Source organism: Hevea brasiliensis, chromosome 3 (assembly GCF_030052815.1).
Source record: "Hevea brasiliensis isolate MT/VB/25A 57/8 chromosome 3, ASM3005281v1, whole genome shotgun sequence".
NCBI classification, from domain to species: domain Eukaryota; kingdom Viridiplantae; phylum Streptophyta; class Magnoliopsida; order Malpighiales; family Euphorbiaceae; genus Hevea; species Hevea brasiliensis.
The window spans coordinates 33,408,928-33,481,016 of record NC_079495.1 but is presented as its reverse complement, the minus strand read 5'-3'; the positions used below and the strand labels follow the sequence as shown (position 1 = coordinate 33,481,016).

The 72,089-nt window shown below is 33.6% G+C and overlaps 1 protein-coding gene and 1 long non-coding RNA gene across 3 annotated transcripts; both read right to left on the bottom strand.

Moving 5' to 3' along the window:
* Positions 1–12,859: 12,859 nt before the first annotated feature.
* Positions 12,860–15,371, bottom strand: LOC110669799 (uncharacterized). 2 transcript variants are annotated; one of them, XR_009147602.1, is made up of 5 exons: positions 15,022–15,371; positions 13,796–13,892; positions 13,654–13,713; positions 13,318–13,581; positions 12,860–13,214 (listed from the first exon to the last, which is right to left on the bottom strand). It is a non-coding gene; the product is annotated as an uncharacterized LOC110669799 (long non-coding RNA). The 2 variants fall into 2 exon arrangements; XR_009147601.1 differs by lacking the exon at positions 12,860–13,214 and having other exon boundaries at positions 13,227–13,581; positions 15,022–15,369.
* A 6,454-nt stretch (positions 15,372–21,825) lies between these two features.
* LOC110669807 (DNA gyrase subunit B, chloroplastic/mitochondrial) lies at positions 21,826–58,844 on the bottom strand. The gene is made up of 21 exons (XM_021831597.2): positions 58,621–58,844; positions 57,667–57,811; positions 56,607–56,687; positions 56,382–56,495; positions 55,680–55,736; positions 55,019–55,120; positions 46,502–46,652; positions 46,296–46,372; positions 46,030–46,140; positions 43,838–43,908; positions 43,569–43,710; positions 42,395–42,493; positions 42,137–42,265; positions 41,875–41,989; positions 34,039–34,106; positions 31,464–31,577; positions 31,232–31,348; positions 31,058–31,111; positions 30,865–30,970; positions 30,230–30,360; positions 21,826–22,181 (listed from the first exon to the last, which is right to left on the bottom strand). The coding sequence occupies exons 1-21, from the start codon at positions 58,788–58,790 to the stop codon at positions 22,113–22,115; spliced, it is 2,223 nt and encodes a 740-aa protein (XP_021687289.2). The 5' UTR covers positions 58,791–58,844; the 3' UTR covers positions 21,826–22,112.
* Between the last annotated feature and the right edge of the window lie 13,245 nt (positions 58,845–72,089).

Below are 72,089 nucleotides of genomic sequence, written 5' to 3'. Positions count from 1 at the left end.
TAAAGCAAGTGAAGTTCAAAAATGAGCTTCTTGAGTCCGAAGTATGAAAGCTAGATATGGAGGCCAATGATATGTGGATACAGATGGCATCAAAGATTAGAGAAGTAGCTAGAAAATTACTTGGGGAGTCTAAAGGACATGGACCACCCTCAAAAGAGAGATGGTGGTGGAATGAGGAAGTACAAAAGGCAGTGAAGAGAAAAAGGGAATGGTATAAGAAATTACCTAAATGTGATAATAATGAGGCATATGAACAGTACAAGATAGCAAAGAAAGAGGCAAAAAAGGCAGTTAGCCAAGCAAGAGCACAGGACTTTGAAAAGTTATATGAGAAACTTGGAACTAAAGAAGGGGAGAAAGATATTTATAGATTAGCAAGGAGTAGAGAAAGGAAATGTCAAGATCTCAATCAAGTTAGGTGCATTAAGGATAAAGAAGGAAAAGTATTGGTGAAAGATGAGGACATTAAAGAAAGATGGAGAAATTATTTTAATGATCTCTTTAATAATAGTCAAAATGGAAATAGCGTGAATATAGATTATAAAACAATAGAAAAGAATGTAAATTATACTAGAAGGATTAGATCTTTAGAAGTAAAGGAAGCACTTAAGAGAATGAAAGTAGGTAAAGCCTGTGGACCCGATGAAATACCAATTGAAGTGTGGAAGTATTTGGGAGATATGGGAGTGGCATGGTTAACTAAATTATTTAATAAGATTCTAAACTCAAAGAAAATGCATGATGAATGGATGAAGAGTATTTTAATACCTATTTTTAAAAATAAGGAGACATACAGAGTTGCTCAAACTATAGGGGAATTAAACTCATGAGCCATACTATGAAGTTGTGGGAGAGAGTTGTGGAGCATCGACTACGTCATGATACTTCTATCTCTCTCAATCAATTTGGTTTCATGCCCGGTCGTTCAACTATGGAAGCGATCTTTCTCATTAGAAGCTTGAAGGAGAAATATAGAGATGGGAAGAAAGATCTACACATGGTTTTTATTGATTTGGAGAAGGCTTATGATAGTGTTCCAAGAGAGGTCTTATGGAATGCGTTAGAACAAAAGAGGGTATCTATTAGGTATATACAAGTATTGAAAGATATGTATGAAGGAGCAACTACTACTGTGCGCACAAAGGGGAGGGGACACAAGAGATTTTTCGATCTCAATTGGATTACACCAAGGATCACCATAAGCCCTTACCTTTTTACATTAGTTTTAGATGAACTGACTAAACATATACAAGAGAGTATTCCTTGGTGCATGATGTTTGCGGATGATATTGTTCTGATAGATGAGACACGAGAAGGAGTCAATAGGAAGCTAGAACTTTGGAGAAGTACTCTAGAGTCAAAGGGTTTTAAGTTAAGTAGAACGAAGATGTAATACATGCATTGCAAGTTCGGTGAAGGCCAAACCGTGATAGGGAAGGAGTTAGTTTGAATGGAGTGGCACTGTCCCAAAGTAATCACTTTAAATATCTAGGCTCATCCTTCAAGTAGATGGGGATGTGAGGAGGATGTTAGTCATAGGATTAAAGCCTGATGGTTGAAGTGGAGACGTGCACGGAGTTTTATGTGATCGTAAGATTCCCAATAAATTAAAAGGAAAATTTTACCGCATGACCATACGACCGGCTATGCTATATGGTAGTGAGTGTTGGGCACTGAAAGAGTCGTATGCATCTAAGATAAGAGTTGCAGAGATGAGAATGTTAAGGTAGATGAGTGGCCATACTAGACTAGATAAAGTCCGTAATGAAAGTATTAGAGAAAAGGTAGGAGTGGTGCCAATTGAAGATAAGTTGAGAGAAGGGAGATTGAGGTGGTTTGGTCATGTGAAGCGTAGACATACGGAGGCTCCAGTTAGACAAGTAGAGCACATTAGGCTAGAGAATAGAAAGAAAAAAAGGGGTAGACCTAAATTGACTTGGAGGAGAGTAGTACAACATGACTTAGAAGCATTACACATTTCTGAGGATTTAACCCAAAATCGTTCAGAGTGGAAAAAGCGAATCCATATAGCCGACCCCAAATTTTTGGGATAAAGGCTTAGTTGAGTTGAGTTGAGTTTTCCCCCGAGTCTAGGGCTCCTAGTTGCGAGAACCGCAACTTCTCACTAGGTTACCCATCGCTAGGGCACCGGCTCATTTAACTTGGTTGTATCTTATTTCTAAAATTTTTGCTAAATTTTTCTTATTAATATTTGAGTTAATTATGGTTCCTCACTTTAGTTTAAATATTTTTTCCGGACGTTCTAGCTGTCCGGACCGACACTGGTCACTAGAACAGTAGACTGTACGGACTAGCTAAAGTGAGGATGTTACAGACACAGAGGGGAGTGTCGACTGTTGACTAGGGGATGTTTCAGATGTGGATCTACAGATCATTTCTTACGAGATTATCCACAGAGGAGTGCTCCCACTGCTATACCACCGACTGAGAGGTCTGACCTGACAATGCAGAGGGGTAGAGGACCTATGAGGTCTGAGACAGTTGGTACATCATAGAGGGCTTCTGAGACTATAGAACGGCCCGAGGCTGGAGTAGCACCCCGTGTATATGCTATGGCTCTGGAGGAGCCAGATCTGGTAGTTGTTATCAGATATACATTTTCTATTTATTATACCTTTAGATATGTATTGATAGACCCTAATTATATTCATCCCTACATATGCATTGTACCTCCTGTTAAAAGAGGATACCGATAGATGGGTTAGAAGATGACATAATTGTCACCAACCCTTTAGGCCATAAGATGATGGTAGATTAATAGATGGAAATAAGAAAAAGACTGTATATGAGATGAAAGAAGATGAGTGCAGAACTGATTGAGGATAAGTATAGGAAAAATCTAATCTATTGAGATGTACCATGGTAACTACGCAATGTTCTCGATGTTTGTGCTGTAAGCTGCAGATTATAGTACTAACTTGGGATTATTGTGTAGAGCTACGTATTTTCAATAGTAAATCGAGATAAGGATAAGATTGTAAAGCTAGGTCTAGTAAGATAGACTAAAGAGCAAGTAAAATATTATAATATGAAAAAGGGAAAAAACAAGGAGATAGCGGTTCCTCGATTATTTACACTGGGTAAATTTCGAGGATGAAATTTTATTTAGAGGGGGAGAATTGTAATGCCCTCACCGTAGGTAGTTCGTACGTTCTACTGTTCTGACGACTAATGTCTGTTCGGACAGTCAAAATGTCTGGAACTACACCTAAACTAGAGTAAGGAGACATAAATTAATGAAATAAAGACCAAAAAAAATTAAGGAAAAAAAAAGAAATGAAATTTAACTAGGTTAAATGAGCCGTGGTTCCAGCGATGGGTGACTGTACCAGGAAGTCACTGCGTAGATAGTTGACGACCCCAGACCCGCGAGAAACCCTAGGAAATAATTTTTGGGACTTAATTAAAGGCTTACTAAGGTACAAATGACATTAAAAATGTCAAAGAAAATTTAGTTAATCGGTACAGATGAAAATGAAAATTAAAGGAATCGTCGGGTCAGAAATTATCGGTTTTACCAAAAAAGTTTGACTGTAACCCGAAAGGGGCATTTTGATTATTTGACACCTAGAGTTGACTTTTGACCTAAATGTCCATTAAAATGAGTGATATTAAAATTTTAAAAATCTCATGAAAACATGAAACTATATACAATGTAATTAAAGAAAAATGAGGGGAATTATTTGAAATGTTAAAATTTAATTATTATAATTAATAAATTAATGTTAGTGGGGATATATAAAGGCATAAGGAGACAAAATCCATCCACTAACTCATCTTCTTCATTTCATTCTCTCTTGGCCGAAATCTTGTTCTCTCATTTCCTCCATGAATGTTCTTCGTGCAAGCTCTAAATCCTTCAATTCTCACCCTAATCCTCACAAGTTCCTTCATTAAAGTTAGTCCTCACACCTTGGAAAGTCTATAGGCAGCAAAAGGAATAAGAAATCTTGAAGTTTTATAAGCTTGAGAAATTCTTGAAACAAGGTTAGTGTATAATTTCTCTTCCTTTCTTAGTTTCGTCTTGAATTGAGTTGATATGCTAAGAAAATTGAAGAAAATGAAGAGGAATGGTGAACCCTAGAATTCGACAGCCATGGGAACCATGAGAGTTTGATTAATTCATACATGTAAATAGTGATTAGTGATGTTGATTAAAGTAGTAACATGTACTAGAATTTAATTACATGTGTATGTTTGAGGTTGACAATTTGAATTAGAGTTTGAATAAATTATTGGAGACTTGTGTAATTGCCTCATTTTGGCAGTCTTGAGAAGCATGGGATATTGTTAATTTTATGCATGTAAAAGGTGATTTGTGATGTTGATGAATGAGTTATATGTTGAGTGATGAAATTTCATGTATTAGAAATTTGATTATATGTGTATTATTGCCCTTGACCATTTGAATTAGAGTTTTAAACTAATTAATGGAGACTTTGTGTAATTGCAAGAATTTGACTGTGATGAGATGAATTGATAATTTTTAGAAGTGCCATGAATGCCAATTTGTAGTTTGGGAGTTGGAGGAATGCAATTTGGGAGTGTAATTTCTTTGCAGGTTGAGAATTGTTGAATCCAGTATATGTTTTGAGCCATAACCAAAATTGTGTGGCTCCAATTGGTATTATAGTAATTGAAGATGAAACTAGACCTAAAATGCTCCATTCTTCATGTAGAAACTATGCCCAGATTCTATCCACTTGTGACCTAATTGTTGCCCCAATCCGATTGACCATATTAAGGAACCTGGAAAATTGAACAAATGAACAGTATACATTCATTTGGTCATAACTCACTCTAGACAGGTCCAAATGACCTGAATTTTACATCATTGGAAAGCTTAGACATAGGGCTTTAACTTTCATGAAGATCATAGAGCCCAAAAATGCTTTAAACCAATTCAAATTTTTGGCCCAATTTAGGTAACAAAAACTGCCCAGAACCATATTACCCAGAAATTGCTAAAAATAGGCTTAATTGACCAGTTTTGGCAAAGAGGCCATAACTTGGTCTACAGAAATCTAAATGCAATGAAACTAATGGTAAACTGTCCACAAGACATCAATCTACAATATTAGTATTTTGACCAAAACCCAAAAATCAAGAGAACTAGGTCAATTGGCTAGTTCAAATTAGCATACCAATTCTTGAAATTTGCCTAAGTGACCATTGACTATAGAACAGTCTTCAAGTCATATCTCTTACTAAGAAACTCCAATTTGGATGAGCCATATTGTTTTGGAAACCTGAGAAATAGAGCTACAACTTTGTTTTAGACACTTTTCTCAAATTATGAATATAAGAATCCCAAAAGTTGAGTCAAAACTACTGACCTGAACTAGGATCCTGTTAGCATAAGGTACTTGAGTCTAGGCCAGTGATTTGGCTATAAGTAATTCTATAAAACTTGAAAAATTACAATCCAAAATTCTAAGTGACCATAAGACATAGGGCAACAAACTCTATGAAGAAAACTAAGCCTAAAAGTGATTGCAACATGTCCAATTAAATTAATAAAGTGTAACTTCAAAATCTTCCTAGTTAAGGATCCAGAATTAGGAAATGAGCTAGTTATGGTTATTTGACTATAACTTGAGTTCCAGAAATCCAAATGACATGAGCTAGTTAAGGATCCTAATTAAATTAATAAAGTGTAACTTCAAAATCTTCCTAGTTAAGGATCCAGAATTAGGAAATGAGCTAGTTATGGTTATTTGACTATAACTTGAGTTCCAGAAATCCAAATGACATGATTCAAAAAGGAAAATCAAAACAATACATAGGGGAATAACTTCCATGAAGGAAGTATGGCCAAACAGTGGCCACAAAGTGATCAATTGATAGGTAAACTTAAGACATTAAAACTGAACCTAAAGAAAGGTTCACAAAACAAACTATTTTATGATAGGATTTTAACGCTAATATATTGTTAAATACTAAATTACATGAAATAGGTATGTAGGACCCACTTTCCCACTGCAAAGTGACATGAAATTTCTAATAAGTAAATGATAATGCTTAATTGCCCAAAGTAAACCTAGGCTTATGTATACAGTTAGGATCGATTGGTATACCAATTAGGAACTACAGATAGTAGTACTGCCTACATGGATAATCATTGATTGATAAAATATGTCTAATATGATTGATCTATAGGCTCTATGTCGGCCCGTTAGGCATTGTGCCTAATGTTATTTCTGGCTTTAAAAGCCTGCCCTCTGGCCTTGTGCTTGACATGACAGATATATACTAGATAGACATACGGTTGTCTAATCAGTATAGTCCCGTGTATCCAGCCTTATAGTCTGTTATAGGTTATTTGAGCACTGATATGATTTTAAAAGACTGAGAATGAAAGAAATTAATAGATAAGATACTGATAATTAATTTATTTCTAAAGTGTAATTAAAAGTGCAATAAAAATACAATTGACCTAAAGTTATGAAATTCCACCTAAAATTGTTATTTTAATTATTTTTATTTTAAATTATGCACCACTAAGTAATTCACTTAGCGCGTTAGTTTTTCCATCTCGTAGGTACTGGAGACCAGACACAGCAGCTGCCGCAGTAGCAGCCACAGCCATAGTGCTCATACAGAGAGTAGATTAGATCTGATTGTTGACAGTCACCTCAACAGTCTGCATTTTATTTTGGTAAAGCCCATGTATAGATTAGTATTTTAGTTCATCGTATATAAACATTATGTAATTATAGTTTGTGATGTAAATAAGTTGTAATGACATATTTGAGACTGTAAATAAAGCTTGTAACTTTTTGTATATAAATTTTTATATGAATGAATGAATGAAAAATATATTTTCTTAAAATTGTATGAGTATAAATGACATGAAATGACATGTGGAAATATAAGATAGATATGAAACTGTTTTTAACAAGTAACTACTGAAACTCGCCAGATGCTAATAAAATAGAGGAGGCTCTGCCCAGGTTTTCACAGAAATAATTTGTGATAAAAAAAAAATTTCCACATGTTTTAAATAAAGTTTAAAATTAACAATGAACAGGCTCCGGCTGTAACACCCCTATGTTCGGTAGTGCGTTCTACTGTTCCGGTGATCAGTGTCTGTCCGGACAGCTAGGATGCCTAGAACTACACTTAAATATTGGTAAGGAGACATAAAATAATGAAATACAAGAAAAAAAATACAAAAAAAACAAAGAAAAAATAATAGCAATGAAATGTAACCAAGTTAAACGAGCCGAAAATCATAGCGATGGGTGAGCATGAGGGAAGTTGCGTGGTATTAACTTGGACCTAACTAGACCGCGGAACCCGAAATATTTTTAAGACTTAAATAAACATCTATTTAAGTATAAATGACATTAGAAATGTCAAAGAAAAATTAAGTAATTAGTACAAAAAAAAACGAGAAATTGAGAAAACGACAAAACTTGGTGTTACCGAAAAATCGGGAATGCAACCCGAATAGGGGCATAGGGGCATTGTGGTCAATTGACACCCCGAGTTGCCTCTTGACCTAAATGTATATTAAAAATAAATGATATTAAATTCGAAAATATCATGAAAATTAAAATGGTGGTCCATAATTTAAATAGTAAAAGAAATGAGGCTAAATGTGGGAATTGTAAAACTTTTGATTTAAACTAATATTAAAACTTCATTAGTGCTCCACTAACATCACCTAAGTGGACTTTTAATCAGCCTTTGGACAGAAAATTCTGTTATCTTCAACCTTGGGACAACCAGTCGAACCCAACTTGAGAGAAAACCTCCATGGCCGAATGTGAGGGAGCTTCATGCAACCAACCTTAAGCCACCATTTCCACTAGGTTCTTTCATTAAAGTTAATCATCACCTTGCAAGAAAGAGTTTGATAGCAATTTTAAGAAGCTTAGTGAGATTTTGATCAAGCTTCAAAAGTGGTAAGTGAGTATTTTCCATTCTTATTTCATTAAACTTTGAGTGGATGTTGTGGTGAGTTGTTTTGTAGAGGAAGTTTTGAAGTTTGATGGATTGATGGAGAACCACCATTTCAGCAGCTATGGAAACTCACTATTTGTAACTTGTTTTTACTTGTTAATTGTTGTTTAAGATGTTGATGTAAGTGTTTACATGTATAGAAATGATTTAAACAATGTGAATTAAGAGTATGTGTAATGGTGCACTTGGTTTTGGAAGCTTGAAAGCAAATTTGAAGGAGATGTGTTCATGAGGTGATTCAGCAACTTTAAAGTTTAGTTAGAAATGTGTTTTTTCATGATTTGGTTTATTGAATTATGTTGCTTATGGTGGCAGCATGTGTATATGAATAATTGTTTGGATTTAGACATGTAAATGAGGTATGTTCATGTGGTTAAATTATTGTAATTGGACTTTGAAAGTTCTGAGTTATAATGTGTATGTTGAGGGTGGTTACAAGCTGTCCAAAATGACCAAAATGTGTTGTAAAGTGTGTTAATGGTATGGTACAAACTAGAATTGGCATGAAAGAGTTAACTTGGTAAGTATAGGATGTGTAATTGGTAAGGGATGAACAATGTGCAATAGGGTAGTCTATATTTTAGCTTAGAACCTTAAGTGTGTAACTCCAATTGGTATGAGACCAATTGGAGGTGAAACTAGGCACAAAATGTGCCAACTTTCATGAAGGAAACTTACTTAAATTATGCCTAGAAGGTGACTTGAAAAATGACCAAATCCGGATTAGTGACTTGAAAGCCTGAAAATTGACCATTTGAGCAGTAGTTAGTGTTTTGACAATAACTTACTCAAAATAGGTCCAAATGACTTGAAATTTTTACCATGAATAGTTTAGACATAGATATACAATTCTTATGAAGACACCAAAGCCCAGAAATGGCCAGAACCATGCCAAATAGCTTGCACAAGTTTAGGTACCAAAACTGGCCGAACCAAAAGTGACCTAAAAATGACATAAGCCTACCATTTTAGTGCATTCTATCCAGCATTGATAAATTGACCATATCTTGGTCTGTAAAACTCAGAATGACCTGAAATTTTGTCTCGCATGCAATAAGACATAGACCTACAAGTTTGTAGTTTGGATCGAAACCCGAAAACCGAGGAAACTAGATCGTCTGACTAAATCAAAATAGTTTACCGAAATCCAATAAATTGCAATAAAATGCAATACACTTGGAAATGAAATTGGTAACATATACTAACACTAAAGGGCTATAAAATGTGACATATTGGTAACATTAGAATTGACTCACTTAGAGTGCATCCAGGGTCAACATTATAAGTTGACTAATGAAATGAATTGAAGGAAATAGTACCAAAAAAATTTAAATATTGGATTTTATTATTAGAAACAAATTCATTGAGTACTGAAACACTTTAAATTATGTGTTTCAGTTGAAAAGGATATTGAGAAGCATAAGGAACACTGAGTCAGGGCCAAGAGGCATATATCAGAGGTCTGTGCGCAATACTTTTTATATTCACTGCTTTTACCAGAAAATTTATTTGGAGAAATGAGTTATGAATAATTTTTTATTGTTTTGACTTTGGGAATCTTAATTGGAAATTATTGTGTTGCCTACTTTGCAAATGGAAATTTTGAGATAAAATATGATTCGTGATTTGTATAAAATATTTAAATATTGTGATTTAGAATTGTTTTGATTCACACTTGACATGACAATATTACTATGTTCCTCCTCCATTTATGGGGTGAGTAAGACTATATTCCTCCCTCTTTGACTTGTTAGTCTGAGGTGAGTGTGGATGAGTACTCATTATTTAGCTAGCTACCTCCCTCATTGATTTCGATTATTGGGGTGAGTGTGCCTTGTCGTGGTGTACAACATGGCATGCTCAGAAAAATTTGTGTTATGACCTAAGTTGTATTATTGATTGGCAACACTGTGTTATTCAATTGTTTGATCAAATTTGTGATATATGAGCTTTGAAAAAATTGTGAATTATTTAAATTTTAAATTGTCAATAAAAGTTTTATATACAGCATTTTAAATTGTTATTGTGCACCACTGAGTAAATTTTACTCAATGATAGCTTTTTCATTGCTCTCGCAGGTAGACAGACGAACAGAGCTGCAGAGTAGGCTGCTTGTACCACATTTTGAGATTTCGCCGGGTATATCGAGTATACCATATTTGTAGTTTTTATTGTAATGTATGTGCACTGTATGTATATATTGTACTTGGTCTTGAGCAGTTGTAAACTAAAATTGTAAACTATTTTGGCCTGCAAAAGTATTGTGATAAATTTATCTTATCTCAGTTTTTTTTTTGAAACACTGGAAAATTGATTGTTGAACTGAGTTAATAATGTTAAGAAATTTATTGTGTTGAACAAATTTATTGGAGTTTGGGATTGAGAAATATATTGGAAGTACTTTTTACAGTTTTTTTTTTGGAAGAACTGTTTTATTCAAAATACAGATGGCACCCTGCCAAAATTTTTACAGAAATTATTAATACTTTAAATTGTTATTTGGTTTCACTTAAGCAAAAGAAAATTTTTAACACCTGTCAATAGTGCTCATCACTGTAAAAAGAAGTAAGAAAATGTTTAAAATCCCTTGTAGTGTATTTAATGGGTTATCAGTAGACGAAGTTTGATAATTCATTAGGTATACTACGGGATCATGTCATACCTTACGGAGGAGTAGGGTGTGACACCGGCACTGAATGTGCACTCTTTGCTCGGCTACACTGTAGATGGGTGGGAGGGCGTCACAGGAGAGAGAATTTATATAACCAATTCTAAATTTTTGGGATAAAGGCTTAGTTTAGTTGAGTTGAGTTGAGTTAGCTTTGCAAGACATGGAACATTTATTTCTCATATAGTTTTGCCAAACTAAACGTAAAATGTCTATTGCTAAGTTATTTAAAATATACCAAAGGCCGAGAGAGTCTATAGATTCATACATATATAAGTTTAAAAATGTGCATAAAAATGCAAAGTATTTTGGCCTGAATGTGAGTTTGTCAAATTGGCCTAAGGCGGTATATTCATTGAGCTTAGAAAGAAGTTTCAGGGCATGGAGTTTCGAGATTTCTTTAAGTTTGCTGTGAAAGTGGTACACTATGAAGAGCTACTTAGGGAAGAAAATCAAAAAAGGAAAACTTCCATGGGTACCTATTTTCAAGAAATTGTTCATGATGTGAATATTGTTGATTTTGTTAATATAGGTAGCTATGTTTGTTCTATGTTATCTAAACTAGCAAAATCTCTAGAAACATGGAGGAAAGCCTTTTCTAACCCTCTGCTGCTCCAGCAAAAAACATTCTTTTGACATAAAAATGGTGGAAGAGATTTTTTATTTTCTCTTACAGGAAAAATTCTTGACTCTTCCATAGGGACATAAGATGCCATCCAAAAAAGAGGTGAAAGATAAGAAGTACTGCAGGTATCATGGTGATTAGACTCATCATACTAATTACTGCTTGGCATTCAGGAATTCAATCTAGGACAAGATTAACAAAGGTATTCTTAAGTTTTTGGACAAAAGTGAGACTTCAATGTTGATTGGTGCGGATTTGTTTCCACTAATGTCAACCATCAATACTACTAGTGTTGCTCTAAATGCACTGTTAGAAGAAAAGGAAACTAAGAATAAAACACAGAAAAATCCCAGTCCAATGCTAAAATGGGCCTGGTTTCCAAAGCAACATACTTACAAGGTTCCTAAAACAACAAATGAGACCAATAAGGAAGGTTACACTTGTGAGGCAGATCACATGACTTGGGCATCAAAAACCAAATGCAACAAAAGAAACAGTTCGATTTGTGGTATAACTTGGAGGTAGAACTACTAACAAATGGAGTTTAGTTCGATAAAGAAATTTCTTGAGCCATTAACCAGGACACAGAAAAAGAGATTACAGCAGCTAAAAGTTGAACAATAAGGTAAGAAGGAATTTAGCACCAATAGCTCTACTAGGTAACAAATGGCTCAAGCATACAACAAAAGAGTGAATAGGAGGTGTTTTATGGAAGGTGAGCCAATCTAGAAGGTCATCTTGCCTCTAAGGACAAAAGTCAAAGAACTAAAGAAAGTGGTCACCCAACTGGAAGGGACCATTCAAGGTTCACATGGTTCTAAAACATGATGCATGCCGACTAGCTAGCCAAATGGAGTGCCACACAAGAAGTGCATCAATGAACGTTCCCTTGAAAGTGAGACTTCAATGTTGATTGATGCGGATTTGTTTCCACTAATGTCAACCATCAATACTACTAGTGTTGCTCTAAATGCACTGTTAGAAGAAAAGGAAACTAAGAATAAAACACAGAAAAATCCCAGTCCAATGCTAAAATGGGCCTGGTTTCCAAAGCAACATACTTACAAGGTTCCTAAAACAACAAATGAGACCAATAAGGAAGGTTACACTTGTGAGGCAGATCACATGACTTGGGCATCAAAAACCAAATGCAACAAAAGAAACAGTTCGATTTGTGGTATAACTTGGAGGTAGAACTACTAACAAATGGAGTTTAGTTCGATAAAGAAATTTCTTGAGCCATTAACCAGGACACAGAAAAAGAGATTACAGCAGCTAAAAGTTGAACAATAAGGTAAGAAGGAATTTAGCACCAATAGCTCTACTAGGTAACAAATGGCTCAAGCATACAACAAAAGAGTGAATAGGAGGTGTTTTATGGAAGGTGAGCCAATCTAGAAGGTCATCTTGCCTCTAAGGACAAAAGTCAAAGAACTAAAGAAAGTGGTCACCCAACTGGAAGGGACCATTCAAGGTTCACATGGTTCTAAAACATGATGCATGCCGACTAGCTAGCCAAATGGAGTGCCACACAAGAAGTGCATCAATGAACGTTCCCTTGAAAAGTACTATCCTAGTATTTTAAAGGTGGCATAATTAAAAGGCTCAAGTAGAATAATGTAGGGCCATTAACGTGGCTTACATAGGGCTGGCTTTATGGTTGCCATGTCTGAGATGTCATTAAAGTCAAAGCAATAGTACAATAGGTAGACAAACTTTCAAGGAGGTCATTCTACTATTCCTATCATGCACAGACAAGACAAATAAAGCATGCTGAGGGCTTTGCAGTTTGTTGGGTACCTGTTGAAGGTAGTTCATATACATGGTGAAGTGGGTGACAACGGCACAATAAAGGGCTCAGCCTTATTCATCGGTTCACAATCATAAGCAAAGGCTCAACCCCAATCATCAAGTCTCATCATGTCTCAAAAGCTGAAAACACGATTGCCCAAATCATCAATAATTTTGAGTACAGAAGGAAATTATAAATGTATAAGATAAATCTCAAAAAAAAAAATAGTATATGAGGCATAACTCCATTAAAGAAAGCTAAAGTGAAAAGGGGCATGAAGATAATCTCATTGCTCTGACTGCTCAGTCTCTTCTACCGAGCAAGTTGCTATCTCCTAGTGAACCATTCCTTGGCTTACCAACATTTAGAGCTCAAGGAAGCTACAAGTCACTTTAGGCAAGATTCCTCATTAGTCTATAAAAAAGAAAAATGTTTTGTATCTGAACAAATGGAGAAGCTCTGGAGCTGTTAACTAGAGCAAATGGAGCAAAGTTGAAAATGGAGTCACTACAAGCAAAAAAAGAGTTAGAACAAGAACACATCAAGGACATTATAAGTAATGGAGGCTAATGGAGGTACCTGAAGTGATAGCTGTAGTAGTATGGGATATCAACACTCTTATAGCTGTGTCAGAGGAACCTGAATATTCCATGGAAAGTCAATTCAAAATAAGAAGGCAAATAGGTTGATTTATCTGCACAAGAAGGATAGTTATACTCACTAGGGTCAGTGGATGAAGGCCTATCTATGATGGCAACACAAAAGGTAGTAAGAGATCTCTCGAGAGTCCAGGTGTGATGCCAACTCAACTATAATGGCTAAAGCACAAGTACAAACAATAATGAGGCTTAAAAGATACTATCTTTGCCTTAAAGTTTTCATTATTCAAAAATATTAGCTTTGCTAGAATGGTTTCCTATGAGCGAGGCTAGGGGGCAGTGGGAAATGAGGTTCTAGTAAAATATATCTAGTCTTAGGTGTTGAGGTTGAATGATTGGAAGTTATTTGAGTAGCTAAGTTGAATTGCATGTGATTTAAGGTTTAGTTTTCTAGCATTTGGCATGCTCCCTATGAAATTTCCTTGCTAGAATTTTTGGAAGTATTTTTTAATCATGGAGGATAGAGGTGTGCAATGAAGGTGAAGTGCAATCAAGTTCTCCTTGGATGCAAAGACTATTTCTTTGATGTGGCATGTTTCTGAAGTGGTTGTGCAAGTTTGATGGTGAATTGGTATAGGATGTAGTGGAATATACTTGAGGAATAATGAAGGATGTTGTAGTATTGTAAAGTGAATAATTAATTGGTACAGTTGTACAAAATATTTTTACAGTTTGTCTATAATAGGCAAGCAGTAAATAATTTGCACTAGTATCACAAGTCTAAATTGCAACAATTTATTCCATAATTTCTCAAGAAGCAAGAGAATTAGTTTTATGCATTGGGTGTTAGCTTTTGCGGTGAAGAAGAAAATTTGTGTTATAATTTGCAATTTAATGCTATAGAAATTTTGACAGCATCTACTCATATAATTTACTTTGCTAAAATTTTCTCAACACCGCAAGGGTCATAATCAAGTCCACAAATCACAGAAATTATAGATATTGTTAACCAATGGTTTTCTCAACATTAAAGGTCCAAAAAAATATTCACAGAAACTCAAATTCGCAAATTTTATTAAGCAATCACATGGAATGGCCATTTTTCATGCAGTACAGTATCAGTTTTATCAAAAGTGTGTTACCCAAAAAATTTTGATACTCAAATTTCATCAATTTCTATCAAAAGTTTGTTACCTGAAAAAATTTTGATACTCAATTTCATCAAATTTCATTAAAAGTTTGTTACCTAAAAAATTTTGATGCCTAAATTTCATCAATTTTTTTCATAGTTTGTTACCCAAAAAAATTCTGATACACCAAAACCATGAAAAATCACTAGAAAACTTACCTTTAATATTTTTTTTCCTTGATTTCCTTTTCTCTTCTTGCTTTTTCCCTTCCTTTTCTTTCTTTTCTCCTCCTTTCCTTTCTTTCTTTTCTTCTCTCGCCAGCGATGGTCCTCCCTTCTCCTTTAGTCGGCAATGGAGGGTCCATGCACTTCCTTGCCATCAATTTTAATGAGTTATGGTTTTTGGGCTTGTGAGTTCATGATTGGGATGAGAGATTGGGTGAGGAATTTTGGAAAAATTTAGAGAAAAGTTGTGAGCTTAGGTGTTCGATTTGGGAAAAGTTGGGAGAGAATGGAGAAAAAATTTTGTGTGTGAGAGAGAGAGAGAGAGAGAGAGATTGGGAGAGAGAAATTAATTGTCTTTTGATTGGGTGAGAGAAGTGATAGATCAATTGTGATGGGGTGAGTGGAAAATGTGAGTTGGGTCCATTTGGGTGAGAGAAAAATAATTGATTGGGTCTTTAAAAATTAAAATAAATCACAATTATTTTTAATTTTTAGGTTCATCTGTGTGGGTTAAGAGAAGAATTGAACTATGGGTTGTAAGCTAAAAAAAACTGAGCAGTGTGTTTGAAAAAATAAAAATAAAAAAAAAAGCTGAGAGAAAATTATGAGTTTAGTCATAGGAAAAATTTAAAAGTTAAATTTTATTAAATAAATTTTGATTGACATATTGCTAGTTAATTTTTATTTAATAAATTAATATGTTCTCTTATTTAATTTATTGGGTAAAATTTTGATTTTCCCATTATTGTTAATTTTTATTTAATAAATTAAATTGTTGAAGAATATATCCACAGAAGCAAGTCGACAAGTGTAACATGGGAAGCAATAGAATTTCAAGTCTAATTCAAGTTAAGAAATTGTATGGCCACCGAAATGATATTTAATTTATCTCTGCATGTGTATAATTTAAATTCTCAAGCTATACATATGGGGTATCTGTTTATACTGTAATCTAATTTTAATATTTTTGGGCCCCAAATAATTAATGGATATGAGATATTAAATTAAATTACCTGTTTAATTTGGCATAGTCCATAGCTTGGTAAAAGATCAACAGTCAGTGAATATTAATTGTTTAGAGCTAGAACTAGTTAAATAATTATCTGTACAAGTGAGTAGTTATTTAACTAAAATAGTTACAGACAAAGAATATTATTTGGTGTTTTCAAAAAATCTACAGGAGATAAGGAGCATTATCTAGTGGTTATCCTAAAAGCAAGCTAAGGAAGATCATGGATGGTTTTCAAATATCAAAGAGTGGAGATGGTGCCTATATTTGTGGATGTTACGTTGCATGTGGCTGAGTAGTTGCAACTATTGGAGATAGTGCAAGATTAGTGGACAAACATTTGAAGAAAAAATCAAGTGTTTTTTATGGAAGAAGTTGGTACAGCAACTGAATCAAGGTGCATAACTTGATGCAGAAATTAAGAAGCTTAAGCAATTAGTGTTTTTGGATGCAGCAAAATGAGCCACCATGTAAATATGTTGCAGCAAATTGACCACCAAGCAAAATTTCTCTATAAATAGAGGTGCTCGGCTGCCATTCAAGGGACCAACAACAACAACCAATCAACAATCAATCAATTATTACCTGACAGATACAATATTTTAGCTCAATTTTCCTTTTGATTCAGTCTTTTACAATTCAGTAGCTTCTTTATTTTTCGGTCTAATATCAGTTTCAATTCAGACTTTTTATTTTCATTTTAAGCAATCATTTTATAATTCTTTGACCAACATTTGATTTCCTGTAATCAAGATCTTCAATTTTCAATGAAATTTACAATTTATTGTTCATATTTTTGTTCTTGCAAATCAGCTCTTTGATTTTTCGGTAAGCAAGTTTACACTTTTCTGCAAATGATTATATTTTCAAACAAATCAGTCTTTCAATTTTTCAAAACTCCCATTTATATTTTTTGTACATATTTACATTTTCTCACTAAGCAATTTACTCTTTCAATCAAACTCAAATTTTATACTTTCCACACAAATTTACTTTTCAAAGCAATCAGTCATTAACAGCCTTTACTTTTCAAGAATAATATTTACTTTTTCATGCACAAGCAATAATTCAATTTTCCAGCAACTAATCCCATTTTCTCAAATTTCACAAAGTTGATACAAGTAGAGATCTTGATAAGCGTATCCTAGTGGAGTCAAGAAACCTACAGGAACTTTTAATCCTTTATTTCCTGCCAATCTTCAGAATAAAAGTCAAAATTACGCTTTTACATTACACACTAGAAATCTTAGCGTTCCTAGCATACCAACAATTCAATACCATATGTGAAAAAAAAGATATGTCTACTTTTGATTCGCTAAAATTGAATAAAAACAATTTAGAGTGAAAATAATATTAAAAAATAATTTAAAATTAAATTTAATAAATTTTAGTTATATGAATATTAAAATTATAAAATAATTTTTTAAAACTGCAGCATCAAATGATAATTTATATAATTAAAATTTTTATATAATTAAGAATAATTTAAGTTTTAATTTTATAAAGAAAATATATGCCCAACGAACACATTAGAACACATGACAATTAAAAGTAACACCAGTATTCAACAAAAACCAAAAGATATACGCAACCATTTGAAATTTGGACATATCCGCATTTATTTATTTATGATTATAGAAACATTTTAGCGGTAAAAAAAATTTAAAAATAAAACCAGATAAAAAAAAAAAGGGCGGTTAAGAAAATAAGATGAAAAAAAAAAAAAAAAATATATATATATATATATATATATATATATAGTACGATGTGACTTGACAAATTTTCAAGTCGGAACTTTGATTAGCTTCTCTAATTAAATTAATTTTTTAAATTACTAATTAAATTAATGAAAAAAACTAAATTAAAATATATTAAACTAAAAAATAATTTTAATTATTTAAAGTATTTATTCTGTTTAATTTATTTATTTATTGAAATTAATAATTAAATTGAAGCTGATTAATTAATTTATTTTTTTTAATTATTCATTAAATTAATAAGGTAAAATAGAATTAAAATTAATATTAATTATTATACAAAAGAATTTATTCAATTTAAATATTGATTTTTCAATTTACATTATTTTTTTTTGCTAAATTTAAAAAGTAAATTAAATTAAACTGAGTAAATATTTTTAAATAATTAAAATGGGTTTTATTCATCTTAATTCATTCAATTTACTTTTTAAAATTAGTCATTATATTAATTAAAATAATTTCAATTTATTTTAAAAATAATTTACTAAATTAAATAATTGACTTTTCAATTTAGTTTTTTTATTACTAAATTTAAAAAATAAACTAAATTAAACTAAATAAATATTTTTTAAATATATTGTTTAAGTATTTTTATTTAATTCCCTTGACATTATTTTTTTATTGAAAAACAATTTTCTTAAATCAACGTCATGATTACTTGGAGATTTAGGAAAATTGATTAATCTTCTTACACATATAATTTGTATCAATTTCTATCAAAAGATAAAAAATAAAGTGAGAATGACAGGAGAAGGGTGTAGATGCATAGGAAAAGAATTATGGGAAGAAAGATGTGAAGAGAGAAAAATAAGGGGAAGTGGTCTTGATAGTTTAAGCATAAAAAGAAATAATAAGAGAGACTAAAAAGTCAATAACACTAAATTACAGGAACCAACTAATATATTTTTCAAAATATATGGAACAACTAATTAATTTTATTAAAATAGAGCAACTAAATAGTACTTTAACTGAAATTAAAATCTTTTACTAATAAAAAATTTGACAAAATAATTAAATAACTTAATAGAAGTTAAAAAAGAAAAACATGGACTAAACAGTAATTTTTCCAATCTTAAATTAATTTGAAAATGGATGCATGGTAGCCTTTGATGAGTATAAAAAGCTTAGTAAGGTACTTTCACATAATATGCAAGCAACTATGTCCAAAATATCTTCCTTCAATGTTTGATTCCCTTGAAGCTACAAAATTAACACCCTGCGCTCAGGAACAGTGCTCAGCATTCTGATAAAACTATGATAATTTTATCAAGACTCTTTATTCTATATAAATGTTATGCATGCAGATATGGGATCCCGAAAGACCAGCCCTGGACATACCCAACTCACTCACGGATCTCAATCAGGGTCACACTGGGACACACACTCGTCTCACCCCTCAAGGTCTCCTTTTTTTTGTCAGAAGATAGAACACACACACACTACGCTCAATAGTAGGACTCGGCATCTTAATAAAACCATGATAATTTTATCAAAACCCCTCATTTCATATAAGCGCTACGTACGCCCATTCTACAACCGATGTGAGATGTCGAATGACCTAATTTAAAAATTAATTAATATTCACTTAACAAATTATTTGATTTTAAAAAGTTTGGTTTTATAAATATTCCCATGTTAAAAAAAAAAAAGAATATATTCAATTTTGAAGATCAAAATTCTTTAATATGATATCATCATTCAAACAAACAATTTTAAAACTATAAAATACATGTATATAAAAGCATATAGGGAAAAAAAAACCTATAAAATCATATACGATATCTTCAAATCAAATATTTAAAGGACTTTTAAAACTGTTGAAAAATCATTGTAAAAAATCTAATTTTGAAGATAACTCCATTAATCACCTTTCAAGCCCACAGCAAACCTTTAATGTTAAGAGGCTTACCAAGTTGAATACTTGTCTTATATTTACAGGTTACAATACTTACCGAGTTGCACATTTGTCTAAAAGGCAATGTGAAAAATATATTCTCAAAATTATGCAAATTAAAAGATCTTATAAAAATATAAATTTTTTAGCAATTTAATTGCTACAAAACTTCCACCACTCGACACTCAAGCCTCAACTATGACAAGCCTCAACTATGACATGAAACGAGGCCTTAATATTCATATAATGTTAAATTATATTTTATAGGACGTAATGAAATATAATAATTATGTAATGTAATTGAAATTGTAATATAATATAGTATAATTATCATTATATATTTAGTTATAAAATAAAAATATAAATAGTACTGGATAAAAATAATTTTAATTTTAATTTTAATATTTAATTTATTTATAATATTAATAATAAATATAATGATTGCAGTAATTAATAATTTAATAATAATGGCTAAGTTGTGATAATGATAGTGACGAGATGAGATAGCAATAATGGTAGTGACAAAGCAATAATAGAGGTGGCAATGACTATGTGATAATAGCGATGATCAAATGGTAAATGACATGGCAAGAATAATGGCGATAATAATAGTAGTGGCTGAATATTAGTGATAATGCTGGTAGTGTTAATAAATAAAAAAAAATTAAAATAAACAATCATAATTACATCTATTTTTGCATATAATTATTATTATTTTAAATATAATTCATTATATTATGTAATTACCATCCTATTAAATTTTTTTTATTAACATTACAATAAAAATATACAATATAATTATATTACAATTTTTATTGATTTAAATAAGGCTTATGATAATATTTCAAGAGATGTCTTATGGAGAGTGTTAGAACAAAAGAGGGTATCTATTAGGTATATACAAGTGTTGAAAAGATATGTATGAAACTATTGTGCGCATAGTTGGAGGAGACACGAGATTTTTCGATCTCAATTGGATTACACCAAGAATCAGCTATAAGCCCTTACTTTTTTATATTAGTTTTAGATGAATTGACAAAACAAATACAAGAGAGTATCTCTTGATGCATGATATTTGCGGATGATATGTTCTGATAGATGAGACGCGAGAAAGAATCAATAAAAAGCTAAAGCTTTGGAGAAGCACTCTAAAGTCAAGGGACTTTAAGTTAAGTAGTACAAAAACAGAATACATGCATTGCAAGTTCAGTGAAGGCCAAACTGGTGATAGAGAAGGAGTTAGCTTGAATGGAGTGACACTGTCCCAAAGTAATCACTTTAAATATCTCGGCTCAGTCCTTCAAATAGATGATAAATGTGAAGAGAATGTTAATTATAGAATTAAAGTCGGATAATTTAAGTGGAGATGTACTACGGAAGTTTTATATGGTGGCAAGATTCTCAATAAGTTGAAAGAAAAATTTTACCGTATAACTATATGACCATATTATATAGTAGTGAGTGTTAGACACTGAAGCAGTCATATGCATCTAAGATAAGAGTTGCAAAGATGAGAATGTTAAAATGAATGATTAACCATATTAGACCAGATAAAATTCATAATGAGAGTATTAGAAAAAAAGTAAGAATTGTGTCAATTGAGTTGAGAGAAGGCAGATTAATATATTTTGATCATGTGAAGTATAGATATACAGAGGCTTCAATTAAACAAATAGAACACATTAAGTTAGAGGATAGAAAGAAAAAGAATAGACCTAAACTGACTTGAAAGAGAGTAGTACAACATGACTTAGAAGCATTACACATTTCTGAGGATTTAACCCAAAATCACTTAGAGTAAAGAAAGTGAATCCATATAGCCGACCCTAAATTTTTGAAATAAAAACTTAACTGAGTTGAATTGTGTATAATTATATTACAATTTTAATCTCGTCATATCATAAACCACAACAATTAGTGGAACTTGCATGTGGATCCTAGATCATTTCTTCCCATACCAAGAATTTCTACTCACAGCCTTGCAAACGCCTTCCTTCTCAGATAATCACAGTTACATGTCAGAAAACTTGAGATAAACTCAGTCACGGGCGAGTTCATTTAAAAAAAAAAAAAAAAAAAAAACTAACAATCTAATCAGAGGACAAACCATGTACAGAGAATGTGGTGTGAAGTGAACATAAGAAATGCAACGAAATTCTTTATCAACGTAAGAAATGCGAGTGCAGCATTTGTACGAACAATTTAAAGTGTCCCAACAACCAACAAACTTTTCCCCCCTTCTACACTCTAAGCAATAAACATACACAGATAGCTGCAAAGAGATTAATCATGAGACATTGTATGCGCAAAATTCAATTGCCTCTGCTTTACCAGTGCAGCAATGTGAAACGTTATTATAAGTACTAATCTGATATTGGTGTTACACTATGCAACAGAACTTTGGCTTGAAAACTAAATGGTGCTATCAAATGTCCAGTTGATCAATGTTGATCATGCGGGAAGAATTCTGGATAAGTTCCTTGCGGACATCCACCTGAAACCAAAAGATATAAATTACAGGAAATTACCAAGTGCGTTTACACCTTCATTCACAATAATGTGGGTCTCATTCTCTAGAATTCAAGGAACAACTGTAATTCAACTGTTGTTACAATCTTACAATTTTCAATTCAATTCAAATCTCCACCCCAGTGATTCGAATCTATGAGGTAAATCATAAATGTACTTGTATCATACAATTATCAATTCGATTCCCCATCACAGCAATTCAAACATATGGAGTAAATCGCAAATGAACCTGAATTGTAACTAAATTGAAATAATCAATAGTGAATCAATATGAATGGACCGATTCTTCACTTGATTGGATTCTCTTTTTCTATCCCACAACTTTAAAATTTAAGATTTCACTTCATTTTGCAATAAAAAGTGTGCATAAAACCTTTCTTTATCTATTTTTCTTCTTGATGGAAATCAACAAGAACAAAAAGATCCTAGGAATGTTCATGAGATGATTCAACATGCAATTGCACAAGAAGCTCCAATCTCAAGGACTTCACTTAAAAAGATGCAAGAATTTATTGAGGAAGCAGTTGCACAATAAGCTAAATATGGAGATACAATCAATAAATTGAGGTTACAAGAAAATGAAAAGTGGCTTAATTTGATTCAAGTTTGCGTGAGAGATGATCAAGAAATATTTAGACAGAATTGACAAGTTTCTACGTAAATTTAGTGTTTTTTCTTTATCTAGGACAGTTCTAAATGGTTTTATTTAATTATTTTTTGTCAGACTTATGTGTGTTGGGCCTTATTTATGAGTTTTTGGGCCTTAGGTAGGAGAGCAGCCCACTACAACTTTTTTTATTATTTTTTAAGATTTTATTTTATTTTATTTTAGAGATTTAGGGTTTCAGCCGCATATATAAGGCTAACTAAATAATTTTTCAATTTAACATTACTTGGGATTAACAAAAGAGAGGGATTCTAAACCAAATTCTCCATGAGTGAATAATATTGTAGGGTTTAACAATCTTAATATTCTTGGTTCTTGTTTGATCATGAACTTTGGGTCAAAAATCTTTGATTCTACCTTTGAATTATTTTAGTTTTCAATTCTTTATAATTGATAGGTTAAGGTATTCACCGGTATTTGGACTTGATTTTGGCTTTCTTAAAATTATAAACCAAACCTGTTCGTGAGTTTCAAGTGGCTCCAAATCAGGTTCTATCTATCCTTTTATGTTTTCTTTTTGTTTTTTGTTCATCATACTATTTCATTTTGTGAATTCCTTTTTTTTATGTTTTCCATTTTATTCAGTAATTCTTAATCTGAAAATTTTTTTTTTCTTCCTTCCTTTCCTTTTGTGTCTCTTGTTTAAAAAAAAAAATTTGAATTGCAGCAGCTTAAAAAAAAAACTGTGCAAATTTTATCTGCAGAAGTTCAGATCTGCCATTAGAGTAAAAAAAAAACTGCAGATTTTTTTCTGCAAAATTTCAAGTTTGCTACTAGTCAATTAAAAATAATAATAATAATAATAATAATAATAATAATAATAATAATAATAACAAATATGGCACAATTAGGGTAATTACACACCTTAAATTGTTAAATTTTCACCTAGGCTATTGCTTCTTTACTGTTTCGTTTGTTTCAGTTTCTAATAATTTAGTGTCTTATTCCGTTTCTTTGAGTTTTAAAGCCCTTTATTATTCTATCTTTGTGTTCATCTTTTTGTTGTTCATCTTTATTTCGTATTTTCAGTCTTTTCTTGAATTTCAATTTTGTTAAATATTATAAGTTGGTTACTTTGAGTGAGTTTAGTTAGTTTCTTAAAGAACTAAAAGGAAAAATTAAAGAGTGAAAAAAGGCAAGAGTGTGTGAGCACATAAGAGAGTAAAAGTCTAAATTCTATGAAACACAGGTGGAGTGACATTATTTGAGTATAAATGCGTAAGGGAGCATTGTGAGGATATTTGCTAACATTTTTCTACAGGTTTTACAATTATGTCACACAAAAATAGTGAAGAAGAGAAACCAGATCAATTCTTCACAATGCAAGCTATTCAACAATAGTATGAGCAATTAACTTTGATGCTTGGAGACACGAGGAATCAAATGGAAAGGCAAAAGGCTAGACTAAATAGGCAAGATGCTACAATAGGTAACTTACAAAGGGAGAGGCCTAATGCTAGGAGGCAAGCTAGACACAACAACAATAACCCTCCCCCTAAAGAGTTCGAAGATAAGCATGATGGAGAAGATGAAAATAATGATCGGACACATTTATCGAAGGAGAGAGGCATGAAAAGAGGCCAAGGAGAGATGACAGGAGTAGAGATAGTGTTGATCCAAACATTGGAAGCATCAAAATGAAAATTCCATCTTTTCAAGGGAAGAATTATCCAAATGTTTACCTTGAGTGGGAACGCAAAGTTGAGTTAGTCTTTGACTATCACAACTATTTAGAAGAGAAAAAGGTAAAACTTGCTGCTGTTAAAATTACTGACTATGCTCTTATATGTTGGGATCAAATGATTTTGAGCAGGATAAGAAACAGAGAGAGGCCTGTTGACACCTGGGATGAGATGAAAGCTGTCATGAGAAAAAGATTTATCCCTAACCACTATTATAGAGAATTGCATCAAAGGTTGCAAATACTCACACAGGGGACAGAGTGTGGAAGAATAACACAAGGAGATGGAGATGGCCATGATTCGGGCAAATGTTGAGGACAAAAAAGCCATAGTGGCTCGATTCCTAGGTGGTTTGAATAAAAAAATAGTTGATTTAGTTGAGTTGTAGCATTATGTGGAGCTAGAGGACATTGTTACAGCTCAGGAGGAAAGGGATGCGAGGTATGAGAGTAGCACAAGTTCGGTTTCTAAGAGCTCATGGAAACCGAACTGGCCCAAAGAGGAGGATAAGGTTGTTTCTAAGCCTAAACATGAAGAAAGTAAGAGTGAGCCTCATGGGAATAGCAAAGATAAAAGTATGAACTCTTTCTAATCTCAAAGAAATAGGGATATAAAGTGCTTTAAATGTTTGGGGATAGGTCTTGTTGCTTTACAATACCCCAATAAAAGGGCAATGATCTTAAGGGATAATAGGGATACAGAGACTAAGAGTGATGAAAATAGTGATTCTATGCCTCCATTAGAAGATGCTACTGATGTGGAGCATGCTGTAGAGGGGATTGCATTAGTCACTAGGAAAGCATTGAATATGCAAGTGAAGGAAGTGATTGGTGAAGAGGAGCAAAGGAAAAATATATTTCATACTAGATGCCTCATTCAGGATAAAGCATATAGTATGATAATAGATGGAGGTAGTTGTACCAATGTAGCTAGTACACTATTGGTTGAGAAATTAAAGTTGCCTACTTTGAAACATCCTAGGCCATACAAGTAACAATGGTTGAATGAATGTGAAGAAGTTAAGGTGACTAAGCAAGCACTAGTTGCTTTTTCCATTGGTAGATACTATGATGAGGTTATATGTGATGTAGTGCCTATGCATGCTGGTCATCTATTGCTTGGTAGACTATGGCAGTTTGATAGGTGAGTGGTATATGATGGTTACAAAAATCGATATTCTTTTGAAAAGGATGGCCGAAAGGTGATATTGGCTCCATTGACTCCTAGACAAATATATAAGGATCAAGTGAAGTTGAGGAGATCAATTAAGAAGGAAAATACTAGTGAGGCCGAGAGTAAAAGTGTAGAAAAAGGAGAGGCTGAGAGTTCTAGTTAGAAGAAGAGAGTGATTGAGAGTAAAAATAAAGAGAAAAATAGAGGAGTGAAAAGTTACTGAGTGAGATTGGAAAGAAAGTGAGTCCAATGCAAAAGGAGAGCAAAGAGAGAAAAGTGAGCTTATTTGCAAAAGAAAAAGATGTTAAGAGTGCATTCTATGCTAGAGAGCCAATGATTGTACTTATGTACAGGAGGCTTATTTGAACTTTGCTAACCTTAACACTTCTTTGCCTAGTTCTGCTGTTTCTCCTTTACAGGAGTTTGAAGATGTCTTTCCAAAGGAGATGCCTAATGAGTTGCCACCTATTAGAAAGATCGAACATCAGATTAATTTTGTTCCTCGAGCAGTAATTCCTAATAGACCGACTCACAAAAGTAATCCTAAGGAGACAAAGGAATTTAAGAGGCAAGTTGAGGAGTTATTGGCAAAAAGGCATGTGAGAAAACATGAGTCCATGTTCAGTTCCAGTGTTATTGGTGCCCAAGAAGGATAGTTCATGGAGGATGTGTGTTGAATGTTGAGCTGTCAATCAGATTACGGTAAAGTATAGACATCTCATTCCTAGGATAGATGACATGTTAGATGAATTGCATGGTGCTTCTGTCTTTTCGAAAATTGATTTGAAAAGTGGATATCACCAGATTAGAAAGAAACTAGGAGATGAGTGAAAAACTGCTTTCAAAACAAAATATGATTTATATGAGTGGTTAGTTATGCCTTTTGGATTGACTGATGCACCTAGTACATTCATGAGATTAATGAACCAAGCTTTGCGTGCATTCATTGGTAAGTTCATGGTAGCATACTTTGATGATATATTAGTCTACAACAAAAAATATGAAAGAACACATGTTTCATTTGAGGTGTGTGTTTGAAGTGCTTAGAAAAGAGAAATTGTATACTAATCTTAAAAGCCATACTTTTTACATGGCAAGAGTTGTGTTTTTGGGTTATGTGATTAGTGCAAAAAGTATTGAGGTGGATGAAGAGAATGGGAAGGCTATCCGTGACTGGCCGATTCCTATATCTGTTATTGAAGTACGTAGTTTTCATGGTTTAGCTAGTGTTTATAGAAGGTTTGTTAAGGATTTCAGTACCTTAGCTTTACCCTTGACTGAGGTTGTTAAAAAGAATGTTGGCTTTACATGAGGTGAGGAACAAAACCGTGCTTTTAACTTAATCAAAGATAAGTTATGTTCTGCTCCATTACTGAACTTCCTGATTTCACTAAAACATTTGAAATAGAATGTGATGCTTCTGGGATTGGTATAGGTGCTATTTTGATGCAGGAGAGACGTCCCATTGCATATTTTAGTGAAAAACTAAATGGCGAGGCATTGAACTACTCAACGTATGATAAAGAGCTTTATGCCTTAATGCAAGCGTTGGAGACCTGGCAGCACTATTTGTGACCAAAGGAGTTCGTTATTCATTCTGACCATGAGTCATTGAAACACTTTAAGGGGCAAAACAAGCTCAACCGTAGGCATGCCAAGTGGGTGAAATTTATTGAGACTTTCCCCTATGCTATTCAGTACAAGCAAGGCAAGGAAAATGTAATTGCCGATACATTGTCAAGCAGGTATGCTCTTATTTCTACTATTTATGCTAAATTGTTAGGTTTTGAGTATGTGAAGAAGTTATATGCTAAGAATTATGATTTTGCAGTTGTTTATGATGCAAGTGAGAAGACTGCTTTTCATGGGTTTTTATTTCGTGAGAATAAATTATTGTGCCTAATTACTCTATGAGGGAGTTACTTATGCGTGAGTCACCTGGTGGTGGTCTCATGGGACATTTTGGGATTACTAAGACTTCGGATACATTGAGGGAACACTTCTTTTGACCTCATATGAAGAGAGATGTGGAGAGAGTTTTCAAAATATATCACATGTAAGAAAACAAAGTCTAAGGTCTTACCTCAAGGCTTATATACACCTTTGCCTATACCTAGTGAACTATGGATTGATTTGTCTATGGACTTTATTTTAGGATTGCCGAGGTCTAGAGAAGGTAAAGATTCTATATTTGTGATAGTGGATAAATTTTTTAAGACGACACATTTCATTCCTTGCCATAAAACTAATGATGCCACAAATATTGTTGACTTATTCTTTAGGAAAGTTGTGAGGTTGCATGGCATCCCTATGAGCATTGTTAGTGATAGAGATGTTAACTTCCTAAGCTACTTTTGGAAAGTACTGTGGGGTAAGTTGGGTACTAAGCTGCTATTTCCACTACATGTCACCCACATATTGATGGACAAACTGAAGTAGTTAACCAAACTTTAACAACTCTTTTGCGTGCCGTTGTTAAAAAGAATTCATGGGAATAATTTATACCATTTGTTGAATTTGCATATAACCGAAGTGTGCATTCTTCTACTGGTTTTTCACCTTTTGAAATTGTTTATGGGGTTTAATCCTTTAACTCCATTAAATTTGATTCCTTTGCCTGTGCATGAGATTTCAAATTTAGATAGAAAGAAGAAGGTTGAGTTGGTTAAAAGATCCATGAACAAGTTAAACAGCACATTGAGAAGCAGAATAAGAGATGTGCAACCTAAGCTAATAAAGAAAGAAAGAAAGCGAGTTACTTTCAAACCAAAAGATTGGGTTTGGATGCTTATGAGGAAGGAAAGATTTCCAATTCAAAGGAAGTCTAAGCTTCATTCAAGAGAAGATGGTCCATTTCAAGTGGTGGCCAAGATTAATGATAATGCTTATAAGTTGGATCTTCCTAGTGAGTACAATGTGAGTACTCCTTTTAATGTTGCTGATCTTTCCCTTTTTGATGTAGGTGAAGATTCGAGGACGAATCCTTTTGAAGAGGGAGGGGATGATGGAAATCAACAAGAACAACAAGATCCTAGAAACGTTCGAGAGATAATTCAAGATGCAATTGCACAAGAAGCTCCAATCACAAGGACTAGAGTTGAGAAGATGCAAGAGTTGATTGAGGAAGCAGTTGCACAACAAGCTAAATACGAATATACAATCAATAAATTGGAGTTACAAGAAGATGAAAAGTGGCTTAATTTGATCAAAGTTTGCGTGCGAGATCAAGAAATATTTGAACAGAATTGACGGGTTTCTATGCAAATTTATTTATTTATTTTTTAATCTAGGTTAGGTTTAAATAGTTTTATTTAATTATTTTTAGTCAGATTTATGTGTTTTTGGATCTTAGGTAGGAGTGCAGCCCACTCCAGCTTTTTTTTTTTAGTTTTTAGGGTTTTATTTTATTTTTTTTTAATTTAGGGATTTAGGATGCCAGCCGTGTATATATGGCTAACTTAATACTTTTTCAGTTTAACATTACTTTGATTTAAATTAATACAAGAGAGGGATTTTTCTCAAATTCTTTCTTGAACTAAACAAAATTCTTTAAGAGTGATTAATCTTGTAGGGTTTAATAATCTTTATATTCTTGGTTCTTGTTTGATTATGAACTTTGGGTCAAGAATCCTTAATTCAATCTTCGAATTATCTTGGTTTTCAATTCTCTATAATTGATAGGTCGAGGTATTCCTTGATGTTTGAACTTTGATTTTGGCTTTCTTGGGATTATAAACTAAACCTGTTTGTGGGTTTCAAGGCACCGTTCTTGAGGTTCGCATCACTTCCACCATTATTTTCCCTCTCCCTCCTCTTTTTTTTCTTCGTTTTTTTTTTTCATTTACTTTTCTATCATAGTTGTCAAATTATGATATTTTACATTAATATATTCTCAACTTTTAATATATTCTTGACTTTCTAATGTATCCTGCTGTCCTTTTTTATTATTTAATTATTTGATCAAATTTAAATGGGAGTTTCAACACGTGCACAATGATAATCATCGTCTACAATTCAAGAGTTCATAATTTATAACATAAAACTATATAACATAATAATAATAATATATTCTTCTATTATAAAGTATACTTTTATTTAGTTAAAAGATAATTCTATATTTATCAAAATGTCATTGTGATATATTTTTTTAATTATTTTTTAGAATATATATTATTTTTTATTAATTTTGAGAATTTTTATCGAATCTTACAATTCAATTCAATACTCAATTCATAAAATGAAGATTTCAATTCTCGATTGAATCTCAATTTGACAACCATGATGGTATCTTTGTGAGTACCCGGTGCACATAGCCTTGACCATAGATCAGTTTAAAAATATAAATAAATAAAAATTAGTACCACAAAAACCAGAAAGAATTGTTGAACATGGCCTTGACCATGTTATGAAACACTATAGATGTGCTAGCTAGATAAACTTGCTAGATGGCATATCATAAACTGGAGTGACAAATAAGCTTGATTTACGTACCCGAGCACCCATAAGGGATGAAAAAACAACATTGGCTTCAGCTGCATCCTCAACTACTAATTGCCTGAGCAGCCTTCTCTCCGGATCCAAGGTTGTTTCCCACAGTTGTAAAGGCATCATTTCTCCCAAGCCTGTATTTATTAAAAATACATAAAAAATTCAATCACAAATTAGAAAGTGCATGTGTGCATATGCATATGAATACAAGCACACCGACAGAAATAGACCTCACAAATATTCTTCCTGAATGGATAAAATGTATGACATTCTTTTATATGGAATAAACACAGCAACATGAATTTTATTTTAGAAACTATGGATTTTATATTAAGAATGGAAAATCCCACTATAGAATGCATGGAGTCCTACCAAATCAATAAACTGAATCACATTCCATTTGGTAACAAAAGAAGAATTCCATAAAGAGCCAAAAGATAGTCCTATAACAGTTCCTTGTTCCCCTCAAAGAAACATTTATTTTGTTTTGAGTTGATGGGAGGAAGTGAGTACAAACAATGAAGCTATTAAAATGGATGATAACAAAATATGGATCCATAATCAGACACATTATTGAAGTTGGGAAAAAAAGCAATATCATTTTTAGGTCAAGCCTCAATTTGAGATTTATGTCTTACCTTTGAACCTTTGAATATTATAAGATGCATTTTGCGGAAACGAGTCCTGAAGATTTTTAAGTTCTGCATCATCATAACAATAGTATACTTGTTTTCCCCTCTCAACCTGGTCATTTCAGAGAGGCCAAAAAGTAAAAGTAAAGAATTAGAATATAACCATTATTTGGTGACCGAGTATTCAGTCAGAGCAAACCTTATAAAGAGGGGGAACACCAACATAAATGCAACCCTCTTCGAATAATGCTCTCTACAAGAAAGAAACATCCCATCATTATAATTTCCTTTAAATTTTATCATGCATTTGAAAGTTGATTTCTCTACTTCAAAATCAAACAAATCTTTTGCTACAATTTCCTCCATTAGATACCTGATATCTGAAGAAAAAAGTTAGTAGAAGTGTTCGGATGTGAGCGCCATCCACGTCAGCATCTGTTAGGATAATGATCTTATGATAACGTAGAGCATCCTTCTTAAAATCCTCTCCCTGTAACCAAGAATATTTAACTCACTAAGGCAAGCAGTTCAACAGCTACATAAAAGAGTTTTTATTGCTATTTTGGGAAAGAGGGGCGTCAAAATAAATAAATAAATAAATAAACCTTTACTCCAAGTCCAAGGCCAAGTATAAGATTTTGAATCTCCTCATTTTTGTACATCGCCGCCTCATCTTTTCTTTCTATATTTAAAATTTTACCCCTCAAGGGAAGAATAGCCTGCACCAATATGTTTCAGTGATCAATATTCTATGGTCATCCACATAAATTTATGGTTTAGGTAAGATAATCCAGCAGTCAAAACAACCAAGCTTGTCATCACATATAAGAAACTAAAAATATTAATCTACACATGGTTTTTATCGATTTGGAGAAGGTTTATGATAGTGTTCCAAGAGATATCTTATGGAGAGTGTTAGAACAAAAGAAAATATCTATTAGGTACATAAAAGTGTTGAAATATATGTATGAAAGAGCAACTACCACTCTGCGCACAGTGGGAGGGGACAAAAGAGATTTTCCTATCTCAGTTGGATTACACTAAGATTCAACTGTAAGCCCTTACCTTTTACATTAATTTTAGATGAATTGACGCGGATGATATAATTCTGATAGATGAGACGCGAGAATGAGTCAATAGAAAGCTAGAGCTTTGAAGAAGTACTCTAAAGTTAAAGGGCTTTAAGTTAAGTAGAACGAAAATAGAATACATGCATTGCAAGTTCAGTGAAAGCCGAACTGGTGATAGGGAAGGAGTTAGTTTAGATGAAGTGGTACTGTCCCAAAATAATCACTTTAAATATCTCGGCTCAGTCCTTCAAGTAAATGGGGAATGTGAGGAGGATGTTAGTCATAGGATTAAAGCCGGATGACAGAAGTGGAGACGTGCCACGGGAGTTTTATATGATCGCAAGATTCCCAATAAGTTGAAAGGAAAATTTTATCGTACAGTCATATGACCGGCCATGTTATATGGTAGTGAGTGTTGAGCACTGAAGAAGTCGTATGTGTCTAAGATAAGAGTTGCGAAAATGAGAATGTTAAGGTGGATGGGTGGCCATACTAGACTAGATAAAGTCCATAATGAGAATATTAGAGAAAAGATAGGAGTGGTGCCAATTGAGGATAAGTTGAGAGAAGTGAGATTGAGCTGGTTTGGTCATGTGAAGCGTAGACATACGGAGACTCCAGTTAGACAAGTAGAACACATTAGGTTAGATGATAGAAAGAAAAGAAGAGGTAGACCTAAACTGACCTGGAGGAGTGTAGTACAACATGACCTAGAAGCATTACACATTTCCGAGAATTTACCCCAAAATCGTTTAGAGTGGAGAAAGAGAATTCATATAGCCAATCCCAAATTTTAGGGATAAAGGCTTAGTTGAGTTGAGTCACAAACTCAACTTGGATTCATAATATGTTATGTAATTAGTAGTGCAAGGAACAAGTTATGCACAAATAATATAGATGAGGTCTTGAACAATAACAAAATTGAAGACAGCATGTATCAGGTTAAGGATTGGCCTAAAAATTTAAAGGCTTAATGACCAAAAAAACCCTAAACTTTGCATATTTTTTCAATTTTATCCTATTCTTTTAATTTTATCAATTTCAGCCAAACTATTAATATTGTTAACAATTTTAACCTATTGAGTAACTTGAAATTAAAATATACATATAAAATCTACAAAATTATTTTAATAAGAAAAAGAAATAAATTTCAGTATTTACCAATTATGAAGATAAAATTATTATTATTATTATTATTATTATTATTATTATTATTATTATTATTTGTAAATTTTTCCTTTTTTTAAAAAAATTATATCTTTTATTTTCTAACCATTAAAAAGAATTTGTAAATTTTTTAAAAGAAAAAATATTTTATGCTTATCAACATTCAAATAAGTAAAAGATTTTTTTTTTCTCTAATTGTTATAGTTGGATAGGACTTATATGTACATTTTCATTTCCCTTCATTAAATGGTTTAGAATTGTTATCAATATTAATAGGTTAGACTACTGATAAAATTAAAAGAATAGGATAAAATTGAAAAAAGAGGTGAAGTTTAGAATTTTTTTGGGACATTAGGCCAAATTTAAATAATAGTGCAGTCACATGGAATGAATTCACGCAAGGAAGTGTTTCTACAATGTTAAGGTTGTCTTTACCTCGAAAGTGGACAATATTTCATCTTTATTTTCCAACCTATTTTACCATAGAGAAATGCAGAAGACATGCTTACCTATTAAACTAGAAAATTATACAGCTGCAAATTTGACATATACATGTTCTCCGGTTTCTAGAAAATTTTTCATATTTAGAAATTTTAATATAAGGCTTTAAAATTTATGAAGCAATTTCCCAAATTCTATTTAAAATTTAAAAATGGAAACCCAATTTTCCAAAACAAGTTTCTTTTTTTTACCGATAATTAATTTTCTAGCAATGTTCCATGCATGAGATTTTTTTTTTTTTTTTTTTTGATATTTGTAGCAATGTTTCATATTTGTTTTACACAAGTAAATACACCCACATTTGGTCCGCACAGTTGCATTGGCTGCTTTTAGCACAAACAGTTCTCAATATAACACAATCAAATATCGCAATTTTTATTTGAAGCTTAAGCATGCATATTCAATTGCCTGTGGATCAAACTGTAACAGTTCTGCCCAATACCTGAAAGCGCCTATCACGGCCTTGTTTGGCACTTCCACCAGCTGAATCTCCTTCAACTATAAAAATTTCTGCAAGCATCAATGATAAAGATCACACATCACAGACCGAAGTAACAATGCCAATGAAGCGAAAAAAATCTATAATTCTCAATTTCTGGAGCTACACATTCAACATAAGAAAATAAATACCATCACCTACATGGCACATTTTTCCATGCCAACTAAATTTCATCAAAATAATTGTTTTAAGTGTCCATTGATATAGAATACCAAATATTTGCACAACATGAATTCTAGCACTTAAGGGAACACTAAACTTTCCAAAAGAAAGAAAGATGCATTGGAGCTTCTTGATGGCAACCAACAAGCAATCAAATATATTGCATTAGCAAGCAAATCATAAAAGTAAGAAGTGAACATTGGACTGCAATGATAGTAAATCATGATGTAATATACTAAATCCACAAGCAAATACTGCAATGAAGTGTAGAATGTGTCCAACGAATAACACATGGCATACAATTTCCTCTTATTGGAATTTAATAATCACAGCACAAACTCCCAAGATACTGTCTAGTTTCTATGAGTGATCTCCTAAGCCAAGCAAGTCATCAATAATCAAACATGTGCAAGTTACAGATAATGCATGTTCACACTATTGAATTAAGGACAATAATAAAATGGCCAAATTAAAAGAAAAAAAATTAAAAAAGGTGATGTATGAAGCATCCCACACTTGTGAGCTTTGGGAAGAGTTGACGTACACAGCCTTACCCCTACTTTGCAAATAAGTTGTTTCCATGGTTCAAACCTTTTTAATTTTGGTCAAACCTTTTAACTAGATCAATATCAATTGTTGCTGTGAAATTTAACATTGGTAACAACAGCAGCCAATTGGATGAAGTGTGGTAATGTACAAATGGAGACTACATAGCAAGCTCAACCATCAAAAGTATGTTTTCTTCTTAAATTTCTTTGCAATGCAGATACACAGGATTTTTTTTTTTATTTTTCCTTAAAAGTATATATAAATAATGTTTTTTGCAATAGCTGATGCAAGAATTTTTTTTGCAGGGAAGCAAAAGAAAATTAAAGAAATTTTTTATCATAAGCATTGTAAAGAGTTAATGAAGTTATGAGAGAGAGTTGTGGAACATCGACTATGTCATGATACTTCTATCTCTCCCAATCAATTTGGCTTCATGCCCGTTCATTCAACTATAGAAGCAATCTTTCTCATTAGAAACTTGATGGAGAAATATAAAGATGTGAAGAAAGATCTACACAAGGTTTTTATTGATTTGGAGAAGGCTTATGATAGTGTTCCAAAAGATGTCTTATGGAAAGTGTTAGAACAAAAGAGAGTATCTATTAGGTACATACAAGTGTTGAAAGATATGTATGAAGGAGCAACTACTATTGTGCGCACAGTGGGAGGGGACACAAGAGATTTTCCTATCTCAATTGAATTACACCAAAGTTCAGCTGTAAGTCCTTACCTTTTTACATTAGTTTTAGATGAATTGACGAAACATATACAAGAGAGTATTGTTATGGTCCCGGCTAACGGATCTAGTTATGGGTCGATGGGTAGTAGGAGGGGTTGGTGTTTGGGTGTTTGGGTTAGGGTGTTTCCTTGAGCGACCTATGGTGGAAGACAAGAAAAAGTCAGACTCGTTAAAGGGAGCCTGAAACCTCAGTCAAGAAGACTTAAATTGGGTTTTAACCGTTCCCTTTATTCCATCAGATTTGCTGAATATATACAAGTGCAGAAATAACTACTCCCTACATACAAGGAGCACTACTTCTATATGGAGGAATAACCTCCCACTAACAACAAGAAAATAGGAAAATGAAGGAATACCCTCCTACAATGCAGGAATGTTGAAACAGAATCAAAACAAAAAGAGAACAACTGCTGCTGACTAATTCAGCCACTCAATTACTGGTGACTTGGATTTAGGACCATAGGTATAACAGGAATATACTTGCAGGGGTTTGGTAACATTACTTCCCGCCCCCAATGGAAGCTTGTCCGCAAGCTTGAAGTCTGGAAACTTGTCTGTTATATGCTGGACCCTTTCCCACGAAGCATCTGCTGGTGAAGAATGACTCCAATGAATTAAAACCTCTGGAATTCCTCCTTTGATACGATGATCCAGAACAGCTAAAGGATGGACAGGATCCTCCAAAAGAATGGTAGGTGGTAATGTTAGAGTGACAGGCTGACCGGCATGATAGGGCTTGAGATAGGAAACATGGAAAACAGGGTGGATCTTGGACTCTGCTGGAAGGTCTAGTTTATAGGCCATGGTGCCAATGCATTCCAGAACCCGAAAGGGTCCGTAAAACACAGCGACGACTTGTGATTAGTTCTTTTGCAATCGATCGTTGTCTATACGCCTTTAAACGCAGCAGACCATGTCACCAACTTTAAATTCCAAATGAGCGGTGGACCGATCATAAGTGGCTTTCATCTTATTTTGGGCTTGTAACAGATTTTGGCGAAGTAGGTGCAGCATGTCATCCCGTTGGTGCAGAACAGTATCAACCGCTTCAATTGAAGAACTGCCATGCAAGTAAGATAATAGTCGAGGAGGTGGTCGACCATAAACAGTCTCAAAAGGTGTGGATTTAAGTGAGGTATGGTAGCTGGTGTTGTAGCAGTATTCAGCCCAAGACAACCAATCAATCCACTTTGATGGCGATGAACTAGTGAAACAGCGGAGATACATTTCAACAGTACGGTTCACAACCTCTGTCTGTCCGTCAGATTGTGGATGGTAAGAGGAACTGAAACACAGCTTGGTCCCACATAAACGGAATAGTTCTTTCCAAAAAGAACTTGTGAAAGTCACATCCCTGTCACTGACCATAGTTTCTGGCAACCCATGTAATTTAAAAATGTTGTCAAAGAAGGTGCGAGCAACACTTACAGCGGTGTACGGGTGAGTGAGAGCCAAAAAATGTCCGTACTTTGAGAACCGATCAACGACAACCATTAAAACATTCTTTCCGCGTGAAGTGGGAATGCCTTCTATGAAGTCAATGGAGATATCAGCCCAAATTTGAGTGGGAACGGGCAAAGGTTGAAGGAGTCCCGCCGGTTGTAGTGTGTCAGTTTTATGCCGCTGACATACATCACAAGAACGCACAAAATCCCTTACGAAATTTTTCATCCCCTGCCAATAGAAATCTCTAGTGATTCTGTATAATGTCTTCTGGTAACCTTCATGACTTTGGTTGTGAAGAGCACTAACAACTAACTGAATTGATGGGGAATTGGGAGGCAGGTAAACTCTATTATTGTAGAAGAGTAACCCATCCCGAAAAACCCATTTTGAAGCGACTGTTCCATTGGTAATTGCAGAGATTTGTTGCTGAATCACTATGTTCCTTCCGAATTTCATCAAACAAACTGAGTTCGAGGCATGGAAACAGCCATAAGGATTGAATCATCGGCATTCCGTCGAGAAAGAGCGTCCGCCACCACATTAGATTTGCCAGCCCTGTATTCAACAGTAAAAGAAAAACCCAGGAGCTTGCTAATCCAATGTTGTTGAGTTGCTGAGAGATGGCGCTGCTCAAGCAGATATTTCAATGTATAATGATCTGTCCGAACAATAAATTCACGTCCCCACAGATAGGAATGCCAATGCTTTAGTGCCTTCACTAAGCCAATCAATTCTCGCTCGTAAGCCGGAAGATTTTGATGACGAGCTGCCAAGGAACGGCTGAAATATGCGACTGGCCGGTTGTGTTGTAACAAGACTGCTCCAATCCCTGTACCAGAAGCGTCACATTCTATAACAAAAGTTAGATCAAAATTCGGTAGAAGCAGGATTGGAGTAGATGTCAAGGCTGCCTTTAACTTCTGGAATGCATCGATAGCGTGATCAGTCCAGTGGAAGTTGTTTTTACGCAGCATAGCAGTGAGGGGGGCGACAATGATGCCGTAATTCTGCACAAACTTGCGATAATAACCTGTGAGCCCTAGGAATCCACGTAACCCACGAATGGTGTTGGGCTTTGGCCATTCTAATACAGCAGCAACTTTGGACTGATCCACCTGCACTCCTTGGGAAGAAATAATATGACCCAAATAGGAAATCTGAGATTGACCGAAGACACACTTCGACCGTTTGAGGACCAACTGGTTCTGTAACAGCAATTGGAAAACCAGCCGCAAATGGTGGATGTGTTCTGCCCAGGATTGACTGAAAACCAAAATATCGTCAAAAAAGACGAGTACAAATTTTCGTAAGTAAAGTTGGAATACCTCGTTCATTAGGGCCTGAAAAGTTGAGGGAGCGTTGGATAATCCAAACGGCATCACCAGGAATTCAAAGTGTCCGTGGTGAGTGCGGAAGGCAGTTTTCTCTATATCAGCAGGATGCATCCCCACCTGAAAGTAACCCGAAAGCAGATCTAACTTTGAGAAGAACTTAGCTCCACCTAATTCCTCCAATAATTCGTCAATAACCGGAATAGGGAATTTGTCTTTGATGGTTTTGGCGTTTAATTCTCTGTAATCAACACAAAGGCGCCAGGAACCATCAGCTTTGGGAACCAGAATCACCGGCGACGAGAATGGGGAACGGCTGGGACGGATTATACCCTGCTGTAACATTGCAGCACATTGCTTTTCAATTTCGTCCTTCTGACCATGAGGGTAACGGTATGGTCGAACTACCACAGGACCAGCTCCGGGGATTAGGGGAATACGATGATCACAAGATCTGCTAGGGGGCAGCCCAGTAGGAGCATTGAATAAAGAAGCAAATTTCGCCAATAATTTCTGGAGTTGGATGTCTGGGTCAGATGAAATCTGCATGTTGTTCAGATCTGAAACATGGGAAGAGCTTGAAGAAGTAATACCCTGCAATGTCACTAAGTGGCCCTGTTGATAAAAGCTCATGCTCATAACGGTGAAATCCCACAGAATGGGTCCCAAGGTTCGAAGCCAATTAACCCCCAAAACCATATCGAAATTGGTTAAGGGTAAAACAAACAAATCAACCATGAAAGAATTATAATTCAGAAGGATCGGAATTCCCTTACAAATACCTGGGCTAGTAAGTTGCTCGCCATTGGCAACGTGTACCTTTAAACCATTCTGTTTGTTTACCACAGCATTCAGTTCCTCAACTTTTGCGGCAGAAACAAAACTGTGAGTGCTGCCGAAGTCGATGAGGATCAAGACTTGCCCAAGCATCCAACTGCCTATCAACCTCATGGACTGGGGATTTCGAATCCCAGTAATGGCATTCAAAGAAATTTCTGGATCAGCTGTGAAATCCTCTACATCTTCCGTCTCTTCCAAATCAATCCAGAACAATTTCTTACATTGATGGCCTCGAACAAACTGCTCATCACAATTAAAACAGAGTCCTTTCTTCCGCCTCTCCTCCATTTCATCAGGGGACAGCCGCCTCACTATCCGATTGGCGCGGTTGTCAGGTGGAATTGCAGCGCGACGAGTATCCCTCGCAGCTGAAGAACGTGGAAACAGTTTGCGTTCATACAGCCGAGAAATGCTCATAGCATTAACCAAGTCGGTGGGATGGTGAAGCTCCACTTCAACCGCAATGGAGTCTTGTAAACCACTGAGGTATAATTGGACCTTCTGGTGTTGAGTGAGAGTTCCAGCCCGAGACACAAGAGCCTCAAACTGATTCTGATAATCCGCGACAGACCCCATTTGCTTCAGTTTAGCTAATTCACCAAGTTTGTTGCTGCGGATTGGAGGCCCAAAACGGAGGTTACATTGGTGAGAAAACTCAGCCCAAGAGGGATTCGGAATGTCATCCAGTAACTGCATGTAACAAAGTTGGGCAATTCCTTCGAGATGGTATGAAGCTAAACTGACCATCTCTTCTTCCGGAGTTTGTTGGTGCTGAAAGAAGTGTTTGCAACGGTTTAGCCATCCCAAAGGGTCATCTTTCCCATCATAGCGAGGAAAATCCAGTTTTGTGAATTTCGGTACAAACGAGCTTCCTCCAGATTTTTCAGAATTCGCAGTACCCGAAATTCCCTTATCTCTCCGTAAGCTTGCTGGACTTCCAGTGCTGCTGGTTTGGAAATCCTTTTTAGTGGATTCCCATTCCTGAGTTAGAGCATCGAATTTGGCGTGCAGTTCCTTGTTGGATTGTTGCTCGGCTAATAACAAGTTAAAGAGCTTAGCCAGCTGGTCTTGAACAGAATCTCCCATAACTGCAGGCTCTGATACCAAACTGTTATGGTCCCGGCTAACGGATCTAGTTATGGGTCGATGGGTAGTAGGAGGGGTTGGTGTTTGGGTGTTTGGGTTAGGGTGTTTCCTTGAGCGACCTATGGTGGAAGACAAGAAAAAGTCAGACTCGTTAAAGGGAGCCTGAAACCTCAGTCAAGAAGACTTAAATTGGGTTTTAACCGTTCCCTTTATTCCATCAGATTTGTTGAATATATACAAGTACAGAAATAACTACTCCCTACATACAAGGAGCACTACTTCTATATGGAGGAATAACCTCCCACTAACAACAAGAAAATAGGAAAATGGAGGAATACCCTCCTACAATGCAGGAATGTTGAAACAGAATCAAAACAGAAAGAGAACAACTACTGCTGACTAATTCAGCCACTCAATTACTGGTGACTTGGATTTAGGACCATGGGTATAACGGGAATATACTTGCAGGGGTTTGGTAACAAGTATCCATTGGTGCATGATATTTGCAGATGATATAGTTCTGATAGATGAGACACGAGGAGTCAATAGAAAGCTAGAGCTTTGGAGAAGTACTCTAGAGTCAAAAGGCTTTAAGTTAAATAGAACGAAAACAAAATACATACATTGCAAGTTTAGTGAAAGCCAAATTGGTGATAGGGAAGGAGTTAGATTGGATAGAGTGGTACTGTCTCAAAGTAATCACTTTAAATATCTCAGCTCAGTCCTTCAAGTAGTGGGGAATGTGAGGAGGATGTTAGTCATAGGATTAAAGCCAAAAGGCTGAAGTGGAGAAGTGCGCCGGGAGCTTTTATGTGATCGCAAAATTCCCAATAAGTTGAAAGGAAAATTTTATCGTACAGTCATACGACCGGCCATGTTATATGGTAGTGAGTGTTGGACACTGAAGGAGTCGTATGTTTCTAAAATAAGAGTTGCGGAGATGAGAATGTTAAGGTGGATGAGTGGCCATACTAGACTAGATAAAGTTCGTAATGAGAGTATTAGAGAAAAAGTAGGAGTAGTGCCAATTGAGGATAAGTTGAGAGAAGGAAGATTGAGCTGGTTTGGTCATGTGAAGCGTAGACATACGAAAACTCCAGTTAGACAAGTAGAACACATTAGGTTAGATGATAGAAAGAAAAGAAGAGGTAGACCTAAAATGACCTGGAGGAGTGTAGTACAACATGACCTATAAGCATTACATATTTTCGAGAATTTACCCCAAAATCGTTTAAAGTGGAGAAAGAGAATCCATATAGCCGATCCTAAATTTTTGGGATAAAGGCTTAATTGAGTTGAGTTGAGTTGTATTGTAAAGAGTTAAAGTAACAAACATATTTTTGGTCAACTGAGATGTTACTAGGCGCCACAATTACATTCCTACATTCATTTACTAAATTGGCCATAATTTCTATAAATATTAAATTCCCAGAACAACTGATAAAATTTTAAGCATTGGACATTTATCATTCACCAAGATGAAATAGGTCGATAAGAATAACCAGAAGCATAATCATCATAAGTAAATTCATATAAGCAGCCATCATGGTTTGAACATTTGGAACTCCAATTATGGTCAGAAAACTTTCAGATTTAAAAAAAAAAAAAAAGAAATATAACAGCAACCAGATTCTTCAGGATTTGTAGATGAGCAATCAGCCAGTTTTCCTGGAAGAGATGATGTTCTCAGCACACTCTTTTGTCTCACCAATTCCCTTGCCTTCTTTGCTGCCAAAGCTGCCTGCATAGGAAAACAACAGAAACAAATAAAGGTTCATGGTTAACACAATTAGGCATCCTATATGCCAGAATTAAAGGAACAGATTGATTAACAAGTTTAATACAGATGAAGCAACTAAGAAAATGGGGAAAAAAATTAGAAGGATACCTTAAGAGCATTTAGAGATTTTGAAAGGATTGAATCAAGAACATCTGGATGCAATTCCAAATATTCAGTAAGATACTCTTGCACAGATTGGTCCACCACTTTCCTTACCTCTGGATTTCCTAACCTTGTCTTTCAGTGATGGACAAAGAACCAGAAACGTATACTATTAATAATGAAGAAGAATGCAACAAAACCAACATTGAGATGGCCAAAGCATCAGTACTGAGTACTCAGAAAATCATGATAAACAGGCAGTACCTTTGTTTGTCCTTCAAACTCTGGACTTGGAACTTTAACTGATATAATGCATGTTAAGCCCTCTCTCACATGTTCACCACTTAAATTAATATCCTTATCCTGAAAGGAACAGAGGATATATAATAATAATGAGCCATAGCTACTTTAATCTGCACTTTATCCGTAACAACCTTTCTTAATCTTGATTGAAAAGCAATCAGAAGCTCTATACTGAAATTCTGTACAAGGCCACCACCATCTTGGATCTTATACAAATAATTTATTCTCTAGCTACAATATGATAAGCACATGCATGGAACTTCCTACGTACATGAAGCAAAGGCCAAGAAAATTGTAAAATTCCTAAAAGAAAAGGAAGGGAGAGAGACAAAAGGGATGTGGCAGGACGGAGTGAAAGCATATCATGCAGTCATTCAAGAATATGCTATGTAAACAGGCTAAGAGGATAACCTAACGTGTTGTACTCAAATACAAAGGCAAGAAAAACATGCACACAAATTTAAGGGGAAAAAAAAAGCTCCCTCTGAGAAGAAATAAAATGGGATAATTGCATAAGTAGTCCTCCAAGTCTTCAACTTTATTTGATATTCTACTTAAGACATTGAAGCTTTGAACTTTTTAAAATACCCCATGAGTCACTTTTCACTTCAATATTTTGAACCGAAAGCAAAGTCGTGTAAGTGAAATTTCACAGGAATATTTGATAAGTTAAAAAAGTGAATGTATTAAAAAGTTAATATAAGCAAAATCTCAAATTTATAGAGAAATACAGGTCTTTCAGAGAGAGAGAGAGAGAGAGAGAGAGAGAGGACAGCTATCGCCAACCCATTTTCACCAGTACTCATACCCACTACCCAGCAGTAAATATGTAGATCTGCATTCAATTTGTCAATATTGATTGAACATATGTCAACTTTCAAATCCAACTATAAAGGACTTATTTAACATATTTCAAAAAGTTAAGAGCACAATTTATTAAAAAAAAACAATACAAGAGTTTAATTTGATATTTGAAATAACTTGGATGACTTCCTGGATATTTTAACTGAAATAAAATCCCAACCTCTTGTACAGATAAGTGACTAGTGAGTAAAGCAATTGAAAGATGGGTACTAAAATTGAAGAGGACTAGAGGAAAGCTTGCAAGTTATAATAAAATCTACAAATGTCCAACCTTTATTATCTTTGACTTCTTCCCAAGATTATTAAGAGTTCTGGTTAATGAAGCCTTGAAACCATCTATATGTGTGCCACCATCAATAGTGCGTATGCTATTGGCATACCCCAGTATTGTATCAGAGTATGCATCAGAACACCTAGTAAAGAGTGAATGAATTAACTCAAATCAAGGGTTGTAAAAGGGATGGCTGTCAGCAAGTGAATATTAATATCACACCAAATTAACACAAAAGGTATAACATGAGCTAGCAGAAGGTAGTTTACCATTGAAGAGCCATATCAATTGTGATCCCATCTATTTCTTTACTGAAACCCACAACATCATGAAGTGCTTTCTGAATCAATAACGATAGTTAGTCAACATTCAATACAATCTATAGACTAGAAACCAGAAATAAAGAAAAATAAAAATATAACAAAATAAGCAAAACAAGCGAAATAAAAATATAACAAAATAAGCAAAACAAGCGAAAATTCTTTTACATGCTGTCCTCATGGCCCAATGGTAGCTGCCTACCCAATTTGGGAGTTGAGGTGTTCTAGTCTTCCAAAAACAATAAAACATGGATTAATGTATATCATTTACAAAGATTTATAACATATCTAGAAGCACCAAATGCTGCAACCAATACCCAATAGTACTACTGAAGAAGTCAAGAAAGTCAAGCAAGATTAATTTAGGAATTATGTTGATTTAATTTTTCATTGTAAAAATCAGAAATTTTTTCAATTAATTAGGAATTATGAAGTTAATAACTGATGACTACAAGGTACAACTAGATGATATATGTTATTGGATTGGTTCATATGGTAGCGCTAAATATTGTCCTCCTTACTGATATTATGAATTATATTATAAATATCGAGACATTAAACAACTTCTACAATCTAGGGATAAAGCACTTGAAGCATTGAAGAAGGAATATATTTCAACTAAGAGTTAAGGAGAGAGATACTTGTTCAAATCTTCAATTTGAAGAAAAATCTCAAGAAAACAACAAGAAGCAATTCGATAGGACTAAAGCAAAGTTGGAAGCATTATTAAGAGTTTTTGAAGATGTAATTAAAACTCAAATGTACGCGATGCTAGAATTTCATAGTGAAGAACAAGAACATCAACTTGAAGAATCTGAAGTTTTGATTTTTGAGCAACTTGAAGAATCTGAAACAAGGTAAGCATGTTGAGCTTTCACATGTTGACATCCAATATGATTAGATTGAGCTGGAAAATTCACTTCTTGAAATCCAAGATGTTAAGACTGAGTCGGAAACTTTTAAGCAACCCATTCAAGAGAAAGAAAGGCTGGAGGAATCTATCCTAGGGAAGGAAGAAATTCAAGCCATGAAGATAATTTGGAGGAATCTATCATAGGGAAGGAGGAAATTCAAGCCATGAAGACAATAATGGAAATTAACGATTTGGCTACTTCTTTTGTTCCTATTAAATGCAAGAGCATTTCACTTATCATTGTAAATAATTTTATATGTTCAAATGTTTCCAGGAATGCGAAGGAAAGCATGAAGCTTTTTGTTTCATTCTTATTGTTGTCATTCAAGAAGATTCAAGTTATAGTTGATTATTCTCCAAATTCAGTTCTTCATTCTCCCGCACAATAAGACTCCACAAAAACAACAACAAATAGTTAAGGAAGATTTAATTTAGGAATTACGTTGATTTGATTTTTCATTGTAAAATTAGAAATCTTACGTTTCTATTAATTAGGAAGTTTATACTATTTACTATTTAGAAATCCTGTTAATATATAGAAGTAAAATGTTATTTAGAAAGTTCAAGTTGATTTGGGATTCATAACTACTATAGATTTAGTGTTTTCTTATTTTGAGATGTCTAATCTTAGTAGTAGTAGGATTAAAACTACAATTTAAATACCTACATCTTTTAGGTTTTAATTAGAGAGTTTATTATGATTACTATTGATATTGAGAATTAATAAAGTTGAGAATTGGTTTCTCTTTAGAATTTGTTTCTCTTCCTTCTTCAAAATTAGTTTCTCTATCCTTTGTGTTTTTCTTATTCTAAATCAACTACATATACAATTAGGTTGCACTTTGCTCTATACAGATCAATAATATCAAATTATATAACAAACGAGCATTCAACCTTCAGAAAGATTACGGCCCACGTATCCTACTAGACCTGTGAACTATATTGTTCAGATTCAAATACTAACTACATATCTCTACTCATGTTAGTCAAGAACTTGCACAAAGTCAGCCTTATAATAAAACTGCAAAACAAAAAATTATGATCTGTAGGTCCAAAATTCTATCCTTTCATTGTCAAAACACACCCTCATGCATGGCATCAATTTTACTCTTCCAGGATCAATGTATTTAAGGAGAAAAGTTGCTAGCTTGAAAGGGAAAATGATACAAAACAAGAAAGTTGAAACTACAATAATGGCAAGGAGAATTTGTCAAAAAACTAATAATACCTTATCAGTATTTAGCCACTTCACGTACTCTACCAACCCTCCAGCATAGAAATATTCATCATATTGGTTCTCCTCTAGATCATTACCTTCTTTTTTCAGCGTGAGAGCAAGCTGCAAGAGGAAACATTACAAAGGACACAATTAGCATCAAAATAATAAACTGGCCAACCACAGGATGAAAATAGATAGCTAGTCTATGCCACTTAAAAGTAGCAAACAAAAAGTGAAGATATAACAGTTAGCATGGTTAAAATCAGTGACTTTACCTTTGGGTTTAAAAAAGCAAGCTCCCTAACTCTTCCGCCTATAGTGTTGTAGTCAAACTGAATTGCGGTAGTGAATACTGCAGAAAATTTGGAATGTTAACAAGGAAAACACAGATTGCTGACCATATATTATCACTGAGGATCAGGGAATAAGTATAAATTGACAACCATCAGATGCATCTGAAGCTTAAAAAGTAATGGAAAACCTTCATTGTCAGGCCAAAATCTGACACATGTCCCTTGGCGATCCCTTGATTCAATGGGCAGTGAATAACATGTTAGGATTGTCACAGGATTACCACGTGAATATCTCTGTTTGTATTCCATTCCATCACGCCAAACAGTAACTTCTAATCCCTGTGAACCAAAACGCAATCAAGTTACATGTGATGCAATGGAACAAAGACAAAGAAATACACAAAATGTGAAAGAACTTCAGATAATGAAAATGAAAACTTTTCATAAACATCCATTACCACAGTGTAATGCATCAGTTCATTACAAAGTGATTGGCCATTTGACATCATCTCCAATTTGACATATTTCAAATTATCAAAAATGTAATTGGACATAAACACAGTAAAGATATTTTCACTTTCCAATTTCTTTAAAACACAAGATATCTTTACCTTTTGTTTCTTTCAATTAATCCACCTAAAGTGGGTTGCAAGTTATGGCGTGCAGTAGTGCAGACTAAAATAATAAGAAGAAGGGAATAGAACGAGATAAGGGCATGTGAATTTGACTTAGTGTTAGAATCCCTTAATTAGTGTATTAGCTGTAAATTAGTAAATTAGAGATATTTGTATTTATTAGCTTTTCCTATTTAGGTTCTAGCCTTTGTGTATAAATTAGAATCATTGTAAATCAATTTATATAGTGAAATACACACAGAAATACTTCAATTTTCTTTGATTTCAACATGGTATCATAGCCAAGCCAACTTTTCTTGGCGTGAACAGTACCAGAATAGTTAGGATTTGTGTGGATAAGCCTAAAAGCGAGTCTGTTGAGGGAGGTGATTGTCACTGCCCACCTAAGAAGGAAGAACATCAGGTCGCCGGCCCTCGCTTAGAGTTTCGCCATCATCCGATAAGGCGCATGGCCACGTGCCTTCAGAAGGTTGTGCTCCGATCACACGCGCTGGCGCGTGAAGCTATTTCCAGCCAGTTTTTCCGATCGTTTTTCCTTGCTGCCTTCTCTCTTGGTTTTTGCGTCTCTCTTCTACTTGTTTTTATTTCTTTTGTACTAAAATGGCTGATGGGAAGAAGAAAATCTCGAAAACAAGGGCGGGTTTTATCAATGATAACCCCTCTTTAAAGATTAGCCCTGTAAAATTGGATAAAACTAATTTTTTGGCGTGGTCTAGATCATGTCTGCTGTTTATTCAAGTTAGGAGGCTCCAGGGGTATATTACTGAAAATAAGAAAAAGTCGAAAATTGCGAGTTGTACCTACAGTCAGTGGGAGTCGGAGAACTCTCTTGTTATGTCATGGCTCATCAATTCCATGCAACCTCGTATAGCTCGAGGGTATTTGCTGTTGGAAAGCGCAGCTATCATTTGAAGTGCAGTTTCTCAGACCTATTCTCAAGTTGGAAACGATGCATAAGCGTATAAGCTTTGAAATAAGGTTCATGATTTGAAACAGGGTGAGCTAACTGTTGCTCAGTATGATGCAGAACTGAGTGGTCTATCGCAGGAACTAGATTTCTACTAGGACTTTCAGGCCTCACGTCCAGATAATACAGTTAAGTTTTAGAAGCTGGTTGAAAAAGAACGGATCTATGATTTTCTTGCTAGGTTGAATGTGGAACATGATCAGATGAGGTCCAAGTACTTGGAAATGATCCTTCACCTACCGTAAGACAGACATACTCTTATGTTCAGTAGGAAGAGAGTAGAAGGAGTGCCATGGTTCATTCTATGTCTGTTAGTAAGGCAGGGCTACCTGCTAATTCTTCACATGAACAGTCACATGGTCCATCAGACAAAGATTAGCTGTATTGCGACTATTGTAAAAAAACCCGGCATACTAAGGAACATTGTTGGAAACTGCATGGTCGCCCAATCAAAGGGCATGGAGGAAAAAGATGAGCACTGCTAGACCACAAGCTAATGTACTTGAGGTTGTGGATCTTTTTGAAGATACTGCTACTACTGGGATGTTTTCCACTGAAGAGGTACAGACTTTAAGGCGTTTGCTGTCACAACTTGAATCGCAATCCATTACAGTTGCCTCTTCTAATTTCGTCAAATCAAGTAATGTTTTTCTTGCCAATCTTAATAATTTCTTTTGGGTTATAAATTTTGGAGCAAACAAGCATATGACAGACTCTTCGAATAAATTCATATCCTATTCTCCATGTTCAGGCAAAGAAAAAGTCTGCACTGAAAATGGATTTTTATCTAATGTTTCTGGAACAGGTTCTATTAAATGCACTCCTACTATAAGTCTCAGTTCTGTTTTACATGTGACTAGCTTTCCTATTAACTTTCTGTCTGTCAGTTCTTATCATAAAAGCTTTTAACTGCAAAATTGAATTCTATTTCCTACTCACTGTGTTTTTCAAGAATTGACAACAGGGAAAACGATTGACAGTGGTAGACTGCAAGATGGGCTATATCTACTGAATGACTATGTTGGCTAGGCAATGTTGGGATAGTCTATGGGTGCTAAGGAAAAAATTTTCAGTGGCATAAGAGACTAGGACATCCCTCATTTACCGTTTTACGGAAACTTTATCCTTTTTTGTTTAAGCAATGCAAAACTAAATTGTTAGTATGTGATGCTTACGAGTTTGCTAAACATACTAGACAATCTTATCCTGCAATAAATAATAAAACTTCAGTTCCTTTTATGACTATCCATTCTGATGTGTGAAAACCTACTCAAACTGTGTCTTTACCGAGTTATAGATGGTTTGTGATCTTTATTGATTGTTGCAGTACGTTAACTTGGGTATATTTGATAAAAGGGAAAAATGAAGTTTTTTTCCCGTTTTCAGCAGTTTCAAAAAATGTTTAGTACACAATTTAATGCTCATGTTAAAATACTGAGAACTGATAATGATACAGAATATATAAATGGAGTCTTTTAAGAGTATTTGAAGTCACATGAGATTTTACATCAGACTAGTTGTGTTAACACTAGTTCACAAAATGGAGTGTCTAAGAGGAAAAATAAACACTTGCTTAAGGTTGCTAGGCTCTCATGTTTACCATGAATATTCTTAAACCTTACTGGGGGGATGCTATTTTTTCTGCTGCATATCTTATTAAGATAATGCCACTTCAGACATTGGAGTTTAAGAGTCCTTTAGAGGTTTTGCAGGGTAAAAATTCATATATTGTCCCTCCAAAGGTCTTTAGGTGTGTTTGCTTTGTTCATAAGCTTAATAGTGAAAAGTTAGAATCTCGGGCCCTCAAATGTGTCTTTGTTGGATATTCTAGTACTAAGAAGGGGTATAAGTGTTACCACCCTCCTACACGGAAATATTTTGTGAGCATGGATGTTATCTTCAGGGAATCTAAATCTTATTTTCATCCACCTCTTCAGAGAGAGCATCGGAAAGAAGAGGTGTATTTCCCTTCATCTTCGTCTTCTTCCCATCTTCAACTTCAGAGGGAGAATCTGGATTTAGAGTCTATACCTAACAATAATACCCAGGGGGCGTCACCTAAATCTCTCGAGAGACTGAATATACCAGATTTGAGAATATATACTCGGCGGAATAAGACAGATATAGCCATCGAGCAGGAAATTGCTGATCAATTGAAATCCCTAAATTGAATTCCTAGACATCCTGAGTTATGTGATGAGTCACATTTGGTTCCTGATAAGTCTAATTTTGATTCTCAATCTATTTTTCCTTCTTCTGATAATGATCTTCATATTCCTATTGCTCTCAGAAAAGGTATTAGAACATGTACTAAACATTCCATCTCTAATTTCATTTCCTATGATTCTTTGTCTCCATCCTATAGAGTCTTTCTATCGTCTGTTTCCCCTGTTTCTATCCCACAGGATTGGAAGAAAGCATGTCTTGATCCAAAATGGAAAGCAGCTATGGTGGAGGAGATGAAAGCTTTAGCAAAGAATGAGACATGGAAACTTGTTACTCTCCCACTAGAAAAAAGCCGGTTGGATGCAATTGGGTGTTCAATGTGAAGCATAGAGCAGATGGTTTAATTGAGAGGTATAAGGCCAGGCTGGTAGCAAAAAGCTTCACACAGACGTATGAGGTAGATTACAAAGAAACCTTTGCTCATGTTGCTAAAATGAACACCATCAGAATCTTGCTGCCATGTGCAGCAAATCTGTTACATAACAGCCTGCACACTTAGTAAAACAAAGGAATAGGGAGAGAGAGAGAGATAGATGAGAAAAGAGATAAATTGGATGAAAGAAAAGAAATAGATTGGATGAAAAGAGAAGAGAATATTCAGATATAAGAGAAAAGTATTCATGTTTATTGATTCTTGGAATAGCCTATTCTAATATAGATATACTCTATTTATACACTCCTGACCACTATAACTACTTTTGACTCTCTTAAAAAGCAGTAACATCTTTACAACTACTCAACCACCACATACCACCCTCACTATTTTACTCCTTCCACATATAATTACAAACCTTATTCTCCTTACTAGTATTCATTACATTCCCTACTCCTTAAAATCATTCTTGTCCCCAAGAATGAATAAGGAACAGTGCAACATTGAAATTATTGATTGGGGACAATAAACCAGCACCAAAATGTCAATTCGTTTCCTTCATTATAGTAATCTTTCTTTCTTTGTCTTCTCCATCTTTCAAATACATCTTGTTTGAGAATTACAGATGCAATGTTCTTCAAAATTAATTTCTTCTTCTTCAGCCTTCTTGATATCTCCCATTTATCCTCTATGGACATTAGGAACTCACAATAGTAAAACTCACAATCATGGTTCTCTTGAATTAGTAAACTCCATCCATTCCCATTGCTTTCAAAAATTTTAGGTTTTTGGACTCTAGATTGTGCAGCTTCCAACACTTCTTCCATTCGTAACTGAGGCAAAATCATCATTTGTGTCATTGAACAAAGGAATTTCACTTCATATTCAGCTCTTATTCTCCCCATTGAATAGTCTAGTTGCCTCATATGCACTTTACTAGAGGCTTCAGTAATGTTATCATTCTCAAAACCCTGAGTATTCTCATAATTTGCACCATTAACATCATTCTCAAAACTCTGCTGAATGGAGACTTCAAGAAATTGAAATTTTTGCTCCTCCTTTTGAATCGACTTCTTCACATCTCCATCCCCATGAATCTTATCATCAAGAAGGACAATCTCCTTCTTAGCAGCACTCTCCTTGGTCTTTTCCAATTCCTTGTTATCACCCCAATAAACTTTAGTTCCATGATTGTTGTATTCTATATCTTCATCATTCTCCTCCCCAAAAACCTCACTTATACTAGACATATGAGGAAGAAAATCCTGCTCCAGATGTTATACTGTTTTCCTTCCTTGTGCAAGACACAATTCCAATGCATCTTCATTAGTAAAGGCTGCAATATTTTCTGTTTTCTTTCCATTTTCTGTAAAACCTCCTAGAATTTGAGATCTCAGCTCCAAATCTTGAAATTGACTTTTGGATTGCGCCTCTTGAAACAATTTATCCCTCCTTTCTATTTGCCCTTCTAACAACTTATCTAATCTTTTCCATTTTTGATATTGCAACTCCTCTAAGCGTTCTGTTACTCTTCTTTCAAAAATTTCTAGCATTCCCTTAAGATCCTTTTGTTCCCAAGATTGTACTCCCATGGTTTGATGCTCTGATTGTATTTTACTTTCAAGAAAATTTGAGAAAGAAAATTGAGGAGGAAAATAGTAAAAGAAAATCAGATCTGAGCAGGGATAAGGAATTGATACTGGAATTGGAAGAAAAGCACAAAGAAAGGAAGAAGAAAAATTTTGAAAAGAAGAATAGAGAAGAAATTACAAAAATAGAAAGAACATATTTTGTAGAGAATGAAGAAAGATTGAGCGGAAAGAAAGATTTTTTTGTTATTTCAGATGTTTCTTGAATTTGACAAAACAAGTCTTGATTTTGAAATCCTAACAAGGCAGAAATTGAAAATAGGGAAATTGAGAAAAATTTGATAGGGGAAAACAGAATAAGGTAGCTCACAAGAGAGAAGAACGAGGAAGAGGAAGAAAATTTTCAAGAATTTCAAGAAACAGGTTTCTTGAAATGCTGGAAATAAGAAATTAAAGAAGGAAATAGAAGAAAGAACCAGAAAGTGACAGAAGAAGAAAGAATTTGATTCAAGAATTTCAAGAAATAAAGAAAAAAGAAGAAGAAATTGAGGTGAGAAAGGGAAGAAATTTCAGAGAGAGAGGAAGAAGAAAAGAAGGAATAGAGGGAAAGAAGAGAGAAAGAGAGAAGAGCAGAGACAAACCTAGAATTATAGAATTTTGGAAGACTCCCATGAATCTGCCCAGAGTTGTGACTCCAACAGAAAATATTGGAAGCAAACCCAACTCAGATCAAGGCTCTGATACCAATTTGTTACATAACAGCCTGCACACTTAGTGAAACAAAGGAATAGGGAGAAAAAGAGAGAGAAATAGATGAGAAAAGAGATAGATTGGATGAGAAAAGAATTAAATTGGATGAGAAGAGGAGAATATTCAGAGATGAAAGAAAAGTATTCTTGTTTATTGATTCTTGGAATAGCCTATTCTAATACAAATATACTCTATTTATACACTCCTGACCACTATAACTACTTTTGACTTTCTCTTAAAAAGCTGTAACATCTTTACAACTACTCAACTACCACATACCACCCTCACTATTTTACTCTTTCCACATACAATTACAAACCTTATTCTCCTTACTAGTATTCATTACAAAATCTTAAGTGGGACTTACAACAGTTTGATGTAAAAAATGTCTTTCTACATGGTAAATTGGAAGAAGTGTATATGAAAATTCCTCTAGGGTTTGAGAATAAAAAGACCAGAGAGAGTTTGCAGATAGAAGAAGGCTTTGTATGGTTTAAAACAGTCACCAAGGGCATGGTTTGACAAGTTCAGTAAGGCGATTTCCTTCAGATACTGCCAAATCAATGTTGATCACACCTTATTTATGAGACACTGTAGGGGCAAAATCACACTACTTATTGTCTATATGGATAATATTGTGGTAATTGGTGATGATAAGGAAGAAATAACTTATTTAAAGGAGCGCTTAGCACAGGAGTTTAAAATCAAAGATTTGGGAAGGCTAAAGCACTTTATTGGAATAGAGATTGCCATATCAGATAAAGGAATATTTATTTCTCAAAAGAAGTACATTTTAGATCTGTTGGAAGAAACAAAATTGTTGGGTTGTAAACCAGCAGAGTCTCCCATTAAGGCAAATCATAAATTGCAAGCTGGAGTTGGGAAATCAGTGGATATAAAGAGATATTAAAGGTTGGTTGGCAGATTGATTTATCTTTCGCAAACTAAACCAGACATAGTATATGCAGTGGGTTTAGTGAATCAGTATATGCATGATCCTCGTGAATCTCATTTGGAGGTTGTTTTCCGCTGCTTGCGATACTTAAAATCTGCACTTGAGAAATGACTTCTTTTCTCAAAGTATTGTCACCTTCAGATTAAGGCCTTTACAGATGCAGATTAGGTTGGATCTCTTGATGATAGAAGATCAACATCAGATTACTGTACTTTTGTTGGTGATAATCTAATCACCTGGATAAGCAAGAAGCAAAATGTGACAGTTAGATCCAGTGCAGAGGCTAAATTCAGAGCAATGGCTCAAGGTATCTGTGAGTTATTATGGTTACGGAAGTTGATGGAGGAATTAAAACTGCTAGAAGCCAGTAGTTTGTCCTTATTTTATGATAACAAAGCGGCCATTAGTATAGTTCATAATCCAGTTCAGCATTACCGGACCAAGCATATAGAGATTGACAGACAACATCAGATTACTGTACTTTTGTTGGTGATAATCTAATTACCTGGATAAGCAAGAAGCAAAATGTGACAATTAGATCCAGTGCAGAGGCTGAATTCAGAGCAATGGCTCAAGGTATCTGTGAGTTATTATGGTTACGGAAGTTGATGGAGGAATTAAAACTGCTAGAAGCCAGTAGTTTGTCCTTATTTTATGATAACAAAGCGGCCATTAGTATAGTTCATAATCCAGTTCAGCATTACCGGACCAAGCATATAGAGATTGACAGACACTTTATAAAAGAAAAAATTGTGAACGGTTCGTCAAGTGTCTCTTACGTAGGTTCAAAAGACCAGTTAGCTGATGTATTCACTAAGGGATTAAGTTGTAACGTGTTTCATACCCTAGTTTGCAAGTTGGGCATGTGCAATATATATGAACCAACTTGAGGGGGAGTGTTAGAATCCCTTGATTAGTGAATTAGCTGTAAATTAGATTGTAAATTAGTAAATTAGGGCTATTTGTATTTATTAGCTTTTCCTATTTAGGTTATAGCCTTTGTGTATAAATTAGAATCACTATAAATCAATTTATATAGTGAAATACACACAGAAATACTTCAATTTTCTTTGATTTCAACACTTAGGACTAAAGGAGACTCTCTAACTTATAAATTAATTAAAATGAGGAAGTAAAACAAAAAAAAAAAATGTTCATGAATGTGAAAAAATGGTGGTTACATCAGGTTAAAATGAAATATAAAGCACACCTCAGACAAGGCATTAACAACAGACAAGCCCACACCATGTAATCCACCAGAGACACTATAGCCACTGTTAGAACCACCAAATTTTCCACCAGCATGTAAGACCTGCAAAACAAATCAATAGCATTTGAACCATAAATTAATAATTTAGAAAAAAAAAAAAAAGAAAAAGCAAAAATGCATAAGGCAACTAGGATTTATATGCTACGGTAACAAGCTAATTAAGGATTCCTTTGATAGCAATGTGGTTTCCTTTTATTCTTTTTCTTTCTCCAGAAAACATGCAGCCCATTCATTTTATTTGTACTATTGCATTTCTTTACTTCTCTCCTTTTTTTTTTCTGTTTTCTCGTAAATGTTTTAAAGAGAGTAGTGAAATCTCTATTCTGATTTTTCATATTTCCACAAAAGACTCACCTTCTTTCTCTCTGCCCATTCATTTATCCACAAATGTTGTTGAACACTATCTAAAATATCTCCACTATTGAACTAGGTTTCTTCAATTTATATTCATGCACTGAAAAGCTTAAGAATCTTATGTATGAACACAATTTTCAATAGCTACGTCTAAGACCTTTGAAATTGAATAGCATGTAGCAGACAGAAGACATCAAACTAAACTCCACAGATAACTATAATGTAAATATCAAGTATGCAGAATTACCGTTAGCACAGTCTCCAAGGCAGATTTCTTTGTCACTGGATGCAAGTCAGTGGGAATCTATAAGAAGAGAAAAGCAGAGAAGCATGTATGAATAAAAGTAAAAGATTAAAAAAATATTAATAAATAAAAGTTGGTATTAGTTACCCATGGTTCTTAAGAAATTAACACAGAAAATAGTATTTCCTAAAAATTGATGAATAAGCAGGAGAAATCACAACTGTTAGACATATGAAACATTACATGCACATATTACATAAATGGGAAAGGACTTAACATAACTTTTTGGTGTGTTATTGCGTGACACTTTAGGTACATAACTACATATAGAGCAAAAGATTGTGAAAGTTTTTCATACTTCATTTGTTCAGATTGTGACTCAAAAAACTCAATATATTCAAACTATTTTATTGCAATGTGAATAAAATGATTATGTAAATTCCATGTAGAAGTTCATATAAAAGTACGAGATATCAATATTTATAAAGTTGATGAAGCTTCCTATTGAAAGTTTTATCATCATCACAAGCCTTGAAGTGCACATTGCCAAGGACTAATGTAATCATGTGTAGAACACAAATGATATAAAGGATATTACAGCTAGACAAAGAACAAATAACAGTACATCTTCATAGCAATAAATACATTTCCATAATATCAAATAATAATAAATACTATCCACTGATTTGAAATGGCAGGCCATACCCCACGCCCATTGTCAGTGATGCTAACAGAATTATCAGAATGTAAAACAACATCAATCTTTGAAGCATATCCCGCTTGGGCCTCGTCAACAGCATTATCCAATATTTCATAAACCTAAGAGGAAAAAGCACAACCAATCAATAGAAATCTCAATTTTCAATTGAGCTACAATCCACTTAAAATGGAAAATTGCATCTAAAACCATAAAAGTAGCAAAGAAATTACCAAATGGTGCAACCCACGAGGTCCAGTACTGCCAATGTACATCCCTGGCCTTTTCCTAACAGGTTCTAAGCCTTTCAGCACCTACTTTTCAGCTAACAATAATTAAATGAGAGATATGCACATAAGCCTACAATGACCAATCTATATTAAAATTCAAAACAAAGGAATCATTTCTGATAATCATAAGCACCTTATTCAAATATCATTCTTTACAACCCCACCACTTCAAATAATTACAAGAACAACATTTGAAAAGCACTCTCAAAATCCCAACTGAGCAATTCAGTGCCAATATCTGGGCCGCAAATGAAGTGATCCACTCATAAGCTGCTCTGAGCTTAATTCAATAAAAATTCTCCTAAGCTTGGTAGTTAAAAATTAATGAGCCAAACTCAAACTCACTTTTAAGAATCATCCAACAAATGGGCTAAACATGAGCTACACCCAGCTCAGCTCATCAGGGTACCTGAGTTGCCTCATTGTAGGTTCATAAGCCAGCTCATATATGAATTTCTAAATAATTTGATTTTGACTTAAATTATATGTATCACTATTATAATATGCAAAGAAATACCATTTAAAACTGTTTATTAAAAGAAAATATGGGAAAAAAGAATAGCATTTTTTTAATTTTATACTTGTAATATAATCTTCAAGTGTCACATTTTATCACCCAATTTATTTGTTAAGCATATCATAGTTTTTAAATACTCATTTAATTTTAAGAATACATTTTTGAACATTTTATTTACAACTAAGTATATTAAAAAAATTCCTAATTTCATATAGGTTTGTTTAACAAACATTGTGTATACAAACAAAGGTGCTCTTGGCCATGCTTAACTTTTTCTAATAAACAAGCTACAGTAAGCCCTAAATTTAAAGTTGGTTTCATAAGCAAGCCGAGCATAAGTTTACAAAAGCTCACCTTGGCTCATTTGCAATCCTAACTATATCATGATTGCATTAGTTTGCAAGCACAACTGTAATGACGGAAGGTACATTACCTGAACAAAATTAATAAAAGCACTCAAGAAATACATGTGTTCCATAAATTTACCTGAATTTGATCAGAACCATAAGCCTTCGAACTAGCACTTTCTTGAAAGGACTCTGTTGCAGTACTGGATGACATGAAAGCCCTAGGTGAAACTGCATTTTGAACTGAAAATCGACTTGGAACCCTACTCAATGGAAAGCTCACCCTGCAATATAAATAGAGCAAGTATTAAAAATAAAAAATAAAATAAAATAAAAAAAGATTATCAAATTATGCTACTAACCAAAACACATAAATCCCATTCCATTGCACATATTTCACCATTTGTTTTCTTGTCAATAAAATTATACAACAAAAAGAGATAATTAACATGTTCTATTCGGCTGTAGAAGCACCTTAGAAATGACTTGAATTCTGCTTTTTGAATTTTCTATCTTTAAGACCTAATTCAAACCTAATCCCTGTTAGAGAAAGTTAGGGAGAATAATGAATATTTGATTTTACAATCCATATTAGGTGGCATTTCAAAAAAAATTTTGATTTCATTTTTAATTCAAAGAGTATTGAGAGAGAGGAAGGGGGGTCTTTGTAAAGTAGGTTCAGAAAAAATTCTCGAAACAAATTTGAGTTTATTTGAACTTACACTTTACGGTGGCTATACTCAAACTAATTTCCATCCATGCTCATGCTCAATAATCTAACTTCACTCGTGAATCCAACCAGCTAAAGAAAACCCATGTATTTAAACCTCACTCATTTAAGCAATTTAAACAATCAAAGTAAACTCAAATCCTGTCATTGCAAATCTACAATTACGCAAACATAAAGTCATAATAAAACTTATACAGTTCTCGCAACCTTTTTTGCAACGGAAAAACAGAAACATAATACTAGTGTCCTTCCATTTCCTTTCCCAAGTTTCCTCGTAAACAAACCAGAAACTGAACCAAAAAAAAACAACAAAAATACAATTCCTACTAAAAACGTAAACAAGAGAGGGTGTAGATGAAAAACCTGGGCTTTAAAGCAGGAAGGGGGCGTGAGAGAGAAGAAAAAGAAGAGGAAATGTGACTGTGAAAAGAAGAAGAAGAAGAAGAAGAAGGAAGAGAAAGAGGTGAGCAACGACAGGCCATGATTATACGAAGAAGACGATGAAGATTACGGGGTTTTAGAAGGAGCGCCATCTGCAACTGGGGTTTTCTGAGTGTCTGTTGAACCAAAAACACGCAAAATTAAGATAAAAATCCAATTTTTTCCCTCCATCGAAATTAGGGCTTCAATCTGTGCTCTTGTTGCAACCCAATCGGAATTTAGGGCCGGCCCATTTGTTTCATTCTAACATGATACAATAACACATCAATAAAAAAAATTATTAAAAAAGTGATTAATCAAATTGTTTAATATAATGAATCTCATGTATAATTGAGCATGATAATATTAAAATTATAAAAATATTTTCCTTGTTAATGACTTTCAAGTTTGAAAATAGATATTATTTTAAATAAATAATTATTTAATTTTTGAAAATTGAAAATATTAAGTGATTAGTTCTATCCCATTTTATAATGGAATTAGTTTGTCATCATATTTTATTTTTATCAATCTGTCCATAAAAGTGTAATTTTTTTCACTTAAAAGTAATCAAAAGTATGAAAAGTACTATAAATGCCACCCATTAATAAATATTATTGAAAAAATTACCTTGAAACTTGATATCCTCTCCCCCCTAACACACGATTCACTAGGTTTGCTTCCCCTCTTCCACACCCCACAATGCAACTCACCACATTCCCCTACCCCTCTCACATGATTACAATCTTTCCCTATTCTTCCATGCCTCCTATTTCCTTTGCCTCTATCTTTAATACACACACTTATTTAAATATTATTTTTTAGCATTTGTCCCCTAAGTTAACAATTGCCTTTTTACATGAATGCCAACATTGGTGATTAAGACACCTGATTACTCAGCAGACCAAAGATATATTACTAGTAGGCCTGATTCTAGCATTGAATAGATTGGCAAATAAAAATATCTGTCCATCTGTAATAGAAATTACATTAGTAGGAATATAAGCCGAAACATCTCTTGATTGGGTCTCTATTATTAGTAGAGCAGTCATACTTCATTCAATTAAATGATAACTTAATTTAGCGGCTCTTTCCAAAAGGCGTGAATGCAAATAAAAGACATCTCTTGGATATCTAATTGTAACAACCTCACTTTAGTTAGTCCATACATTCAACTGTTCTGGTGATTAATGTCAGTCCGGACAGTTGGAATGTCTGGAACTATATGTAAACTAGAGTGAGGGGTCATAAATAACCCAAATAATGGCAAGAAAAAATTTTAGAAATGAAATACAGCAAAGTTAAATGAGCCGATGCCCCGGTGATGAGTAACCTAAAGGGAAGCGACTGTAAAAACAGTTGTCGACCCTATACTCGTAAGGAAACCCTGTGAAATAATTTCTGGGATGCTAGAGAAGAGTTACGGAGCCCTAGGTAGCATTAGAATGCTAAGAAAAGGTTAGGAGAATTTTTAAGATCGATACAGATAGTTCTGGCTCCTTAAACCAGACGGAGGGCATTTTGATCATTTCGCCTTCAGAGACGATTTTTGATCAACTTGTCTATTTATGTAAGTGAACTATATGACATAAAATATAAATAAAAATTTATGAAAATTAAATTGAAAATGAGTAGAAAAGAAAAGAAAAGAAAATGAATTAAAATGAGACTTATGACATCACTATGATGTCATTTAAAAAGCTCCCACCAATCACAAACGCAATAAGCTTTCTTAAAACAATTAAAAGAGATAAAAATCAAAGAAAAAAATCAGATTTTCCTTCTCCTTCTTCAGCTGGCCGAACCACTCCTCACATCCACCATTGTTGTCCCTTCAACCAAGCTTCATTTTCCACCAATTTACACCATAAAACCTCTTATCCCTTTCATTAAAAATTGTCTTTGCACCTTGGGCAAGCTAAAGGCAGCAAAAAGAAGAAGAAAAGAGAGGTTTTGCAAGCTTGTAAAGTAACTCTATCAAGGAAGTTAGGGTTTTGTTTATGTGTTATGGAATTGGAGTCCTAATGGTCAATTAGTGACCATTTAGCTATATTTGATGAGGAATTGAAGTGATTTATGCCAATGAAATTGAGGTTAGGTATGCTGCCTTAGATGACCTGCAGGGCTAGATGTGAGTCCAACAGATTTGGGCAACTCTAACTTGAGTGGTGTAGGTTCAATTGGTGCAAGGCTAATTAGACATGAAACTAGACACATAATGGCATAACTTTGATGAAGAAACCTTACCCAGAAAAAAAAACTTAGAATACCCTAAAAAATTGACCAAATTCGGGTAACCAACCTGCTGGTCCTAAAAATTGACCAAATGAACAGTGTTTATTCAAATAGTCATAACTCAGTGTAAAAATGTCCAAATGACCTAAATTTTATACCAATAGAAAGCTTACACAATTTAGGACAACTTTTATGAAGAACACCACCTCAAATTTTGATCATAAACCATCAGAAATGCTAGCCAAATATAAGGTACTGAAACTACCAGAACACATTCTGCCTAGAAATTCTGGGTAGATACCAATCTGGCTAGCCTTGCTAAAATTAGCATTTCTTGAGCTAGAAAATTCTAAATGAAGTGATTCAAAAAGGGAATTAAAGAAGACACATAAAGGTACAACTTTCATGAAGAAAGTTTTATCAAATTTTTACTGTAGCCAGAACTAATAGAACAGTAAATTTGGATCTCAAATTCTGAAAATTTGAAATAAAACTTAGAAGGCTAAGAATTAAGTTTGGCAATCAATGCTAATAAAAATAAAATGCAAAATGTGGTATCTTGATGAACTTTGGCTTAACAAATCTATTATGAATTAAAAAGTCAACCTTTGAAGGGAAATTGTCAAGTGAATAGTAACCTCCAATGATATAGGAAATGGTATACTAAATTAGAAAAACTATTAGGATGGTTAATATAGATAATATGATTAATGAATTTAAATTCTTTAAGTTGAGTGACTCTAGGATTTAAGGAAAATTTAGTTAAATTTGAAATTCATAAAATGTTCATGGATTACTTGGAATATGAATGATAATTTACATACATAGTGTAATGAATAAATGAATATATGAATGAGACTTTAGTTCTCATTATTGGAGAAAGGATAAGGAAAAATACTTTGAGAACAATTAAACATGAAAATAATTGTTATAAATTGTGATCAATATGAATGACATAATGAATGAATAAAATGATGAATGCATAATTTAGGTAGAATTGTATTTTAGACATTTACACTTCTGCTAGTAATAAAAATTAAAACATTATAAATTATAATTGGAACATATAATGAAATAATGATACTTATGAGCCCTTAAAGGTACTAATGTGCCCATGTATTGCCTAGACACGTGTGTCAGATTGGATAGATTGACATGCCAATATGGTATTATTTTAGTAGTACTGCGTAAGGCTTTATGCTTGTATTTATGGCTTTATGCCCGCACTCATGACTTTTATTCCCGATTGCTTATTATCATGGCTTTTAGCATACTGATATGTTATCATGACTTTTTAGCCATACTGACTGCATACGTGGTTGACGTACTGAGCTTACACGTCCCAGGGTATAACGGCACGAGACACTACGGTGTCCAGTGCCAACGACCCGTTATCTAGTTTAGTCAGCCTATTATAGGTTACTTGGGTAGTGAAATTTATTGAAATAAGTTAAGAATATTAGCAATTAAAAACATTAGAAATTAAATAAATGAGTAAGAAGACCAAAAATAAATTAAATTAGTTATTTAGCAGAAAGAATTGAAATGAACTGGACTGATGTTAAAAATTTATCTGTTATGAAATGACTCTAAAAGCCTTAGTTATTATGAAATAATCAAAGATAACCTAGAAAGTATTGAATTAAACGATACAAAAGATTAGTAATAGAATTATAATTTAAATAAATGTTACAATGAACGATGCTAGAATTATAATTATAATTAAACGATGCATTTGTTTCCTCGCGCAGGTACTGAAGATAAAAGCCTAGTGGATATTATACTAGGATTTTAGAATTCTGATCTGTAGAGTGTTCAAGATTGTTACCTCCTCAGCAATGCATGTAGATAGGGCCCATATAAGTCATGTCATGCATTTTGCATATTATAAATATTTCTTATGTTGTAATGTAAACTAGGAAATTTTAATTAATATGCATATGTTTTAAATTAATAAATTGGCTATTTCATCTGAAATTAATTTGTATATTATATAAATTATGAACTTGTGTGATTAGTTTATAAATCATGTAAATTTATGTAATTTTACAATTTTTACGTATGAATTGAGTATGAATGGAAAGTGTATGAATTTGAATACGGAATTGAAATATATGGATGATATTCTAAATGACGAGATTTTTATTATAAAATATTATTAAAAAGTTCAAGTAGGTGAATAGTGAAATACGCCAAATGATAATAGAAATAGAGGAAACTCCGCTGGTTTCACCTTAGAAAAATAATTGATATTAAAATATAACGAGAACAAGTTATTAAAAGAATAAAGTAAGATAAGATAGGATTCTCCGGCACCGAGTGTGACATGTCCTGTTTGGCTACACTGTAGACGGGTAAGGGGTGTTACACAATGTTCTAGCTATTATATTTCAATACTACAATAAAAATGTCAATTTAGAAAATATCCTTTGGCTAAGGGATTCCTTAAAATTTGTTTTTACCGTTCCTAATGCCACTATGTCGAGATATTTTATCTGGCCCTTCCTCTAAAGGTTTGTTGCGTAACAAGTGCATAATGTCCACTAGAACGAAAATCTTTCAATTCTCAAAATAAAAAAAGAATAGTGGAAATCATTTTTTAATACAATATCTTAATTGAATTAGAGTGCTATGCGTACTCATATATCAAGCTACTTTTTTCGCGTAAGAATCAACATGGTATACATGAATATTCCTAGCTACTAAATAGCTCAAAACAGTGGAGTAGAATGCTACTTTTATTTACATAAATCGACTGAATTTTTTATATATATGTATATAGTAATAATATAAATATATACACATAAATGGGAGACACTATTTACTTAAACCTTCTTTAGGCCTAGAAAACAAAGCGGTAATCCTAAATTTGATATCTCACTCTTTTGCTATTCCAATTTCAAAAATCTTCACAAGGTTTTCTTGAATCACACCATCTATTACTCAAGACATCATAAACACAGCTAGTTTTTGTTGTAAAAATGATACCCATGCAAAAATAAAAAACACAAAATTTAACATAGTTTGGTGTAAGTCTATTATGCTAATAAATCCACTATGAAGGAAAAATAATTATATAACTACTAATTATTTTTCTTACTCCCAAAATCACTCAAATAAAACTCACGTAATTCGGCGCACTTCTCCCATTTGTAAGCTTTCTCAATATAATGGCTAACTAACTACTCATATATATAGGCCATTAAAATCTACTCCTTTTGAGACTTCTAATTATTAAATTTCATAATTTAAATTCTATTAAACTTTCTATTTTATCTAATCTCCTAATTCCAATTTAATTTGGACTCTAATAATCTCTAGCTCCAAAACAAATGGAATTAATTTTCGACACTTTTGCAAAAGTCAATTTTCTCTTCGGTACTTTCTTGCACTCTTGATTGTAGATATTGCCTCATTGTCTTAACTTGTGTTCTTCCAATTAATGTGCTTTCTTCTAATTTGTAGAGATATTTTGGCACCAATCTTCTTGCCATTCATGATCACGAGAATACTTTAGCTAGCTAATGTTGGATATCCACAAGTATACGGGCCGTATCAAGTAATAAAATGATAAGTCAAGTATCATTCCCATGAGGATTTGCGTTTGAATACCAAACTATGAATGAAGCGATTATTTGGGCTAATGATAATAGAAGTAAAGTGCAAATGTAAAGAAACTTGATGAAATTGATAAATCTAAATAAAATAAGGAAATAACAAAGTAAATAAACCCTTAAACTAAATGCAATTAAACTAAATTAATAATGGGTAATTAAAATTAAAGGCTAATTAATGATAAAAATGATTCCAAAGTTGGAGTTTATATATAAATTGATTAGGATTTGTCTTGGTTCACCCAATTTTAAGAGAAAATAGATTTTGAAAGTGATTAATTCTAAAGTCCTTTGATATCTTTTTTAAGCAAATCAAAGAGTATTTTAAGAAAACTAAATCAACTTTTATATGATATTTGATTCACTTAAAACCCATTAAGTTTTGTAGTCAATCAATGAATCCTCTTAAATCCCTAGTTTATTTCTAAATCTTGAGGATTTTAAGTTTTAATTCTTGATTATCCATCAATGATTTTCATATTTCGGTCCTTTAATCAAAGATTAAGATAATACCCAATGGGTACCAATATTAGACAAGTAACATAGACACATAAAGAAAAGAACCAAAACTCATACTTATATAAAATCTAGAATAAACCAGTCTAAATCCACAAATTAATCTAAAACATAGTTCCCAACTTTAAAATCTAAAGATTCTACTCACTCGTGTTGATATTTATAAAAGGAAATGATGAAAAAATAAAGACATGATAAGAGACTAAAAATAGAAAAACTAAGGTAGAAGAACCCAAAATCTCGAAATTCTGGAGCTTCTAAAAATGGCAGCGGCAACTCCTCTTAGGGGTGGCCATGGTTCAGGAACTGCTAGTTCAGGTTCAATGAAATCATGAACCTGAACCAAACCACTAGGGGACGGTTTGGTAGACAGTTCTTGAATCGGCGGTTCAAAAACTGTCTACCAAACCGTCCCCGGTTCTGGTTCGAGCCTCGATTTAAAATGGTTTGAAGAGCAGTTCGAAAAAGAACGGTTCAAGACAGTTTGGAGGATGGTTTAAGAGCGGTTTAGGGCCGATTTAAGGGTGACTTAGATAAAAAAAATTATGGAAAAATTTCATTGATTTAGAATTTAATTTATATTTATAAAAATATTTTAATTTTTCTTATAAATCTTTCAATCAAAATAAAATAAGAAAAAAGAGAGTGAAAATAATTTATCTTTAAGAAAAATTTAATAAGTAAAGACTTGAACTTAATTAAAAAACTAGAGATGAAATTAATTTTTTTTAAGAAATTAGAAAAAAGTGTTTGAACTTAATTTTGCCTATGTATCTCTTTAGGATTTAGAGGAATCAAAATTTATAGTTCTCTTGTTTGCCTTTTTAAAAAATTGTATGATAATTGATAATTAAAAAAGTATAAAAGAGAAAAAAAAATAAAATAAAGGGTACTAAAAATTTTATTGAGGATATAAAATAATAATAAAGTAATTGAGATAGTATTGAAAAATTTTAGTGAGCAAATAAAATAATAAAGTAGGTAAATTGAGAGAGTACTGGGAATTAAAAGGAGTGTAGAAAATAATTACTTAGAGAATTTGAGAGAAATTGAAAAAGTATTTAGAATTAAAGAGAGTGTAGAGAATAATTATGCAGAGAATTAATGATATATATGAATGAATTAGGAGTGGGGTGAGGCATTTATTGACTTCTTTTGTATTTAAATTGCCGATTTGGTCCAATTCAGAACTATCGGTTCAATTAGATTTGGAACTATCGGTTCACAGTTCCTGAAAGATATGAACCTAAACTAAACCGTAGAAGGACGGTTTTGGTATGGTTCAAAGTCGATTCCGATACCGCTTTTAGTCCAGTTTTGACCGAACCAGTTTCAATTCAGTTTTAGTTTGAAACCGGACTGTGGCCACCCCTAGCTCTTCTATCCAAGATTAATGGTGTTTCCTCTCCCTTTTTATTTTTGTGATTCTTTTCTTCCTGCTTCTTACGGCAAAAAACTTGAAAAATGATGCTTTTGTTTGGTCTCAAAAGTTGCCCTAAAATAGGTCAAAAAATGGATAAAGACAAATGAATGAAGAGAAGATGAGGTGTAGAAATTTTCAGGTCAGCATAATTTTTCATCCTCTAAATTGCTTGCTGATGAAGTTGCTTAACCATAAGCAACATCTTAAGCAAGTTCCAGGTTCTGCATTGCCTATCTATATAGGGTAAGCAGGTTCTTCAGCAAATCTCAGCAGGTTTTACTTTTCAATGGATTTCAGCTATGCTAGACTTCCAACTTAACCTGACCCGCACCTTATGCATCATGACATACCCTAAGTAAGATATCAAGCAACTTCTCATGCAAATCTTGGTAGGTTTGATGTTGAAAACTTTAAAGATGCTAGAATTAAGTTGTGTTTGACATGTGACTTGCCCTTTATCATAGGCTAAGTAGTGTAACATGCCATAAGCAACATCTCAAGCAAATCTCTGTTAGTAGTATGCCCTATAGCATATTATTTAGTATGTATCTTGTACATATTTTATTAATAAAAAGGCATTTTCACTTTTTCGTTTACATAATATATTTATATGTAATAGAAAAGGTCCATTGATATTTTGTTAGAAATTCTATTATTAAGTTGTTAAGAATATGAGTGATAGTATTTCTAGCACAAAGTATCATCAATTGGTTCACAATCGAGGATACTTCACAATAAGGACATGACTTATCCAGAAAGATTATAATCATGTTTGTGCCCAAGTTATTTATATGAGATGTAAATAAGATGGAATGGTGAGTCTCATACCATATGACAAACATGATAGGCACTTATGCATGATATGTAGGCCGAACCAGTAACATTTATGATAAGCACATGGAGTTTACTCTTGTCAATGCATTGTCATAAATCATATCAGTACATATAATCTTTAGACCTGAGATAGCACAGTTATCTTGTATATAGGTGGTTTGAGTTTGATACTGCTTTCATACTTGTACTGTGTATGGGTATATGGGCATGTGTTGGCTCCTACTAGTTATATATAGGGGTAGGTGTTGATCAAGATGGAATCTGTTATCCTAAGTAAATAGGGATAAAATCCTATGTTCATTTAATTATTCTTGATATTTCAAGTTCCTAGCCAAGACAGATATATTTAATCAGAAAAGAGTTTCTAATGAGAAAATATTTTTAATCAAGAATTGGAATTAAAAGAGAACATAATATTCATAGCAAATGGAGTTTGACATAAATCATGACTCTAGCTCGAATTGGGATTTTGTAACAGAGAGATTCTAGTGCATGGTAACATATGATAAAAGGTTCATTTAAGGTATTCCTTATTACTAATTGGGTGGCCATGGCATGCTATGCTAGGTGTTAACCATGGTCTATGAGGTGCATAAAATGATTTAGAGAAATCATTTATGGTAAGAAAGAGTTCTAATGATATTAAGAGTTAATATCATATCTCATTGCCAAATACTGATAAGCCTAGTGAGTCACACACATACACAAGTAATCACCAAGTTAAATGTGATTTAATTAATTAGCTAAAGAGTTTAATTGATTAATTAAATAGGTTTAGTTTACAATTAGATTGCAAAGTCCCTAGCATGACTTGAAACCAAATCTAAGTTATTGGATGTATAGTATAAGTTAAATTTATATTTAAAGTATTTAAATATGAATTTAATTATGAGAAATTAATTAATTAATTTATATTTGATATATATTTATTAGAAGAGAAGAAATAATTATTTTGGGTTGAGAACTCAAAATTACAACACAAGGGTAATTTGGTCATTTCACAGGATGACATGTGGCACCATGAGATGGTGACACATGGCACCATATAAGTTTGCCATTTGTCTTCTAATCATGTAAGATGATCAAAGTCAAGATTAAATCTAGCTTTGATACTTGGCTTAATGTGATTAGGTCAATTAAAATTCTGAGCCAATCAGAAGATGACATGTGGCAAGGGTTTTAAGTGATGACCTAATTATATAATGTATTGTTATGAAAGAATGAATAACATTCTGATTTTATCAAAGAGGTGCCGCCACCCTTGAAGTCTTCTTCCTCTCTTCTTCTTCATCTCTCATCAATTCAAAGAGAATTGCCCATATTCTCTTGAATTAAAATTGCTAGAAATTGTTTATAGTGTCCTGTATACATCTACAACCTCTCTAAAGGTAAATCCCTATTTTCTAATTGGTTGGCAAGGCTTTAAAAACTGTTCAAGAGGCTGCCATTGGTGATCTTGGTGTGGACCATCTAGAGGGACAACATTTGGGGTCCTAGGTGCTACCCAAAGGTATCAAACACGTCTACAGTGCATCAAAAGGTTAGTGCACATGTTCTTGAATTAATCTAGGGTTCTAATGAATTAATATGTTAATTCTAAAATCTTAAATGGCAAATGTAGATCCAAAAATATATTAAAAGTGTTTTAATATACTATTAAACATTGAAATCAATTAGGTAAATAATGAATCTTGCATGATGCATGAGACCCTAGAAGAAAATTTTTGAATTCAATGTTCTAAACTAATAATTTTCATGCTTCCGCTCCTTCAATTAGTATCAGAGCCACTATATTTGCCATTTAGATTGTTTAATATCTGATTTAATTATGTGATTTGATCAAAAGTTGATTGATTCATTGCTAGTTGCAAAGAATAGGTAGCGGCATGATGATGAACACTAATGGTGCGCATGGTTTGGTTCATTCAATCATGCACATGGATTTTGGGCTTGAATGTGGGCTTGTTTTCAAGGCCCATAATTAAGCCTATGACTAATTAAAATTTTTAATTAGGAGTTTTAATCACACAATTAAATTTTAATTCAAATCTGAATTTTTAAATTTGTTTGAATGTATTCAAATTTGAATTTTTAAATTTATTGGAATCATATTCAAATCTGGATTTTTAAGTTGAATATGAGATATTTAATTTAATTTTAGTATGTATTTTTTATTTAATTGTTAAATGGTGATATGGATGATCATGGACAATAAAATACCAATGTGATTGGATTTATTTCTTTTATGTTTCTTTAGGTTGTAAATTAATTAATTTATTTTAGTGGCATGTATTATAAAGGTTGTAATATTTTTTGGTTGTAATTTCATTTATTTGGTTCTTGTAAATTCGCCTTGGTATGCCAAGGATTACTATGTAATTGGATTGCAAGAAGATCAATGAGGTCAAGAGCATTGGTGGGACTAGTGGGAGGAATTTAAGATCAAGTGTTGATTATGTACTCCTTCAGCAACTCTTGTAATATGAATGAATGAAATGTACATAGGAATGCCTTGATTCAATTCTTGGTGGCTCAAAATTGAATCCCCTAGAAAGTCCATGATCATACCATATTTATATATTTATCCATGAATGCATGAGATGTATGGGAATGTATGCAAGTATATGATATATGCATGCTAATTGGATAATGTGCAAAGTGAGAGCATAATAGTAATTAGGCCGACCACAAAATCTTCCAAACAAATGATTATGTTGAAAATGATATAATTAAAGGTAATTATATCATGGGCCCTCCATTGAGGCAATTATTTTAAGAAATTTTAAATACTTGCATATGATGCAATTAATTTAAGAGATTTTCTTAAGAATAATTGTTAAGCATGAGATGTTATAAATATATAAATGGTTTGGTGGCCAATAATGGATGTGCCTGAAGACTTTAAAATTATTTGCATAATTACTGGCTCAATGGGATCAACTTAACTAATGCAAGATAAGTCAATAATGGATGTGCCTGAGATTTTGAGCATTAGGGGCTAGGTAAATGATTGAACCTCACATGAGATGTGATGGGCAATGAGTTCCTCACTTATAGTTTATTGTAATTCCAATAATGGATGTGCCTGAGGATGATCAATAAGATTATAAGAATTCAATCACCCACTAGAAATCCATCCAACTAGGATTTCCGTTTTCTACTTTGGAAGTGTAGGATTCACTAAGTTAGTGGGAGGACCAATTTGATTAAAAGACCATAATCATTTTGGTTAAATATATGATACATTTACTAATTAATCTGGTTATTTTCTGCAATTAAATTTCTGATAATAATGAGCACACTACAACCACCACCATCCAATATCCTTGCGAGCATACTTGATCACAATAGGTTGACAGGACCTAATCTTTCTGATTGGCTAAGAAATTTAAAACTTGTCCTGAACCTTGAACATATAGGATATGTTCTAGACTCACAGGTTCCTGGTCCCTTACCTCCAGAGGCCACTCAAGAGGAATATGAAACTTTGGACAAGTGGAAGGAGCATGATATGAGAGCCAAGTGTTGCATGCTTGCTTCTATGAGTAATGAGTTATAGAAGCAACATGAGAATATGCAATATGCAAATGAGATCATTCTTCACCTACAAGAGTCGTGTGGTGAACATAGCAGGAATGCCAGGTATGAGATATCTAGGCAGCTATTTCGCATGAGAATGTCTGAGGGATAAAATGATGGGGATCATGTCCACAAGATATCTAGGCAGCTATTTCTCATTGTCAATTAGTGATGAGCCTAGTGAGTCACACACATACACAAGTAATCACCAAGTTGAATGTGATTTAATTAATTAGTTAAAGAGTTTAATTGATTAATTAAATAGGTTTGGTTTGCAATTAGATTGCAAAGTCCCTAGCATGACTTGAAATCAAATCTAGGTTATTGGATGTATAGTATAAGTTAAATTTATATTTAAAATATTTAAATATGAATTTAATTATGAGAAATTAATTAATAGAAATTAATTAATTAATCTATATTTGATATAAATTTATTAGAAGAGGAGAAATAATTATTTTGGGTTGAAAACTCAAAATTACAACACAAGGGTAATTTGGTCATTTCACAGGGTGACATGTGGCACCATGAGATGGTGGCACCATGAGATGGTGGCACATGACACCATATAAGTTTGCCATTTATCTTCTAATCATGTAAGATGATCAAAGTCAAGATTAAATCTAGCTTTGATACTTGGCTTAATGTGATTAGGTCAATTAAAATTCTGAGCCAATCAGAAGATGATATGTGGCAAGGGTTTAAGTAATGACCTAATTATATAATGTGTTGTTATGAAAGAATGAATAACATTCTGATTTTATCAAAGAGGTGCCGCCACCCTTGAAGTCTTCTTCCTCTCTTCTTCTTCATCTCTCATCAATTCAAAGAAAATTGTCCATATTCTCTTGAATTAAAATTGCTAGAAATCGTTTCTAGTGTCCTGTATACATCTACAACCTCTCTAAAGGTAAATCCCTATTTTCTAATTAGTTGGCAAGGCTTTAGAAGCTGTTCAAGGGGCTGCCATTGGTGATCTTGGTGTGGACCATCTAGAGGGACAACATTTGGGGTCCTAGGTGCTACCCAAAGGTATCAAACACATCTACAGTGCATCAAAAGGTTAATGCACATGTTCTTGAATTAATCTAGGGTTCTAATGAATTAATATGTTAATTCTAAAATCTTAAATGGCAAATGTAGATCCAAAAACATATTAAAAGTGTTTTAATATGCTATTGAACATTGAAATCAATTAGGTAAATAATGAA

Bases quoted from the DNA above. Each gene is read 5' to 3' on its own strand.
- LOC110669807 (XM_021831597.2), bottom strand. From the start codon at position 58,790: ATGGCGCTCCTTCTAAAACCCCGTAATCTTCATCGTCTTCTTCGTATA. The intron at 31,578-34,038 runs GTATTGGGCAGA...ATATTGGTGCAG, and splicing joins GCCGTGATAGGCGCTTTCAG to GCTATTCTTCCCTTGAGGGG. The intron at 31,112-31,231 runs GTATCTAATGGA...TCTTTCTTGTAG, and splicing joins CTTTTTTCTTCAGATATCAG to AGAGCATTATTCGAAGAGGG.